Source organism: Puma concolor, chromosome D2 (genome assembly GCF_028749965.1).
Source record: "Puma concolor isolate L17-30 chromosome D2, mPumCon1.1.hap2, whole genome shotgun sequence".
In the NCBI taxonomy this organism is placed as follows: Eukaryota; Metazoa; Chordata; class Mammalia; order Carnivora; family Felidae; genus Puma; species Puma concolor.
The window spans coordinates 17,294,437-17,346,168 of NC_141677.1; the positions used below are offsets into that span (position 1 = coordinate 17,294,437).

General features: G+C 47.4%; 1 protein-coding gene across 1 annotated transcript; it reads left to right on the forward strand.

Annotated features, from left to right (window-relative positions):
• Positions 1–29,346: 29,346 nt before the first annotated feature.
• Positions 29,347–50,105, forward strand: LOC112851533 (protein FAM89A). The gene is made up of 2 exons (XM_086679689.1): positions 29,347–29,692; positions 48,975–50,105. The coding sequence occupies exons 1-2, from the start codon at positions 29,408–29,410 to the stop codon at positions 49,236–49,238; spliced, it is 549 nt and encodes a 182-aa protein (XP_086535815.1). The 5' UTR covers positions 29,347–29,407; the 3' UTR covers positions 49,239–50,105.
• The last annotated feature ends 1,627 nt before the right edge of the window (positions 50,106–51,732 follow it).

Below are 51,732 nucleotides of genomic sequence, written 5' to 3' on the forward strand. Positions count from 1 at the left end.
GGGCTACGGGTAATGCTGAGTTTTTCTTCTTATTTCATTAGAAGGAGGCGAATTCTGCGTACAGCCTTCCCAGCTTGTCTCTGGAAGGATTTGACCTGACAGCAGTCTATCTCATTGCAGGCTTACAGTGCTTGTTCCTAATGTTTTTTTAAAAAAAAATTTTAATGTTTACTTGGGGTGGAGGGTGAGGGGCTGAGAGAGAGGGGCCAGAGGATCCGAAGCAAGCTCTGTGCTGACAGCAAAGAGCCCAATGTGGGGCTCGGACCCACGAGTTTGAGTTTGTGCTCTGTCTTTCTCTCTCTCTCTCAAAAATAAACATTTTTTAAAAATTAAAAAAACAGAAAAGAAGAAATGACACTGTGGCTGTTCTGTTGAAGCCAGGGACGTTCCGTCAGCCCCTGTGTCCTCTGCTTGGGTGCCTTTGAGGGGTTCCCTTGGAAGCAGTTTAAAAACCACTGCAGAAGGCAGTGACTCTACCATCAAGGGGACTTGGTGTCCCAGGTAATCACTGGGCTCCTTCTGGCTGCTGAGCCACAAAAAGCAGACACAAGGGTTACAAGCGAGGGTGACAACATCAGCGTCACCAAGGGGGCACAGAGAGGTCTAGGGCTCTCCAATCCCACCAGCCTGAACTCAAAGGACCGGGACATCCTCTGGTTTGGTTCAGCGGTAAGTCAGCTGGGAGGTACCCAGTGATCCTGTTCTCTCTACCGGTGTGACCTTGACCATTAGCCTGTGCCAGATCGTATTTGGCTCGAGACTCTTCCTAACATACCTGGGCTAATACCTACCCGACTCAGTGGCGTCGTCTCCTGGAAAGCACTCTCACTCCATCCTCCAGCCCCAGATATGTACACGCTGGCTGTGTACATAGTCGTATTTGCAGCTGGGCCCGGAAGACGGACTTCCGGGGGATGGCCGAGGTGGGGGAGGGGTGCCGTCTCCCTGGTGTTTGTGCACTCAGACCCTGCTCTTTGGTTAGGCGCTCACAGCGCCCTTGGGTCCAGATGCACGATGGTGGTGCGAAGGCTGTCACACGATACTTACCTCTCCAGCAGGCTTGTGGCTTCTGCTGTCAGATGAGATCCCCACGGTCTCACTGGTGGCAAGTGGCAGCACGAGGACTCAGACCCAGGACCTTGAATTCCAAGGAACGGCTCTTGGAGCCCAGCTCCTCCAGGAAAAGCACCCCTGGTCCCCGAGGCGCACCTTTTGCCATAGAACTTTCTGGAGCTGGGGGTGACTCAGTGTATTTGCTTTCTCCATCGTTTCTTGCCCCTTCGCTGTCTTCTCTGTGCCCCCAGCCTCCTCCCCTTTCCTGTCCTGCATCCGGAAGGCTCGGGAGCTGTTTTCCCTCCCTCTGGAGCTGTTTTCTTTGTTCTTAGGCACAATAGGTGACCCACAGCCTTTCCTCCTAGGTCCCCTCCCCAGCCTTGTGGGATTTCCTCTAACAGCTGGGTCTCCATTTCCAATGCTTCGGGGAGGTTGGGGTGGGGCAGCCCCTGGGGCCACTTCCCCGCCACTGGCCCTGGGCCTGGTTAAAGAACGTGATCAGAGCAGCAGACTTTCCAACAATCCCTGGAGGTGGCTTAGGCCCAGGCAGACAGGTCTGGGCCCAAACAGAAGAATCATTTGGCCTTAGACAACAGCATTGACGTCTACAGGCTATAGGCATTAGCTCAGATTAGACCAGAACACCACCCAGGACAGTAGCTGGTGAAGAATGTGGACAGAGGATGGTCAGAGCAAAAGCAAGGGGACACTCGATAGGTATTCCTCAGTAGTCACTCCCTCCAATTCCCTCGTTCCTTACCATCCGTGGGTGAATGATTTCTGTGACTTTGGGGGGGCCCCGGAGACATCACATTTCAACCCTGCTGTGGGAGACCCCGCATCTGACAGTCTATGGGCAAGATTGGGGTTTACAGATAATGTGGCAAGAATCTGAACTACGCAGTGACTCTTGTGTCTTTTGATAGGCATGTTAAAGATAGCCCCTGTTTAAATGTTTTTTTTTTTTTTAAGTTTTACTTATTTATTTTGAGAGAGAGAGAGAGCATGAGCAGGGGAGGGGCAGAGACAGGGAGAGAGAATCCCAAGCAGGCTTCGCACTGTCAGCACAGAGCTCGACGCGGGGCCTGAACCCACCAACCGTGAAATCATGACCTGAGCCAAAACCAGGAGTCACAGGCTCAACCCACTGAGCCACCCAAGATAGTCCCTGTTTATTTATTTATTTTTCTTTTTAAATTTTTTTTTTCAACGTTTATTTATTTTTGGGACAGAGAGAGACAGAGCATGAACGGGGGAGGGGCAGAGAGAGAGGGAGACACAGAATCGGAAACAGGCTCCAGGCTCCGAGCCATCAGCCCAGAGCCCGACGCGGGGCTCGAACTCACGGACCGAGAGATCGTGACCTGGCTGAGGTCGGACGCTTAACCGACTGCGCCACCCAGGCGCCCCAAGATAGTCCCTGTTTAAAGAGAAGGGAAGGGATGGAGGAGGGAGAAAAGAAGGAGAAAAAGAAGAAAAAGGAAACCAGTCCACAATTACAACCCATAGAGAGGAGAAAACATGTTATAACCCAGAGAACCAAAACTACATACCTATCCATCTTTTTCAAAATCGGCTCACTACATTTGCCTGTAGGAAACAAATTCAAAGAGAGACGAGGCAGCAGATTAAAATTCCTTCCTGCCTACTCGTGAAAGGGCTTTAATCTTAGCACGGGCGGACGATAAACAGAGCTCTCTTTCAGCCAAGTCTGGTGAGAGAAATTGCCTCTTTTTCAAGCAAAGGCCTATGGACGGGGCCAAGCAGTGAGCATCTCGGACCCGTCCGTCATCCACCATCCTGCCCCCCCACCCCCTCACCTGTCTGGGATGTCTGCCTTTCCCTGTTGCCAGCAATTGCCCGTAAATGGCACACAGAGATTGTACCAAGTTACCAAGCTTTGACCAAAGAAAATTCAGGCAGAAGGCAAACCGTATTGCAGACACATCTGCTTTTATTTGTGGCCTTTGCACAGCCGGGGTTTCAGGTTCCCGCTTCCTGCCCGCCTCTGAAAGCGGCTTTGTCTTTTTTTTCCTGGACTGAAGCATTGCATTTGCAACAATCACACAAGCCTCAAAAGCTGCCATTTCTAAGGTGGCATCCACTTCTACGGCTCGCGTCACAAAACCACTGCAGGTGGCCAGAATTCTTCACTTATGTCCAGCCCTTTGTTGCTTTTGTAGTTGTGTAGGGAAAAAAAATAACTTTCTTTCTTTTTTTTTTTTTGGTGTATTCGTGTGCTGGGGGCTGTCGGCTGCCATAACAGAGTGCCACAGACTGAGCCACTTACACAACAGGAGCCTATTTCCTGATGGATCTGGAAACTAGAAGTCTGAGATCAAGGTATATCGGCGGGTTTGGTTTCTCCTGAGGCCTCTCTCTTTGGCTCGTGGATGGCTGTCTTCTTCCTGAGTTTTCACATGGTTCTCACATGGAATGTGTGTCTGTGCCCAAAGTTCCTTTCCTTTTTTTTTTTTATAAGACAAAGAAAAGAGAGAGAGTAAGAAAAGGGGGGAGGAGCAGAGAGAGAGGGAAAGAGAATCCCAAGCAGGCTCCAAGCTGTCAGCAGAGCCCAACGTGGGGCTCGAACTCATGAACCGCGAGATCATGACCTGAGCTGAAATCAAGAGTCAATTGCTCAACTGACTGAGCCACCCAGGCGCCCCCCCCCAAATTTCATCTTCTTAGAAAGACCCCAGCCACATTGGATAAAGGCCCATCCCAATGACCTCATTTAAACTTAATGACTCCTTTAAAGACCTTTCTCCAAATACTGTTACATTCTTAGACACTAAGGGTTAGGGCTTCAACATATGAATTTTGGAGGGATGTAATTCAGCCTACAACTTTTGATAAAAATTGTACTGGTCTTTTGACTTTCACATTCCAGAACATTCCAGAGTGCTGGGAAAAAAAAACCCATCTGACCACCTCTACCTATGCCACTTGAGGACTCTTTGGCCTGTTCCACGGGAAGTTGTTATCTTGCATAGCATATTATGGGAAATGCTGTGGTAAACCCTGAAATGCATTTTCTCTTTTGATGCTTACGTAATGACCTCATAGGACTTCATAAATTAATGCATGGAAGTGATGAATAAAGGCTAAAGAGATCCCTTAAGCACTTAAGACTTCTGTTAATAGACTTGCATATGGGGAAGACCATGTGATGGGCTTCTGGGTCAGAGGTTGCCATTTATGGGTCTGAATCGAATGCGTGTCTTGGAGCAGCGCATTCTTCCATGTCAGGGACTGTTAATTTTGTTTCTTTCTTGACGAGACTCTTCCATTGGGTTTTACAAGATCTTACAAACAAAGGCATTAAGATCATATAAAGCAGGATTATTCATTATACCATAAGAATTTCTTGTGTGGGGGCACCTAGGTGGCTCAGCCGGTTAAGCATCCAACTTTGCGTCAGGTCATGATCTCACGGTTTGTGGGTTCAAGCCCCACATTGGGCTCTGTGCTGACAGTTCGGAGCCTGGAGCCCGCTTTGGATTCTGTGTCTCCCTCTCTCTCTCCGCCCCTCCCCCGCTCGGGCTCTGTCTTTCTCTGTCTCTCTCTCTCAAAAATAAATAAACATTAAAAAAGAAAAGAATTTCTGTGTGACCCACTCTAGGAAGTAAGAAATTTGTAATCTCATTGAAGAAAAGATGTGCGGCTCACCTCTGCATATACTAATGGAAATTCAATTCCTTAGACCGTTGTCTAGGAAATCAACAACGCTAAGTATTTCTGCCTTGATGACAAGGCCCAAGTTTGTCACCAGCTTTCTCTTTGCATGCTACACCCCCCCGCCCCCCCCAATCTGGCTTCACCTCGCACACCCAAGCTCACATTTCCCTCATCTGCTTCTCTAGCTGGTGTCTCTCTTCTGAGCTTTGACCCCGAGCCTTCTGACTACAACACTTTCCACTTAATTTTCCCACAGGTAATTTGAACTCCACGTGACCCAAGCAGAAACCATCACCTTGCTCTAAATCCTGCTCCTCCTCCTCTCTAGTCCCTGTTGGTCAAATGGCACCATCGTCAATCTACCGTCCTCCCTTTCAATTTACCGATTCCTGCAGATTCTACTTCATTAGGACATCTTGAGTACACTCCAGTCTCTCTTCCTTCGTTGGTACTGTACTGGACTCCACCCTCCAGTGTTCCCCCATGGGGTCCTGAAACCCATGGGTGCAGGGCAATATCATGGCGAATATCATGGGTGAGAGATAAACAACATCGTGCTTTGGGCTCTGGAAGGTCTGGATTGAAATTCCAATTCTGCCGCTTAATAACTATGTGACTTTGGTCAAGGTGCTTCATCTCCACAAGTCTTGGTTTTCTCATTGGTAGAGTAGGGGAAAGGTCTAACTTTGGGAGGTAAAGTAACTTAAATAAGAGAACACATATAAAGTAGTGAGTACTGTGCCTGGAATACGGTACTCAGACATCTGATGATTTAATTGCTCTGATTGCAATATTTCAGTTACCCTCAATTTCCTTGGCAAGGCACACACGGCCAGCACCCTTGCTTCTCTGACCCCATCTCTTGACCCTGCTCACCCAACTTTCTTCGTCTCCACCATGCTGAACTCTCTGATGTTTCCAAACGAGCCAGGCTTTCTCTGCTCACTGCTCCTTTATGTAAGCAAGATGGCTCCCACCACCTGACCTCATGCCTCCTCCTTCCCACCACCTCCCTCTGTACGATCCTAGGGCTCATCCTTCTGGGAAAACTCTAGTCCCTTCAGAGGTCTTCTTCTCCATCTAGCAGCTTCCTTCTATCATTGCACTGATCACACTCAATTGCATCCATTTGTCTACTTGTCCCCTTCCCTTTTCTTCCTACAACTAACTTTATGCTTTGTATCGCTAATTCCTAGGCACCGACCCTTATGTATGATGGGCATTCGGCGCCTATTGAATGAATGATAACAGCCAGCATTTATTTAGCCCTTGTTATGTGTCAGGATAATATTGGCTCTGATTTCTTTTTGTGGAGCTGCTGAGTTTGTTTTGTTTCCTATGAGTAAAAAACCCTTTTTAGAAGTAATCTTTGGTTATCTGGTCAGATTTGGAAAAACTTTAACCTTGGCAGAAATCTGCCTTATCACTAATAATGTTGCTATTTGTCTCTGTCTTTGGTGTTTGTCGCATGACCATAAGAAGAAAATTCAAAGGGAAGATAGATTCCAATACGTACATTTTTCAAGTCGGCCCTGAGACAGAGAAATTCAGAAGTCTTCAACTTATGCCGGCATCCTTTGGACAAACTGTCCTTGGTCACTCATCAAAACCTTATGAAATGAGACTCGAAAGCATTATGCAAAGTGAAAGACATCAGACACAAAGGGCCATATATTATATGATTCCATTTATATGAAATGTCCAGAATAGGTAAGTACACAGAGACAAAGGTAAATTTTTTTCTTAATTTGAGAGAGAGAGAGAGAGAGAGAGAGCCAGGGAGAGAGAGAATCTTAAACAGGCTCCATGCTCAGCACGGAGCCTGACATGGGACTCAATCCCATGACCCTAGGATCACAACCTGAGCCAAAACCAAGAGTCAGACACTCAAACAACTGAGTCACCCAGGTGCCCCAGACAGAAGGTAAATTAGTGGTCACCTATGGCTGGGAGTGGGAACAGGAATTGACTGCAAATGGAAAAGAAGTTACTTAAAAAATAATAATAATAAATTAATTAATTAATTATTTTGAGAGACTGAGAGACAGAGACAGAGCGTGAACAGGAGAGAATCAGGCTCCACACAGAATCTGAATCAGGCTCCAGGCTCTGAGATGTCGGCACAGAGCCCGATGCGGGGCTTGAACTCACAAGCCATGAGGTCATGACCTGAACCAAAGTCGGAGAATTAACCGACTGAGCCACCCAGGCACCCCAAGAAGTTACTTTTCAGAGTGATGGAATGTTCTAAAATTGGACTGCATGGATGGTTGCACAATTTCGCAAATTTACTAAAAATATCAAATTGTACCCTTATGATAGATAGACTTTGTAATATATCATCTGTACCTCAATAACACTGTTTATGAGAATCCTTATGAGAACTTTCCCCAGTCTTACCTTGTTTTCTCCATGACAGTCTGGTTCTGGGAGAGATTTCCTTTCCAAATCTTTCACCCTCTGGGAACTGCTGGGAATATGCTGGGATTGTCGTTTTATAGCTCGGCCCGTCACCTGGAGAACCTGTGACAGATGTATAAGTGGTAATTTGGACCAGACTCTGCTGGGCTCAGCCTATGTGCCCATCCCCTCTAGGCCATATCTGTATTTGTGCTATAACTCAAATTCATGTACATATCATTCTAAATGGCATCATTTCACCAATAACTTAGCATTACGGGAGCCACTTTAGGGAATTTTGATAGTCACAAAATCATTTGAGAGATGAATGAGAAGGAAATCTTTCTAACTACCCAATGTTTTATATATATATATATATATATATATATATATATATATATATATATATTTTTTTTTTTTTTTTTTTTTTTTTGATTGGTATGAGAGAGCATCTGAAAGAAATTTAGGTTTTAAAGCTGCTTCCTTAAGAGATTCCTTGGCCACAGGGGTGCCTGGGTGGATCAGTGGGTTGAGCTTCTGACTTCAGCTTAGGTCATGACCTCCCAGTTTGTGGGTTCAAGTCCCACATCGGGCTCACTGCTGTCAGCCTGTCAGCCTGTCAGTGCGGAGCCCCTTTCAGGTACTCTGTCCCCCTTGCTCTTTGCTCCTCCCCCAATCATGTTCGCTCGCTCTCTCTCTCTCAAAAAATAAATAAATAAATAAAACATTTAAAAAAAGAGAGAGTCCTTGGCCATGGCGAAGAAAAATGTGAAAAACATAAAAACGTGTCTCTTTTTAATCCTTTAATCACAACTCATATCGAAGAGCCTTGATTCTTCCTATTCCTTTCTCCATTCTCTGTTCCATCTCCTTCTGCCCCTCCTTCTCCTCTGATCTGCCTGCTTCCCTCCTGAACCACCAGAAACTTTCAAGTTCAATTATCTTTTCTTTTTTAATTTTTTTTTTTTTATTTATTTTTGAGACAGAGACAGAGCATGAACGGGGGGAGGGTCAGAGAGAGAGGGAGACACAGAATCTAAGCAGGCTCCAGGCTCCGAGCTGTCAGCACAGAGCCCGATGCGGGGCTCGAACCCACAAACTGTGAGATCATGACCTGAGCCGAAGTCAGACGCTTAACCGACTGAGCCACCCAGGCACCCCTATCTTTTCAAATTAAATCCTCCTTGGAACAGAGAAAATCCCTACAGTTGATGTTAAGCCCCGTTTTTTGCCCGCGCTGAGAGCGCTGTCAAAATTTTCCCAAAGTCTTTGGAGAAATATGACTCGATGGATGCAAATTTACAGAGGAGTTTAGAACAGTCTATGAATATGTCATCCAGAACTCACTGTTCTATCCCAATTAGTTCAGATATTAGTAGGAACCTCCTTTGCCAGAACAGTGGGTCACCAAGGCCAGAACGGGAAGAACCGAGTGTGGCTTAAGACGGTGGAGGAAACCAGAGGGATTGAGAAAAGTTGTAGATGTTGGACAAGATCTTTTGGAAGCTATCCCCAGATCTTTCCAGTGAAACCACATGGGGATCTGAGTCGGCCCTTAGGCAAAGAGAGGATGAGGCCCCTTGCAGACTGCAACAGCGTTTGGAAGTAGATTGGTCAGCAGATGTGACTCCAGCTCTCTCCTGGCTTTTGGAAATGGCCTTAGTCCAGAAATAGGGGACTTAATATACAAGCAAAAGCTAGAGCAGGGAAGAGCCCATTGCCAGACCTCCGGCTCCTTGCCGAATGCTTTAAAAGAAACAACAAGGCTCGGAATAGATACATGAATTTACAAAAGTCAGATGGTGGGTATCTCTAAATAATCCTCAAACCCCAGGCACTTGTTGTGATGAGCACTGGGTGTTATGGGTAAGTGATGAATCACTACATTCTACATCTGAAACCAATTTTGACCATCTATGTTAAGCAACTAGAATTTAAGTAAAAACTGGAAATAAAAAAAACAACACCCTCAAACATTCCCAATGCTAATAACAGCCGTCCACAGACCTTTAACCTAAGAACATTCCTTCCTTCTTGTGACACAACAGCACTAACTTGATAAGGAGGGGTTCACACTGCCAATAAAAACACCAAGTTCCTTGTTCTCCTGAAGGTCTCTTCCTGGAAATCCCTGGAAATGCCCCTGTTCACAGTGAGACCATAGCTAATTTCCCCGTTGATTTACTATTACTCCAGTATCTGAGTCAAATCTAAATTGGTCAAGGAGACACAAAAACATTTTTCAACGCAGGCAGGATTTGGGAGTGAAAACAAGTAAGGTTCAGAGTGCTTTATCTAAGTCTCTATTCAAACTCTGCAGCATTCTGTTAAACCGGAAGCTAAAAAAGAACTAAAACTAAAGAACTTGGTGAAGGCCTCCCAGAGAAAATGCTTATCACTCATGGCTTGTACCAGTCCACATAACACTCCTACCGTCCCTCGTCGAAAAGTCTGAAAGCCAAGATACAGATGCATTCAGGACTTCAAGGCCACGAATGGGATAGACATCCCTTGCTTCGCTATTGTACCAAACCCAAATCTAATTTCACATGGGTGCCTCCTGCAGCTACGTATTTAACAGCCGATTTGCTTTCCTTAGTGTCCCTTTAGATCGAAGCGGTCAAAACTCATTTACGTTCCCCCGGGGAATTAGCAGTGTGCCTAGACAATTTACTCTTTCCGCCTCTCAATCATCTTCAACCAGGGCCCCAAGAACCTTCCATTTCCCTATATCCTACGCTTACCCAATATATAATGAGCTTTTGCTTATTCTAGAGACTAGGTGAGATCCAAGACTGATTCCATCTTCCTCCTCAGAAAGGACATGGGTTTCCAAAGAGAAGTCACAATTTGGTCAAAGTGAGATTCATTTCCTGGGACGTGCTTTATCTTACGGAGGCAAATCCTTACTTCAGACATACTGCAGGACCTTCAAAACTTTCCCAGGCCAACAAATAAGAGACAAGTAAGAAGATTCCTGGGTCTCACTGGCTGCTGCCGACAATGACCTCCATCTCCTGTGAAATTGCCAGGGCACCAAATGATTTAACCAACTCCTCGATAGCCGAACCTCTCCCCTCGGAGTCTAAACATGAAAGGGCCTTTCATGAGTTAAGATTAGCCCTCCAACAATCCTCCACATTGGCCTTCGCAATTATCATAAGCCTGTCTACATATTTGTATATGAGACGTAACTTCACGGGGATCACGAGACGCCAAGAACTTACTACCCTCTCTCTCTCTCTCTCTCTCTCTCGATCCAGTGGCTGTGCCATTTTACATTCTCGTCTGCAGTGTATGAGGGCTCCAATTTCTCTACATCTCTGCCAACACTTGCTATTGTCTGTTTTTTTGGTTTTTGTTTTTAATTACAGGCACCCTCGCAGGTGTGAATTAGCAGCTCACTGTGGTTTTGATTTGCATTTTCTTAATAGCAACTCTGCCCAGCATTATCCCACATGCTTTTCCATTTGTGTATCTTCTTTGGAGAAATGTCTACTCAAGGCCTTTGCCCGTTTTTAAGTTGGTTTGTTTGTCTTTCTGTTGTTGACGTGAAGGAGCTCTTTACATATTCTAAATATTAAGCCTTGTCAGATGGATAGTCTGCAAATATTTTCTCCCATTCTGCGGGTTGTCTTTTAATTCTCTTGATGGTGTTGCTTGATGCACAAAAGTTTTCAGTTTTAACGAAGCCCAATTTATTTTGTCTTTGTCGCCTATGCTTTTTGGTGTCGTGCCGGAGAACGCATCGCCAGATCCAAGGTCATGAAGGTTTCCCGTCTGTTTTCTTCTAAGAGTTTTCTAGTTTTAGCTCTTCCATTTAAGTCTTTGACCCATTTATTGCTGTCCTTGATCCACTGCAAGCTAATTCTTGCATACGGCACAAGGGAGCACACGTGGATGTTGCATGTGGATGTCCCATTTTCCCAGCACCACTCGCTGAGGAGACCGTGCTTTCCTTCTTGAATGGTCTTGGCACCCTTGTGGAAAAGTCAATTGACCGTGGACATGAGGGTTTATTTCTGCCTTCTCCATTCTCTTTCATTGGTCCATATGTCTGTCTCTACAACAGTCCCACCGTGTTTTGTTTTGTGGAGCTTTGTAGTAGATTTTACAATTGGGAAGCCTAAGTCTTCCAGGTTGTTCTGCCAACCTGGTTTTAGGGTCTTCTTTAAATGTGCTGGCTTCCTCTGCTGGATGATCTTTGTTACACGTTGAAGATACACAACATTTCTCCTATGAAATCCTGTTACTTCCTCCCGTACATATCCCTACTCATCACTATAATACCTAGAGTATTCTTCTTCTATTACCTGAAGAAGGGGAAATTCATAACGATCTGACCTCTGTTCATGAATGATGTGTCAGAAACTTTAGAAAAATGCAGACTCGGGGTGCCTGGGTAGCTCAGTCACTTAAGTGTCTGGCTCTGAATTTTGGTTCAGGTCATGATCTCAAGGTTCGTGAGTTTGAGCCCCACATCAGGCTCTGCGCTGACAGTGCAGAGCCTGCTTGGGATTCTCTCTATCCCTTTCTCTCTCTGCCCTCCCCCATTCTCTCTCTCTCTCAAAGATAAATAAACTTTAAAAAAATCTTTTGAAATAAAAAGAAAAACACAGACTTAATCCTACTGGTTGGTGGACAATATCTTCAGACTGAGGCAGGAAAATAATCTTGTAACAAACTCACTTTGCCTCTAGAACATGCTCTCTTGGCAGAGGCGAAATCCGCCCAGATGGCAAAATTCGCTGTGCTCACCAGGGCTTTCCAGGTAGCTCCAGATAAGAAAGTTAAATATACACACGGAGAGTAAATATGCATTTTGGGGAGTTCATAATTTTGGAATGCTTTGGAAACAAAGAGTCCTCCTACCCTCAACAGAAACCCCACTTAGGAATGGGAACCCAGTAGAAGAAGAGCAGAACGAGGCATGGGGACCCTGAACCAGGGTGGAGATCGCCCTCTCGTCCAAGTATTGGTGATCCACCCCGTGTCCCTCTTCAGGTGTAAACATCTGACCCAGTGCAAAGCTGATGGCCATTTGCCTGTTGGCTTGTTTTCTGGTTAAGCAGAAAATTTCTCTTAAAATAGGGATTGCAAAGAGGGTGAGGAGGAAGCCGAAGACAAAACTTTTTGTCTTCTGTGTGCATTTGATTGACTCCGCTACTAACTCCCTCTGGCTAGAAGGGCAACCTTGTAATTCGAGAAAGGGTTTTAGGCTCTGAGTACCTAAAAGGACAAGCCAACGTCTGGGAAGGAGCTAGGCTGCATAGAATTTCCCATGCTGCTTTAAAAGGCAAGGAAGACCAAAATACAACTGGAAGAATAATTCTAAGAAGGGCAGACTCGCTGAAGAATCCTGTTTTAAAAAAAAATAGCGGATTTGGGAAATAGGAGAAAGCTTTATTCTTCTTAGGGTCACAAAATGACAATTTAAATCTCAGATGTCCCCTTCCCCCACTTCCTTATGCATCCTGAAATTATCTCAGTATAAATCTTGATCTGGGCCACTTTGCTCTCTCACCCACTGGAAATCTACTTGGTCAGAGTGTGGCGTAGAAACTAGGAAGCCCTCCTCTTTCTCTTAAAATCTTCTACCCCAGAGGCACCTGGGTGCCTCAGTCGGTTAAGCATCTGACTTTGGCTCAGATCATGATCTCGCGGTTTGTGAGTTCGAGCCCCGCGTCGGGCTCTGTGCTGACCGCTCAGAGCCTGGAGCCTGCTTCGGATTCTGTGTCTCCCTCTCTCTCTGCCCCTCCCCTGCTCACGCTCTGTCTTTGAATAATAAATAAATGTTAAAAAAAAAAATCTTCTATCCAGAAGTGAAATGAAACCCAGCTTCTTCCTTTGACTCAAGGAAAGATGACTTCTTTTGAATATGTTTCCCTTTGTTTTCCCAAAAGGTGCCTCTTAACTCTTTAAGCCTAAAATGTGTATTTGCTAGCTACAGTTGAACTGTTTTCGTGGCCTCTTTTCTACTTTATTGGAAAAGCTAAGTGAAGGCTGGGGAACAGTTCCTTGGGAAGTACAGTTCCCAGAGCCTAGAAGCATCTACAGTCGGAATATCTGAGCCCAGATCTGGCTTCCTGGCCATTAAGCCGTGGGTCCTTAGGCAAGCCACTTAATGACATCCATAAACTGGGGATAATATGCACTCTGTGTGCCTAATCGGTTGTTGTGATGACCAAACAAGATAATGTATGAGAAAGTGTTCTTTAAAAAGACACAGTACAAAGAATGGTTATCTGCGAGCGACAGGATTATAGGCCAACTTTCGTTTCTCCCACGTGTTTTCTTCTCTCTGTTATATAATTTATACTTTAAAGAATAACTTTTAAGGGGCGCCTGTGGGGCACAGTCAGTTGGGTGTCTGGCTTTTAATTTGGGCTCAGGTCAGGATCTCCCAGTTTGTGGGATCAAACCCTGCATCAGTCTCTAAGCCGATGGCGCGAGCCTGCTTGGGATTCTCTCTCTCTCTCTCTCTCTGCCCATCCCCCACTCGCACACGAGTGCGCGCACTCTCTCTCAAAATAAATAAACACTTTTTTAAAAATAGCGTTTAATTTCCTTTAATTTTTATTAAATGTCATATATGTTTTCTGTTTTCCATTTTCTTTTTCAAGTAGGCTCCACGCCCAACGTGGGGCTCAAACTCACTACCCTGAGATCAAGAGTCATATGCTCCGCTGACCGAGACAGCCAGGCGCCCCCCCAAATGTCATTGATTTTAAAATGAAAGGATGCAGAGGTGCATGAATACAAATAAAAATTAACCTTCTTTTGATGTTGCTCTAATTTTATAGCATTTCCTAATAAAATGCACAAATTTCTAACTTGTAAGTTTCAAACCAATGGTGTCAGGGTGTTGCTGGGCGATCTGAGCACGTAGAAAACAGGTAAGCTATATATTTAAACACTAAGAAAAACAGAAATAGGGGGCACCTGGCCGGCTCGCTTGACAGAGAAGGCGACTCTAGATCTCGGGGTTGTGAGTTCGAGCCCCATGTTGGGCGTAGAGTTTACTTTAAAAATTTTTTTTAAAAATAAAGAAAAATAGAAACAGGAAAATAAGACTTTTTCTTGGTCCTAAGGACAAAGCCAGTTCTTGGAAATTTGGTTAATTAAAATACAACAAATGTCTTAATGTAAAGCTAGTAGTAGAGTCCTACAGCTAAGAAGTGAGCCTCCGGTTTCTGCATCGGATGTACAGGTTCAAGAGCGTCTGTCCCCTCTGGCCGGTGGGAACACAGCGTCTCCTAGCCCCGTGGCGGTTCCGGCAACAGTTCAGCAGACAGCTCCTCGTGGTGGCTCTTTGGTGTCACACCCCATGCACGCACAGCTGAGTGTTCAGCTGACTTCAAGGTCGCCCCTTGTTGATTTGGGGACCACTCTGCACAGCTCTCTCCTCTCCAGTGTCCTGCCCGTACCAGCTGCCTCTGTCTCTCCAAATGTCCATCCTGACTTCTCCGGCGTCTCCACCTCCCATCCTGCTTGGCTTCTGGAAAGTGCCTCTGGACAGAAAACCAGGGAAATTATAAGACTCTCCCTATTTGGATTGCTCTCTCTCTCAGGGACCAGTCATCTGTCGCCTGTTGCCTAAGATCTGAAACCATCCGGTTCCTAGGGTTTGTCCAGTTTGCCAGCTGTTTAAGGCTGGAGAGCAACTCTGGAACCAGTGACCCCCATATGGCCACAGTCAGAAAGCCCTTAAATTTTGGAAGCTAGAGCCTTCATTCCCTAAAAGAGACTGTTCCCACTCTGGATTAGAAATTTGGTGACTGCGGAATGGACACATAGTGCTCTTTGTATCTCTTCTAACACCAGTGGTTAAGTTACAGAGCAAAATGGAGGCATAACTGATTCAGCCGAGAATTATCGAATGCCCACTATATGCCAGGTTTTCATTTGGCCCCGGGGCCACAGGAGGGAAGAAGATGTCAAAGTCCCTGCTTCCTGGTAAAAATCAGTAGTGACCTAGAGCGTACAATTTAAGCGATACCTCTCACCGTACCACCTGCCCTGACATCACCCTTCCTTCTTCTCGACTTGAAACTCCCCACTTTTAGGATTGATTCTACACATCTTTTTCCACCAGCTACTGAGTCCTTTGCACTGCGCCAGATGCTGAGGATGATTCCAATCAGGAGCAAAGCACAACTTCTACCACCAAGCAGCTTAAAACTGGCAGAGGAGATGAGGTGCGTATACGAACAATTAATAAATTCAACTCCCCCGGCCACTCGTTTCCCCAAAAGCATTAGTTTAAAAGATAGACTTACACCTAGAGGTCCAGAGCCTCTGCAGTTCTCCTCCAATGGGTTCCAAGAATCAGGAAAGCTCTGAGAGGTCTTTTTGTACTTCATAGTTTTGCCTGGAGTCCATCTTGGGAGGGGCAAGAGAAGAGACTGCTTTCTCCGCCTCCAGGCCCGTATATTTACCTGCCACTGGGCTTTGTTTTTTAAGTTTATTTATTTATTTTCAGAGAAAGAGAGAGCATGCGGGAGGCACGGGGCGGGGGGGGGGGGGGAGGAGAGAGAGAATCCCAAGCGGGCTCTATGCTGTCAGCGCGAGCCTGACGCAAGGCTCGATCTCACGACTGTGAGATCATGACCTGAGCCGAAATCAAGAGTCAGATGCTCAACCAAGTCACTTAGGCCCCCCGCCCCGGCCACTGGACTTCTGATTGGACCTTCCCCCATTACCTCAAAAAACTTGATATGTACCCAACTGACTTCTCCATTGCATCCTCCTTACCTTCCTTCTCTTCAAGAGAATCAGCACCATTCACCCTGCTGCCCAAAACAGAAATCTGGGCTCACCCTGGACCTCTTCTCTCTCTTCTCTCATACCTGATCCCTCACTGATATCTGTCAGTCAGACCCCTTCTTTTCACCCTCCCAAGTGAGCTTCATGATTCAGTGGTTTTGCCTGCCTTGTGCTCAGCTATATCCCCCATAGAGCAGGTGCTCAAGAGATAGTTACCGAATGAATGAGTGAATCTTCATTCTTGCTACTCTCTTGCTCTAGGCCCTCATCTTATCAAATGAACTGTTATGCTAGTCTAACTAGATTCAAGGATGGCAAGCAGAAAACGCTCAAATCCATTGACGACAACGCTGCCACAGGGATCTTCCCAAAACACATCCAATATTTGTTATTCATTATGTTCTACGAGGTTGCCGCGGACGCTGAATTAGTGAATGTTGAACTGTTCCTTGTGTTTTTTAATTCTTCAAACATTTTTTTTTTAATGCTCATCTATTTTTGAGAGAGAGAGAGACAGGCAGAGTGCAAGCAGGGGAGGACAGAGAGAGAGGGAGACACGGAATCGGAAGTAGGTTCCAGGCTCGAAGCTGTCCACACAGAGCCAACTCATGAACCATGAGATCATGACCTGAGGCAAAGTCAGGTGCTTAACCGACTGAGCCACCTCGGTGCCCTTGAACCATTCCTTCTAAGGGGAGATACAGGATCGGGTTCCTGAGAGTCTTTCGGTCACAACATTTTCCTCAACCTGTTAATGCATAGCCTTGCTTTATGGGTGTTTCTGTTCAAAGATGCTTTATTTGATATATATATATCACTGATTCATTAACATTGAACTCACCAGCACTGCTACTCGTGCCCAAATGGACCTCATCTAACGCAAGTATTTTCTCCATACAGCACATCACAGCCTCCTTGCATTAGGAACACTAGACAACATTTCAGCGCGGAGCTTGGGGGCTGTGTTAAACAATGAAATCACCAACAGAAACCAAAAGAAATGCAAACTACATGGCACTAAATAGACCACAAAAGGGACACTGGTTTACAGTGTTTACGGTGTGACCTAAAACAGGAAGACAGAGCATCCTGTTTGACCTCAGCTGAGAGCCTGTGCACTGAGAGACTCAAAATTTTCAGCTCTCTGTACATGCCCACAAATGACTATGGAAGTGCCACAAGTGTTGATTTTGAGGTCACAAATAAATTTTAGCAAGTAGGCAAATTCGCACATCCGGAATCCCCAAATACAGAACCCTTGAATAGTGAGGATGAACCCTAACACTCAATCACGTCACCTCCCTCCCCCCACCAAGCCTTCAATGACTTACCATTGCCCCCAGGGAACTTGGTTTCCTCTTCAATCGCAGGACCCGGGATTTCTATTTAACTTCTGAGTTTATATGCCAGTCTCTGGTGATTCTTGGGCGAAGAAACCATTTGCTTATATTCTTACCACCTAACACAGTGGCTGGCACACGGTAGGTGTTTAATAAATAGCACATTTGAAAAAAAAAAAAATAAGTGAACAAACCCACAAAGTGAAAAAACAAATGAACAATGGTGGATCATGGCATCTGGGATAGATGACAGGCGGGCCATGATTTTAAAAGTTATTTTCAATTTACTCTTAATAAATTGGCCTGCAGTGAGTGCATGAATCTATTTAACTGGTGATTAAGCTCTGGTCCTACCCACCAGAAGGATAAGAAAAGGACCATACCACTCATTGTCATTCGGTTTGGTTAACTTGTAGAGTTGAATAAAGCCCAGTTGGCTTGCACTCTGCTGCGTCGGATACTGATGACTTTGTCTAAATTCTGTCTGATGCTCCCATTCTATTTACATTCCGATTCCCCTTTGCTCTTTGTGCGGATTCCCGGCCAGTGTGTACTGAGAGCTTTTGGTCCTTCCTCCACGCTCTTGTGCAGCGAGTTTTAACCCCGTTATCTGATATTCATTTAAAGACCGAGCAATGCCACGTGGGGAAACCCCATGCTTTTTGGTTTCAGTTAAGCTGTTATCTGCAAATAAGTGTTCCCACCAAAGGATTCTTGGAAATGCTGGCCATTATCAAGGGAGCTTTTGAATGGCTTGTTTCAACTTGAATCATGTCAGCTGAACGGCGTTTATTGTGTGTGACAGTCCCACTGACTGCGATAAGTCATTCTCTCAACTCTCATTTATTCAGGATAAAAAAAGAAAGGGGGCATACATAGCCTCTGAGGCTAATTCTCAACTCCACACAGAAAGTCACCAAGCACTACAGGTCCCAGCTTTGGTTGTTTTGGTTATTATTATTATTTTTTAATTATGTCCCATATACTTCCTCTCCACTCTATACTCACAGCCAGGCCCTTGGTCTAGGGGCCAGCTTTAACCTCTGCATGGACCAAAACATTAGCTTCTTAATTGTTCTTTCCTTCTTTCAGTGGGTCAGCTCCTCCCCTCTCCCCCACTAATCCATCCCGTACCTCTGCCTTGTCAGGGCTCAAAGCCAGATTTCCTTCTCTCCCTTTCTCCACCACCGTGGTGTGTGCGGTTGACTCTGCTCCCTGGGGCTTCTCACAAGACTTTTCAGGATCATGAGATTCCTGGCCAAGAAACAAAAGCAGAATTGTCCCAAAAAACTGGTAATAGAATCAGGTCCAACTACAAGAAGAGACAGTGGAGAAGAACCAAGCTGGGTCTATAAGGAATCCCACATGAGATGCACCTGTATTTGTTTTTTTCTTGTTTAAGTTTATTTATTTTGAGAGAGAGAGAGAGAGAGAGAGAAAGGGGCAGAAGAGAGAGAATCCCAAGCTGCCAGCACAGAGCCCAATGTGGGGTTTGAGCCGACGAACTGTGAGGTCATGACCTGAGCCGAAGTTGGACACTTAACTAACTGAGCCATCCAGGCGTCCCGAGATGCATTTGTGCCATGTCAAGGTCACTAGCGTCTTACCATATGAAGCGGAAAGCATCACCATCTCTGGTCAATTGGCCATGTTTTCTTAGAAAGATTTTTCTCTTTGTTTCTACGCTTCTCCCTAGTAGTCGTTTGGTTCAGTGATGAATATGTGAGATCTTCTGGGGGAAAAACACGCCACAGATTTCATCATTCCTGCATGAATATCCATGCTTCCTCTCTGCTGAAAAACAAGTCCAAGGACCCTATCCCTTACTTCACGGTTAACGATCCCACCTGGTCTCTGCAGGGTCCCCGGCTTTATTACCTGCTCTGTTCAGATCATCATCTTCACTATTGCTCACAGGCCCACTGCCCATCTCCACGTTGTGCCTCATGGTGGACCCTGTCCTGGAAAACCAGCCTCTGTTCCTCCTTAAAGGTCCAGAAAAGTTCAACTCCCTCCCCTCGGCCCTTTTCTAGTGAGGGTCCCCCCTTTGGGAACTCCTGGAGCCTGTAGCACTCTGGCTTGGTACTTATATTCATAATATAATGCTTGTTATTGTTTTTAACCTTTTCATGTATGTATGTATGAATTGTAAGCCCTTGGGAGCCCAGGACCAGTTTTAGGCCAGTGTTGGCCAACAGAAAAATAATGTGAGCCACAAATGCCAGCCTCGTCTGTAATTACAAATTTTCTAGTAGCCCCATATTAAAAGAAACAGGTGAGATTAATTTTTAATGATATATTTTCTTTAACCAAATATACCCCAAATATTACCTCTTTAACATGCAATCAACGTGACCAACTGTCACTGAGATGTCTTAAGTTCTTCATTTCATACTGTCTTTGGAGCCCGGTGTGCATTTTATACCTACGGCACACCTCACTTTGGACTAGCCACATTTCAGGTGATCAGTAGCCCTTTGGGGCGAGTGGCTTTCATGTTGGACTTTCATATTGGCTTTAAGTCCTCAAAGGGCCTGCTACCGCGCACAGTTGAGTGACAGTGAAATGTACACAAACACTGTGAGTCAACACACTGCTGTCACACTGGAGGAGGAGGAGGGTCTCTAGAGGCACAAGTTTCCGTCCTTGACCCTGTTCTGTTCATCGCTTTCACTGACGGCGTGGATACTACAGCGGTTAAGAACAGCCGCTGCGTAATGGGCACATAGCCAACAATACTGTACTGTGCCCTTAAACACTTGTTACAAGGACAGACTTCAGAGGAGCGCTGAGAAATGCATAGAATTGTTGAATCGTTCTATCGTACGCGTGAAGCTAACAGAACCCTGTAGGTTAATGACGCTTAAAAAAAAAAAAAAAAACAAGGTGGATTCACGTTATGTATTTTTCATCACAATTAAAAAAAAAAAAAAGAACACTTGGTCTGAGTCAGAGAGAGCTTAATTGCAAATCTTGGCTCCACCAAGATATACACGGGTGAATATGAGCAAGTTAATTTTCTTCTCTTAACTTTGGTTTCATCATCCATAAATGGGGATAATTACACCAACCTCAAAGGACCTTTGTGGAGAGTAAATTAGATCCCGCCTGTAAAATGCTTACCCCAGTACAGAGAATATATTAAGCCCTTCAAAATGTTAGGTTTTACTGCCATTATTATTACCATAAATGGTATTTTTATTAATTTGCTAGATGAGGTAACTCGGGGAAAGCTAGGTCTTTAAGTTAGATTGAAAAATCAAGATCCAAGGGGCGCCTGGGTGGCTCAGTCGGGTAAGTGTTGGACTTTGGCTCAGGTCACGATTTTGCAGTTCCTGAGTCCAAGCCCTACATCGGGCTCTCTGCTGTCAGCACGGAGCCTGCTCTCCCTTTTTCTCTGTCCTTCTGCCACTCAACGCCCCCCCTCCCCCGCCACCTCCTCAAAAATAAAGACACATTAAAAAAAAAATCAAGATTCAAAAGGCTTTTCCCAGATAGGATTCCATAGGCTGAATAAAATAAAATGAAATCTAATATAGATTAGTTGAAGTGTTGCATTTGGGTTAAAAAGTCCAGCTACACAGGGGCGGCCTGGCTGGCTCAGTCAGAGAGTGCAACTCTTCATCTCAGGGTTGTGAGTTTGAGCCCCATGTTGGGTGTAGAGATTACTTAAATAAATTTTAAAAAAATAAATAATTTTTAAAAAAATTTTTAAAAATCCAGCTACACAAAAATAAGCTTTCAGATTCACCGTAGCCCATACAAAAAGAGTCATGTGATTATTCATTGACAAAATATAGTTAAGAATAAAATTATGATTATACTTTTTATTTTATTAAATATTTCATGTACGATGCAAACAGTACAAAAGAGTGTAAAGCAAAAGGTTAAAAATCCCCCCCTCAGAATCCCCCCTTTTCCTACTCGTGCTTTGGTACATGTCCTTCCAGAAACGTCCTCTGCCTAAATAAACATATACTCGTTTATCTTTTCTTAATGCTAACACTTACGGGGACAGACTCTCTCTGCAACTTATTTGAAAAGGAGTTAAAATGTAAGTTGAGATGCATGATGAGGTCACTATTTTTCAGAAATGTGATGTGTCAACTCCGACTTTGATTTTAAGCTTCAAACAAAGGAGGCTAACAGTAAAATGAAGGAAACACTCCAGAGCTATTTAGAAGTCGCCCAACACATCTGGAAGCTTTCACTCACAGAGGGACACTACCTTTTAAGAAAAACACAGACAAAGTGCTCCGTGTCTGGCAGAGAGTGATTAAGGGGGCAAAGTAATTCAAAACCATATCTTCACAGACAGCCAGCTGTAGGGCCTAAGGATGTTATCCCCAAGGAAAGGGTATCTCGGAGGAGTGTGTTAGCCATTCAATGGGAGTGAAAATAGCCATCCAGACAACCTCAGCGAGCAGGGTATAACCAGGGTTTGAACTGTTGGGAAGGCATATTTTGACTAAGTAGGGACTTTGGTGGAGATAAGTGAGCAGGAAAGGGGCTTTTTAAAATTAGAAGCCGCCAGGGAGGAATATTAGTTCTAAAAATCAGAAGGGTCTGAAGTGTGGATGCGTGACCAAGTGTAGTCCCCCCACTCATCTCAGATTTTAAGGAGAGGCTCGTACTCCATTCGCGAAAATAACTGCCATGTTCTTCAATGCATTTCATTCATTATGTCAGAGGAATTTATTTGTGTCTTTGAGCCTGGCTCCTTGCCAGGTGCAAAATAGATTAAAATAGAAGAAAGGAAGGAGAGAGGGAGAGAGGGAGGGAGAGAAGGAGGGAGAGGAAGGGAGGGAGAGAGGAGGAGGAGGGAGAGGGAGGGAGGGAGGGAGGGAGGGAGGGAGGGAGGGAGGGAGGGAGGAATGAGTGATATTAACTCCAGCATCCCACCAGCTTGCCCGTTCTAATTTCACAGTCTCCTTTTGCCTTGATTTTTCACGTCTACCACTCTATTCCTCTACCCCACTTTTCCGTTCTCCTCTTCCACTAGGTTCAGTTACTGCTGAAAACTCTTGCGATCCTTCTTCTCCTCTCCCAAGGGGCATTTTATCATCTGGGGAAGCCTCCTGGGCTAGGCTCTTCACCTTGCACTCCAGAAAAGCCAACTTGTGGCAGGTCCTTCCCAAATGCTGTAATTCACTTGCTGCACTTTCTAGGTTTCTGCACTCTCCTTGGTCTTTCTCTGTAACTTCAAAGGGCTAGTATTCAATGAGAGGGTTTCTAAGTCTTGGTTGGGCTTGCTCTCCCTGTGATGTACCTCTTCTAGGTATTGTGACCATCACTCGTTAGTGCAGACCCTCCAGGCCCTTCCACAACCAAATAGCTCCCTGGATTCTGCCTCAGGCACCTCCCCAGTAAGAAGACGATGGCCCCGCGGGGAGGTCCCACTGCTTATTAGCTAAGCAAATACCTTTGATGAACCCCTTTCTCCCTCATTCCTTAGAGGGAACTCTGGGAAGTACCTCCCAGGGATTTCTTGGCTCACACGAGAAAGTGCTTTACAACGAACCAAGCGCTGGTTATTTTTATTTCTTTTTCCTATTCCTTGCTTTCTGCCACCTGGTTGGGACCTTCCTTGCCTCTCGATTCAAAGATGCGTTAACCTCTCAACTACTCTCCCTGCCTCTAAGCTCTGTATCTACCTCCAATCTATTGGACGTGAAAGTGCCTGAATGATCTTTATTTTAAGAACCTTTAAAAAAAAATTAGAGAAAGAGAGAGCAGGGGAGAGGGGCGGAGGGAGAGGGAGAAAGAACCTCAAGCAGGTTCCACCCCCAGCACAGACCCTGATGCAGGGCTTGATCCCAGGACGCTGGCTGGGAGCACACCTGAGCGGAAATCAAGAGTGGGACGCTCAACTGACTGAGCCATCCAGGCGCCCTCTGACTGATCCCTCCAAAGCTCAGATTTTAGTCCTTTGAAGTGCTCAATATAATTAAAACAAAAACTTAAAATAAAAAAACATAAATGACTAAAGCGCTCAATAGCTTCCCATTACCTAGGAGACAGAATCCAAACGTCACAGCGTGCACTTTGAAACCCTCCAGCCTGGTACAAAAACCAGTGTTCCGGCCTCTCTACCTTTTGATCCCCAAAGCACCCCCCCTTCCAACTGACCAGCACGCTCCCTGCCCCTCACCAATCTCACCTCCCTTGTTCAAAGTCAAGCCCAATTTAAGTGAACACACATCAAGTAAGTTTTTTAAACTAGTTATATTCCAGGAGCTTTGCGAATGAAAAAGTGTTAAAATTAAGAACAAATAATGGAGTCATTTTTTCACCGATCCTCATCCAAATTTCAGGAAAATCATTTCCCCAAAGCAGCAATTCTGTCTGATAAATCTTTCTGTGTCGAAAGAGAAACTGAAACAAAAAAAAGTGAAATTATGGGAAACCTATGATAGTTTACTAGATATTGTGTGCTTTTAATAGCTCAACACTGGTAATACTTGATAATCAAGAGTAAATTAACAGGCTAACATTTAAAAATGCATACTTTATGGGGCACCTGGGCGGCTCAGTCGGTTGAATGACTGACTTCGGCTCGGGTCACGATCTCTCGGTTTGTGAGTTCGAGCCCCGCGTCGGGCTCTGTGCTGACAGCTCGGAGCCTGGAGCCTGCTTTGGATTCTGTGTCTCCCTTTCTCTCTGCCCCTCCCCCACTCATGCTCTGTCTCTCTCTGTCTCAGAAATAAACATAAAAAAAAACTAGAAAAAATAAAAATGTATACTTTAGAAAGTATATAAGCAATTAGGTGAGCTTGTAGGGAAGCTGACCAAGATACATACATCAGGAGATGCAAATGCCTGTCCAAATTGTCTGTTTCTTTTTTTTTTTTATAGCGATGATATATTTATAGTAATGATTTTTTTTCAAAGAATTTTTATATCACTAAGTGCCTAGCATTGTTCTGGGTGCTATAGCAGCTACAAGAAAAGCCTGGAGGCGCACCTGGCTGGCTGCGTCAGTAAAGCATGCAATCCTTAATTTTGGGGTTGTGTGTTCACACCCCACATTGGGCATAGAGCTTACTTAAAAAAAAAAAAAAAACCGAAAAACCAAATACCCTTAAAAATAGAACTACCCCATCATCCAGCAATTGTACCAGTATTTACCCAAAGAATACAAAAACACTAATTCAAAGGGATGTGTGCACCACTTTGTTTCGAGCAGCATTATCTACAATTGCCAAATTATGGAAACAGCCCAAATGCTCATGGACTGATGAGTGGATAAAGAAGATGTGATATGCGCGCACACACACACAGTGGAATGTTACTCAGCCATAAAAAAGAATGGAATCTTACCATTTGGAACAATCTGGGTGGAGCCAGAGAGTATTATACAGAGCAAAACAAGTCAGTCAGAGAAAGACAAATACCATATGATTTCACTCATATGTGGAATTTAAGAAACAAATGATTATAGGAAAAACAAGAGAGGCAAACCAAGAAACAGACTCTTCATTACAGAGAATATACTGAAAGTTGAAGGGGGAGAGAAGTGGGGGATGGGTTAAATAGGTGGCAGGGATTAGGGAGCGCACTTGTGACAAACGCCACGTGATGTACAGTAGGGTTGTTGAATCACTATATTGTACACCTGAAACTAACGTTACACTGTATGCTCACTAAGTGGGATTTAAACAAAAGCTTCAAAGAAACACAACCAAATACCTTTGCCTCCCTCAATAAACTTCCAAAAAAAAAAAAAAAAAAAAAAAAAGCCATGCCCTTATTCCAGACTACATGAACTTCAGGGTTCGTAAAAGGAGATCTCAACATGGAGCGAGTCTAGCTCAGAGTCTCTTCTCTCTCTCTCTCTCTTTTTTTCCCATAAATTTCCTTTAATGTTCATTTATTTTTGAGAGAGAGAGAGACAGAGACAGAGAGTGAGTGGGGGAGGGGCAGAGAGAGAGGGAGACATAGAATCGGAAACAGGTTCCAGGCTCTGAGCTGGCAGCACAGAGCCCGAAGAGGGGCTCAAACCCACGAACCGGGAGACCGGAGCCGAAATTGGACACTAAACTGACTGAGCCACTCAGGTGCCATTCTGCCTCCCTCACTGTCTTCTTCAGTGCACAAGTCAGGTTGCTACCTGAATCTGTGTCTCCCAAATTGTAACCCTAATTGCTCAAACGAATGTCCGTGTGCTCTAATTTTCAGTGAATTCTTTCTTTGTCAACATTTTGAGGTGATAAAGCACCAACTTAAAAAAAGAAAAACTATATCAAAGAGTCTAGAATTAAATACATGTGCTAAAGTTTTGGCCAAATACATTGCACAACTGGTCTCAAAGTATTCTACTTTTAGGTTCTGCCACAAAGGGACAAGAAGGTACACTTCTCAATGGCTGGCAGAATTTAAGGTCATTAAATTCTCAAAAAAGAAAGCTCAGGGATGCCTGGGTAGCTCAGTCGGTTAAGCGACCCACTCTTGATTCTGGCTCAGGTCATGATCTCATGGTTCATGGGTTCAAGCCCTGAGTCAGACTCCACACTGACAATAGGGAGCCTGCTTGGGATTCTCTCTCTCTCTCTCTCTCTCTCTCTCTCTCTCTCTCTCTCTGTCTACCCCTCTTGCATGCTCTCTCTCTGTCTCTCTCAAAATAATTAAATAAACTTAAAAAAGAAAAAAAAGCTCAATCAGACTTAATGTGCTTTTCAGCTTCCTTCTATTCTATCCACAACCTAAGTTATTCAGGTTTTAGAATTATGAAGAAAAGCACAGAAAGATTCTGTGATGTTCCAGAAAGCACATGCCAAGTGGGTAGGAATTCAGGGTGGGAATGAAGAAGTGGTTGGATTAGAGGAAGGACAGAATGCAGGGAAGAGACTGCCTCTTGGTGAATGGTGTCAGATGTCAGTGACTTTGAGGTCTGTGTTGCAAGGCCCAGGTCCCAGACCTTGACCTACAAAATCGAAGAAGAGGTGTGGGTTACTGAATAAAGCACTAGATTAAAAGTCTGCGTTCCCTGACCTCCAGGAACTTGTGAATAACAAAACAAAAACAAAAACAAACAGATATGAAAAAAAGGTTGATTTAGCTGAATAGGAGATGGCCGGGCCTCATTCTGGCTTCACGTCAGAATACCAGTGTTTCAGAATTGAATAAAAGCAAAAAAACCAAAAAACAAACAAACCAAAAAACCAAATAACCCCATACAGTCAGCCTTGAACAACACAGGTTTGAACTTCACGAGTCCACTCAGATGCAGATTTTTTTTTCTAGAACTACAGTACAGTACTATAAATGTATTTTCTCTTCTTTGTGATTTTCATGACATTTTCTTTTCTCTAGCTTTATTGTAAGACTACAGTATAGAACACATAAACATACAAAATATGTGTTCATTGACTGTTTGTGTTATTGGCATGGCCTCCAGTCAATAGTAGGCTAGTAGTAATTAAGTTTTGGAGGAATCAAAAGTTATACACAGATTTTTGCTGTGGTTGGCGTGCCTAACCCCCATGTTGTTCAAGGGTTAACTGTATTTTCAGAAGTTATTTATTACTTCATTCCTGAACTTTAAAAGGTACCTTATATTGGCGGAATATGCAGGCACTGACTGACATTTTCCAGGGTGTTAAAACATTGGGTGGGCTCTTGCATAATTACGTTTTGGGTTTATACAAATAAAGTCTTAGCATCATAGACATTCTATAGAAATTTCTGTTCATGCTGGGATGTTATTTCTGATGTAAGGGGGGCCTATTTCAATATGTTCACCTCACTGAGCATATGCCAGAACACAGAGCCTGCCTTTAAAACTGGGGGGTTGGCATCATCCGAGCTGCCCCTATGACCTGGTGACGAACTATTGGGGGTGATGGGGGGGGGTTCCGGAGCTGATGGCCAAGAAAGAATTCTTGAAGATGTCTTTGGTGCAAAAAGGTGATTTTATTAAGGCATGGGGACAGGACCCGTGGGCAGAAAGAGCTGCACTGGAGTTGTGAAGAGTGGCTCCTTATATACTATGGGGCTGGGGGAGGTAAAGTCAAAAAGGAAGTTTCCAAAGAGATTTTCATATGCTAAAGACTCACAGATTACCGGTGGCCTAGCTATTGTCAAGCTAAGGTTGTTTTCCCCTCTAGCAAAGCCTTATTAACATTAAGACAGTAGAGAGAAATGTTACGCTCTGTATTTGCCTCAAGTATTTGTCAATGGGCTGCAGGTTGCAAGGAAATTGGATTTTACCTGTTTTTTTCTTCTTGCCTTTGTTCCCAATATCACTATGGAAAGGAAGAGGATGTTGGGGCTCCAGGAAACTGAGTCTGGAGGCTTCTGGAGATTAGGCTATTGATAAGATTGCCTTTTTCTCGTAATTTACTAAGATATTTGTAAACTGATAGAGACTCACATCCTGTATGACTGTGATCTCTATCAGTTAACCATCTGTTTTCTTTCCTTTCCTTTGTCCTCGGGCAGCCAGCAGTGCCTGAGGAGTGGAGTGCCTGAGGAATACAATTTACCCCTCTGCTAGGCCCTGTAGGACAGACAGCAATGCGACACATGAAATTAAAGGAATTCATGCCAGGGTGTGACCCAAGATCAAAACGTTTCCCACCCTCTCCTCTCCCTTAGTCCCCCCACACCAGCAATTTGTAACTTTCCCAAAGAGGCCCTCTGTTTAAACAGGCTAATGAATGAATACCTGAAATCCGGAAATGTGACTAGGTAATTAGTGGAAGGTGAGGCACAGTGAGGAGATGGAAAATTCTGGGCAGTGGGTGGGGTGGGAAGCCTTCCTGATGCTCTCAAATCACACTGCCTGCCCTGAGGCTTCTTAGGGTCAATATCAACCTGTGGCAAGGGTCCAGCAGAGAACATCTGCCAATGTTAAACACACTGATCATGGGGCGCACTCTACAGGGTGGCAGATTAAAGGGGAAAAGACCCCCCCCCCAAAATGCAGGCCTCTTTTACGTTGGGTGTCTGAAGCACTCAGAACACTTTATAATTATGATCCTATTGGGTATTTAGAACAATTAAATCTCTTTGATAATTAAAACCAATACTCAGCGGGCATTAAATTTATCCGCTCTATATGCACTGCATTGGCTTTTAGTCCGTGGAGGGGCTGTTGTCTGCTAATCGGTCCTTACTTCCTTACCTTTCTATCTCTAATCTGGTTATAACTGTCATTTGTATTCTGCCTAGAAAGGATACAGCTTGTTTCTCTCTCCCTTTTCTCTCCCAGAGGTGTGAGTCGTGTTTCTTTTCGCCTCAGAGCTGACGGATAGTTTCTGAGATTTAAGCTTTCCCTACTTTTGTCAACATTTCCATCGAGAATTACTCTTGTGTTCACGGCCAGGCTGAAAGGCGTGTTTGTTTGCGGCTTGAAGTTCCAAAAGTCGACCTAGAGCTCTTCTTGGCTGCTGTCCGTAGGGCTGGACATTGTCACTGACTGAGGCCAGCGTGCCCTGGAGGGAATAAGCGACTCGCTCAGGTCTGGGTGTCCCAACCCTCCAGGCAGCGAGCTGGACTTAAAAGGAGGTCCCGATTCAGGCCTGGGGGAGGGGCAGGGGTCCTGTGGCCAGAGCCCCGCCTCCCCCACCTCATTTGGCCGGGACTCTTGTCTGTAGGGCCCTGGCCTCTGGGGACGAAGACCGCGGGCGGGGGGTCCTCCAGCACTGCCTGACCTTCTCTCCGAGCGGGAGCCTTTGTCCCCCACCCCCTCACGAGCCGTCCGTCGGGTTGCATCTGACGTGGGGGCTCCCTCGGTAATTACAAGCAGCTTTGGCGGCCGGTGGGAAGGCCACCTCGCCAATGGAGCCGTCCCCCAGGCAGGTGAGGGGGGAGTCCAGGGAGGGGCCTGAGGTGAGGCGGGGCGCGGGGCGGTGCTCGGGAGTGGGGGCGGGGCGAGAAGTAAGGGGGCAAAGTTGGAAGTGAGCAGGGACGCGGGGGGGGACACAGGCGTAGGGGGCCTGGGGGCAAATGGGCGGGGCTGGGGGGGTGAGCCGGGCCGGGGCGGGGGCCGCCAGGGGGGTCCGGGCGTGAGGCGGGGAGGCGGGGCGGGGGCGGGGACGGAGGCGGAGGCCGGGAGGCGGGGAGGGGAAGTGGGTGGGGCGCCACCGGGAAGGGGGCGGACCCGAGGAGGCTTGGGGCCCGGGCGGCGGCGGCGGCGGCGGGACAGGCGCGTGGCCGGGTGCAGCGCGATGAGCGGGGCCGGAGCCGCTCCGGGGGCGGCGGACGCGGTCCGGGGCCTGCGGGTGGACGGACTGCCCCCGCTGCCCAAGAGCCTGAGCGGGCTGCTGCACTCGGCGTCGGGCGGCGGCGCGTCGGGGGGCTGGCGACACCTGGAGCGTCTGTACGCGCAGAAGTCGCGCATCCAGGACGAGCTGAGCCGCGGGGGCGCGGGCGGCGGCGGGGCCCGGGCCGCGGGGCTGCCCGCCAAGCCTCCCAACCTGGACGCCGCGTTGGCCCTGCTCCGCAAGGAGATGGTAAGGGGGGCTCCGCGGGTCGGGGCGAGGGGGGGTGGTCCCCGTCCGGGCTCGCCGTCCCGGGAAAGTTCGCCGGGACCCGCGCTCTGCTCCGGAAGTCCGCGCGCCCACCCGCCCCTTTCTGGCTCTTTTGCTCCTGGAGCCGGCGCCGAGTGAGGGACCCTGTCCTCTCTGCCCACGGTGCAACCCTCACCCGGGGAGGGTCCCCACTCAAAAGGCAGTTTTCGGAGCCCGGGCGCCCCAGGTCCGGCCCCAGCTGGCTCGGAAACGGGAGGCGCGTTGTGGGGTTCGCTCGTGGCCTCTGGGCGGACGCGGCGCGCCGCGGTCACCCCTCTCCCGAGTGAAACAGACCTCCGGGGTCAGGGAAGGGCTTTCACTTCGGCTGCGGGGTGAAGGGCTGTGTGCGACTGTGTTTTGCTGCCTGGGAGAGGACAGTTTTTTCCGCGCGAGTGTAGACAGCAGATTGGAACAGCCCTCGCCCCCCTCCCCCGCGCCCCAGGCGGCGCGTGCAGAATCCGATTACTTCGGGGTGGCTCCAGCCTCGGATGGCTCCAGCCTCAGATGGCTGTGAAGGCGAGCGCTCGGCCCATCCCCTCTCAGCGTGGTGGAACCGAATCCCCCAACCCGCTTCCCTGTCTGGGTGAAGCCCGTGTGGGTTCTTCGGGTCGTGTCGGGGCGCCAGACAATGGGGCTTAGCTTTTTTCAGTCCTTTGGAAGTACATTTGGTGATGTGGACCGGGACACAGGATTTCAGGTGACGCCAAAACAGGGCAAGGGCTGGGATTTAGGTGACCTCGAGCCTTTCTCCAGCTTTCTTCAACAGGCTTAGGCCAGGCCAGCGGAGAACAAACTTCCCTCCTTTCTAACTTCCCGCTGGGCCCTGATCACCTACCCCTGGCCACCGGGCTTTCATCTTGGAATCGGCCCCTTCCTTTCACTTAGTGCAGGTTCTTATCCTCTTTTAAGTACAGGTAGAAACTTTATTAAGGAAATCTAATACATGAAAGCTGCTTTTTTCCTAAGACTCAATTTGCCAAAAAACTTATCACAGAAATCCTTTGTAGATGCATCTAGTACGTTAAGATACTGTTTAGAAACAACTTATGCCTTTCTTTTTTTCTTTCTTCTTTTTTTTTTTTTTTTTTCAGGAGCATATCCATTCTGACAAGTGAGACTTAATTAAATCTGGAAAAGCAGCCTTGTTTTTTAATCAGTTAGATATTGTCTTCCCACTCTGGCTGGCACTGAAATTGTGATTTCCAGTTCTCTCTGAATAGATTTTCTAAGCTTCTTACAGAATGACTCAAATTCCAAGACAACCATTTTTGATTTATTAATAAACATTAATTGAAACCAGCATTGCACAGCTAGTGAGCTGCATTTTAAGTAGATAAATCTACACCTAGGATGTTTACAGTCGGGATTTAGATGTGGCACAAATATGGGGGTGAAATGGGGGTACTCATCCTGGGTTAAGTTCGACACTGGAACAGACAGGAAAACCTCAGGGCCACTCCTTTTCTGAAGCTCTGGTTCATAAACACACTCTAGTGGCTTGGGAGTCGATGTGCTATTCCCAGAAGTATTTTTCCAGGTCCCTCCTGGTGCAGCTGGAGAACAGCCACAACCTTATAATTATGCCTTGGACCAGAGCTCTGAGTATTTGAAATGCAAGGAAAAATAAACTGCTATCTTTGGTCAGTCTGATATTTAGCTGAGATAAAGATAAGAAAGATATGGCTACAGGCCTTGACAAGTTCTTTCACAGAATGCCCCAAGGTCTTTAAAAGTACTCTAGGTGTTTGGGCTTTTTTTTTTTTTTTTTTTTTGAATGTTTGTTTATTTTTGAGAGAGAGAGAGAGAGAGAGACCGTGTGAGCGGGGAAGGGGCAGAGTGAAAGGGAGACACAGAATCCGAAGCAGGCTTCAGGCTCCCAGCTGTCAGCACAGAGCCCGACGCGGGGCTCGAACCCATGAACTGTGAGATCATGACCTGAGCTGAAGGCTGAAGCTTAACCAGCTGAGCCACCCTGGTGCCCCTCTGGGTGTTTGGGCTTTAAGGATTTACTAGCCTGGGGCAGTGGGGTCCAAGTAGTAACTTAAACGGAGTTCATCCCTGAATTATCTGGAATAATTTGCGTTGATCTATTCCATTGGAAGGCCCCGAGGTCAAATCTGTGTCGAGGGATGTACTAGAAGTCCTGGCAGAATGTGATTAATCCCTTTTTGAAAAAGTCCTGTCTGTGCAGTCACAGATTCATGTGATTAATCCTTTCTTTTTTTTTTTTTTTTTTTTTTGAAAGTCCTGTGCAAGCCAGCGGTGGTGGTGTCGCAAGGCCTCTCTGATAATCAACAAGGGAATCGCCCAGATTGTACCTTAAAGAGGGAGCGGGCACTGGGAAGGTGGGTTCCAGAGAGCCTCAATAGCGTGGGAAGGGTTGAAGTGGAAGACTGGCACAGAATCGGACTTTGAAGAATTAATTTGATAGCAGGGTGCAGAGGAAGCAGGAAGTGGGGGGTGCTAGAGGTGTGCTTGGAGAAGGTGAGAGCCTCCAGCGGGGTGGAGGCCAGTGACCGGGAAACAAGAAGCAAATGGGAGACACTTCTCTGAAGCAGAAAATGCAGGAGTTGCCAGTTAACTATTAGAGTCTGGGAGGAGACGTTAAGCTTTTTTATGGAAAGTGCAGCTAAGCAAAACAATGACAAGTTCCTCATAGACCTAGGACCCGGAGATAATCACTGTTAATAGTTTGGGATATTTCCTGTGTAGGCACAATGTAAATGCTTTCTGTACATCAGAACTTCTCCATGAGATGGATACTCAAATTCTTTCTTCCTTCCTTCTTACCTCCCTCTTTTTTCTCTCTCCCTTTCTTTTCTTCTCTTTATTTTTCCTTCCTCCTTCCTCCCTTCCTTCCTTCCTCCCTCCCTCCCTCCTCCCTTCCTCCCTCCCTCCTCCCTTCCTTCCTCCATCCGTCCTTCCTTCCTTGCTACCTTCTTCCTTCCTTCCTTCCTTCCTTCCTTCCTTCCTTCCTTCCTTCCCTCCTTCCCTCCCTCCCTCCCTCCCTCCCTCCTTCTTTCCTTCCTTCCTTCCTCCTTCCTCCTTCCTTCCTCCTTCCTTCCTTCCTCCTTCCTTCCTTCCTCCTTCTTCCTTCCTTCCTTCCTTCCTTCCTTCCTTCCTTCCTTCCTTCCTCCTTCCTTCCTCCTTCCTTCCTTCTGTCCTTCCTTCCTTCCTCTTTCCTTCTTCCTTCCTTCCTTCCTTCCTCCTTCCTCCCTTCCTTCCTCCATCCCTCTTTCCTTCCTTGCTCCTTCCTTCCTTCCTTCCTTCTTTCTTCCCTCCCTCCTTCCTTCCTTCTTCCTTCCTTCTTCCTTCCTTCCATCTTCCTTCCTTCCTTCCTTCTTCCCTCCCTCCCTCCTTCCTTCCTTCCCTCCTTCCTTCCTTCCTTCCTTCCTTCCTTCCTTCCTTCCTTCCTTCTTTCCTTCCTTCCTTCCTTCTTCCCTCCCTCCCTCCTTCCTTCTTCCCTCCCTCCTTCCTTCCTAACTTCTTCCTTCCTTCCTTCCTTCCTTCCTTCCTTCCTTCCTTCCCTCCTTCCTTCCTCCTTCCTTCTTCCTTCCTTCCTTCCTTCCTCCCTTCCTTCCTTCCTTCCTCCTTCCTTCCTTCCTTCCTTCCTTCCTCCCTCCCTCCTTCCTTCCTTCCTTCCTTCTTCCCTCCCTCCTTCCTTCTTCCCTCCCTCCTACCTTCCTAACTTCCTCCCTTCCTTCCTTCCTTCCTTCCTCCTTCCTTCCTTCCTCCTTCCTTCTTCCTTCCTTCCTTCCTTCCTTCCTTCCTTCCTTCCTTCCTCCCTCTTTCCTTCCTCCCTCCCTCCTCCCTTCCTTCCTCCATCCCTCCTTCCTTCCTTGCTACCTTCTTCCTTCCTTCCTTCCTTCCTTCCCTCCTTCCTCCCTCTTTCCTTCCTCCCTCCCTCCCTCCCTTCCTGTATGCTTGACACACAATGTTAACATTAGTTTCAGGTGTACCACACAGTGACTCAAGTCTCTGTGTTCTGGCATGCTCACTACAAGCGTGGCTACTTCTGTCACGACACAACGCTATTACGATGCCACTGACTATATTCTCTATGCTGTGCCTTTCATCCCTGTGACTCATTTCATTCCAGAACTGGAAACCTGTACCTCCTGGACCTTCACCCATTTTGCCCATCCCCCCCACTCTGTCTCCTCTGGCAACCATTGGTCTGTTCTCTGTATTCTTGGGTCTGTTTCTGCTTTTGGTTAGTTTGTGCATGTTTTGCCTTTTAGATTCCACATGTAAGTGCAATCATATGGTATTTGTCGTTCTGTGTCTGACTTACTTCACTTTGCATAATCCTCTCTAAGGTCCATCCTATTTCCATATATTTTAAAAAATCACTCAGAATTTAATTCCCCTAAGATCACAGATTCAACCAGATATGTCCCAAAGCTTTGTTTTAACCCTTGCATTGTATGCTTGCAGGCACAGGCACTCCCACCGACACAAATACACACGGATCGCATTATACATTCTTAGTTGCATTTTCGGGGGCACATCTTGCAAAGGTTTTCCTAGTCAACACATGTTACAATGTCTTCAGTAACTGCAGAGTCTGCCATTGTGCAGGAGAGCAATAACCTTGCTAATCCATCATTGGGAAGGTGGGGTTCATTGCAGCAACGGGGGGAGTCAGGAGGGGTGGCTCCTTTAGGGGGAAAGGTGGTTTGTCATTACATCAGTGGAGGAGTATGTTACACATTTAAAAATGAGGAGCTGGAGGCTGGAAAAGAGGCTTGGACCTGGTGATAAGACAGTGAGGGGTCGGGGGGATGGGTCCGGGGCAGTCTGGGCTCTGAGGGCAGGGGAGCTGTGTGGATTTGGTGGTTCCCTGCTCCGCATGGTGCCCGCTGTACCGCCTGAGTTAGTACTTCCTGTTCTAGGAACCCTCCTCAGTGAAGCTTTGTCCTGCTGCTGTGGTCCCCGCCCTGCCCCGGGGCGGGTGGGGGGAGTGGGGCCATTTGGGATGTGGGGAGGGTCACACATAATACTGCGCTCTATAGCTTACCTGCTCTATAGACTGGAAAAAGTCCTTTAAGACAAGAAGCTGAGTTAGTTTTTTTGTTTGTTTTTTTTTTTTTTAAACATCAGAGGATCTTTTAAAATCACATTCAACAGATGTTCGTTGGGTGCGTGTTAGGTGTAAAATGCTATGGAGATCCAAGGAAACTCTCTAGCCATTTCAGGAGCGTTATACCATCTGGGAGATGTGGTCATCTTTACGCAATAGGAGTGCTGCCGCGTAGATCACCTCTCAAGTTTCATGCCTGGGCTTTACGTGTGAGTGATAGTAACTCGGTCTGAACCAGCTCTTGCTGAAGAAAACTCTCGAAGGGCTGGATATATACAGAGACAGACTGGAACCAGGGCCGATGGGGCATCCGGGAAGCCCACCGTATTCTCCTCCCCACCCCACCCCCCCGCATCATTTTATTTTTTTCCCACGTTTTGGACCGTGGCTGTTAACAGGGTCCACACTCAGTTTCAGCCATGCTTCTTAGTTCCAGTTGGTAAATACTGTGTGGAAGGATGCCAGCGGGCCCAGCTTGGGTGGTCTGGCCAGCGTGGGCCAGCCAGTAGTGACTGAGGACAGGATCGCATTTTACTAAGATAGCGTGACCATGTGGATGGGGTGGGGGTGGGGTGGGGGTGCTGGTGTTCCCCTCCAAAGAAAGGCCAGTTAGCAGAAATAGAGCAGGGGGCTGCTGGACAAACTATGTATCCCAGACCTCTTTCTACATAAAAATACTTTGCCCTGAAGGGCCCCCCCCCAGTTTAATAGACTCTTACCTCCTAAGCGGATAAAGCCATATTTGCGCACTGGATCTGGGTTGGCTTTTCAAATCCTTGCGTGTGGCTGCAGGACACCCTGGACTCTCAGTGTCAGCCGGGACCCCCGACACACACTTCCCTTGATGTTTGTACACAGACCACCCATCCAGCGGCTCCGTGACATTAGCTCATCAAGTTTGAACACCCCAGAGAGTCACACAAAAGCGTGGACAGCAGATTCTCAGGTATGGGGGCAGGACATCTTTGAGGGGCTGCCGTCCTAGGGATTCTTGGGGTCCACCTCTTACACCATCAGGGGCAGGTTCTAGCAGCTTTGACTTGGAACCTCTTTTTTTTTCATGTTCCTTCCCCCCCCCCCCCCAAAACTGTCAAATAGCTATTTTGGTCACCAGCCTGGGCGTGAGTGGGAAGTCATCCACACAGAACCTTTGAGTGCCTGGGCTGCGGTGGTTTAGGCGAAGAATTTAATCTGATTCAATAAAGCTAGATTTCTGAGACCAGCAATGCTTCTCTTCCCTGCGTTTTAGTTGAGAGAACAAGTACATGTCCAACGAGTTTGTTCAGTGAGCTGTATTCCAGGAGACGTGCGTTAGCTTGAATAGCCCGCATTCCCGTGGATTTCAGCTCTTATCCTGCATGTAAAGCCGGTGTGTTAGGGGATTTTAGTCTTTAAAAGGGTTTATGGTTGGGGCGCCTGGGTGGCTCAGTCAGTTAAGCGTCCGACTTCGGTTCAGGTCACGATCTCACACTCCGTGGGTTCGAGCCCCGAGTCGGGCTCTGTGCTGACAGCTCAGAGCCTGGAGCCTGTTTCAGATTCTGTGTCTCCCTCTCTCTCTGACCCTCCCCCGTTCATGCTCTGTCTCTCCCTGTCTCAAAAATAAATAAACGTTAAAAAAATTTTTTTTTTAAATAAAATAAAATTAAAAAAAAAAAAAAAAGGGTTTATGGTAAAGGTCCAGTCCCAAGTCAGGCCTGTGAAATGCCATCTGGAATAACAGCATTAGCCTCCGGTTATGCATTAGCATTCTTGATTGATGTTGATCACAGGAGAGTGGCATGTCTGGTGACCTTTAATACCGTCTTTGTGTATTGTGTTCCCCGAAAAATGGACCACCAGCCCCAGAATCCTCCGGGCTGCTTGCTAAAATGCTAATTCCCGGGCCTCTTCCTATACCAGCAGTATCAGACTAGGAGAAGACAGAATCTGCATTTTGAACAAGCTGTTTAAGAATTGGGTAGCTCCTGGGGCGCCTGGGTGGTGCAGTCAGTTGCATCCTACCTGTGATTTCGGCTCAGGTCATGATCTCACGGTTGGTGGGATTGAGCCCTGAGTCAGGCTCCGTGCAGACAGCGTGGAGCCTGCTTGGGATTCTCTCTCTTTCTCTCCCTCTCTCTCTCTCTCTGCCCCTCCCCTGCTCCCATGCTCTCTCACTCTCTCAAAATAAATAAACTTAAAAAAATATATTAAAAAAAAGAAAGATTTGGGAAGCTCCTGAACCAGGCATCAAGAGCTCCACTTCTGTTATTAGATTATGTGGGATACTTGAAGCAAGCATTTTGCTATTTTCAGCTAGAGATCCCTTATGGGGAAAATGAGAATTAAATGCCATATAGGCTCCTTTTGGCTATAACAATAGAATTCTTTCCCCCTCCTGCCTATATGGGTCTTGATGGTGCCTGCAGAAGTTTACTCTGTCATAAAATAGTGTAGGCACAAGTGCAGGACCTGCCTATTGCCATGTGCTTGGTGTCCCTGAGGACACCACGTGGTGTCTGTAAATTCTACAAAGAAAAGGAAGAGCAGCACAAGGTTGTTGTTCTTGGACCGTGTTCATCAAAAATTAAGCTGTCTAGGGGCGCCTGGGCGGCTCAGTCGGCTAAACGTTGGACTTCAGCTCAGGTCATGATCTCGCAGTTGGGAGGTCGAGTCCCGCGTCAGGCTCTGTGCTGACAGCTCGCGGAGCCTGGAGCCTGCTTCCGATTCTGTGTCTCCCTCTCGCTCTCTGCCTCTCCCCGCCCCAACCCCGCCACACACGCGCGCTCTCTCTCTCTCTCTCAAAAAATGAATAAACCTTAAAAAAAATTTTTTTTTTTTTAAATCAGGCTGTTTAGGCTGTAATTACTCTGTATAGTACTTGTCCCCACCCCAGGATCCACCCAATAAAAGCACAACTAGAAAGGTGTATATGTATCATAGTTTGTGGGGTTGGGGCTGGTGCAGCAGGGGCGGGCTGTGGGCTCACTGGTCTGGTTTCATTCGCTTTTGAGGTTATCTCTAAGTGAGGTTACACTTCTGGTCCCAAGATGTGACAGTATAGAGATTGAAAGATATTTTTTTCATACCACGTTAACTTTTATGTATTACCTGCCCCCCCCCCCCCAACCTGTAGAGATCAGAAATGGATATCTTGCCGGGAGCACAGCCCTTCTGCTTTTCCCCCACTTCCGGTTAAAGGCATTCTGGGAATACAAAAGTGCCCCAGTTGTTGGCACTTTGGGCACCTGGTCACATGCAGAGGGCCTCGAGCCACCAAGTGCTGGAGCATTTCTGTGTCGCTCTAGGCCAGCGTGTCTGTACATCTTGGAGGCTGCACGGCCAAGGAGGTTCAGGGAGGGAGTTCAGGGAGGGCTCAAAGAGAGGACATTGGCCCTTGTGCATGCACTTCCTGCCCACCAAGCAGCATTTGGAGGCTTTGTGGCCTTGCTCCTGGAATGCCCACCTGAACTCCACGGAGACTTCAGACCTCGGCTTGAAAAGCTACATTTTTCACGATCCCATGTATGAAACCCTACAGGCGGACCACAGACTGCACGAACAGGAAACCAGCTGTGAGACTGGCTGGGTCAGATATTTGCCCCCCAATTACCCAGTGTCTTTCTCCAGAGCCCCGACCTTCTATTCATCTCATTCATTGCCCACGGGCTCCAGATGTTTCCAGGTGATTAGTAGGCAGGGCTCATAGAGGTTGTTCTTTTCTTTCCTGTCGCTCGTTCCCTCATAGACCCTTAACCCAGAGATGTACGTCCTCCTCCAGGACTTTGGAGACAGAAAAACCCTTAGGCCTCCTTATGGTTCTACTGAAATTCATTCAGGCATGTGGCCTTTTCTGTTTTTGAGTGCTTTCTGCTCACTTCCCTGATTGGCCCTAAGAGCCATGCACTGGCCTGATTTTATACAGTCTCGTCTGCAAGGATTCTGGCAGGAAGCACTGCCCTTGACCTGAGAAGGAGGGGTGGGGAGGGAGAGCCTCTGTCCTCTGACCAGTGCTCTCCAGGGGAGAGGCAGCCTCTGGGGGACCCCAGGCCTGTCGCAGCCTAGAGAGGCTGGACTGAGGATTACCAAAATACATTTGAAAGAGGATGTTTGGTATGTTCTTAGGTTGTTGACTGCACTTAGAGTTAGAGATAAAATAGCCAAGGTCATTGCAGTTAAAGAGAAATGGCAAGGTGTTTAACAACTCTCATAACCACAGATAGGTGAAGTAAAACAATAAGGTGTCATGTTTTATCTAAAAGACCAGCAGAGGGACACCTGGGTGGCTCAGTTGGTTGAGCGTCCAACTCTTGATTTCGTTTCAGGTCGTGATCCCAAGGTCATGGGATCGAGCCCCATGTTACCATGTTAGGTTATGCGCTGAGAGTGGAGCCTGCTTAAGAGTCTCTGTCTCCCTCTGCCCCTCTAACCTGCTTGTGCTCTCTCTGTCTCCAAAAAAAAAAAAAAAAAACTAGCAGAGATTGAAAAAAATGATTATAGTCATGGTGAGGATTTGGAGATATAAACACCATAAAAACCGAATCTCTTTTGCTTTTTATGTCAGTTGTCTGAAAAACTCTGGCTACTGACATGAGGCTTTCTATATATTGTCCAAGAACTTGGTTTTGATTTTAGCTTCAGATTTGCTCCCCGAACTGCATCTACGCTTGCAGAGGGGGAGTTCCAGTTAACTGGATATCATTCAAGAAAATGACAACACAAACCAACCTTCAGATGCATGTTGAGTTCCAGTGTGTTGTCAGGGGCCCTTGGATCATGTTTTTTCCTCCAGTCCACCTGATTTCAACATCAGTTGTGTCCATGTTTCACTCATTATCTTGGGCAGTGGCCTTTTTTTAGGCTTTGGATACAAACCCTTGAGGAATGGTCTCCTGTTTGCAGGCCCAGGACTGGGGAGGGATTGGAAGGAAAGCGTCCTTTTCCTTTCTCAACCCCTTCTGCAATTTCATTTTTATAAATTTTTCTTACAGTAATAGTCACACAGTGGGTAATGGTACTTGTACTCAGATGTGTCTTGCAGTGATATAGAATAGTGATCGAAACTCACTGAAAAGCGTGTGATAACTATATGAACCTAGATGTTCACAGTACGAAAAAGTAAGTTGCACAGACGTGTGTATACGTGATATCTAGCTAAACAGCTTGCATAAACATGGTGTCTCGAGGGATACATACTAAACTGCTAAAAGTGGGTATCTTTAAAACAGTTCTTTTTTTTTTTTTTAATTTTTTTAACATTTTATTTATTTTTGAGAGACATAGAGACAGAGCACGAGCAGAGGAGGAGCAGGGAGTGAGAGGGAGACACAGACTCGGAAGCAGGCTCCAGGCTCTGAGCCGTCAGCACAGAGCCCGATGCGGGGCTTGAACTCACGAACTGTGAGATCATGACCTGAGCTGACGTCAGATGCTTAACTGAATGAGCCACCCAGGTGCCCCCTATAACTGCTCTTAAAGTGTGGGCTGGGGGACGTTCAGGGGTCCCTAGATCCTTTTCAGTGTCCATAATTATGTGATTGTCATATTGATAAGTGAGTTGTTTTAAAATATTACCTAAGGAGGGGGCACTTGGGTGGCTTAGTCGGTTAAGTATTGACTCCATCCCAGCAGAGGTCTTGGTCTCAGGGTCATGAGTTTAAGGCCCGGGCTGGGTGTGGAGCCTATTTAAAAAAAAAAAAAAAAAGAAAAAATTACCTAGGGAAATGTATCAACATTTGGAAGGTCTGCATAATTCAGTGAGTCAATTTTTCACAGTTTTCATAGCACTAATGCTTTGCTGTTACAAAATCACACCTGGTTAAAAGATCCATTCAAGGTGCAAGACTGATGGTTTTAATGTAACAGTATAAAAAGTCCATTGGCATAGCCAACTGAAGGGTAGTGTCCAAGAAGAAAACCCACTGTTTTCTAAAAGGCTATTACATGTCTGTGTGAGGCCAGATTTTCTTCATTTACTTCAACCAAAGCAACGTGTCACAAAGGATCAAATGCAGAAGGAGATAAGGCAGGCATTAAAAAGATGTACAAAGTGGTGGCGTTCATAAAAACGTTATGTTGGGGCGCCTGGGGGGCTCAGTCGGTTGAGCGTCCGACTTTGGCTCAGGTCATGCCCTCGCGGTCCGTGGGTTCGAGCCCCGCATCTGGCTCTGTGCTGACAGCTCGAAGCCTGGAGCCTGCTTCGGATTCTGTGTCTCCCACTCTGTCCCTCCCCCACTCATGCTCTGTCTCTCTCTCTCTCTCTCTCTCTCTCTCTCTGTCAAAAGTAAATAAACATTAAAAAAAAGTTATGTTAACATGTAATGGGTATATTATTTATGTTTAAATGGATCAATATGAAAACTCAGTCTCAATTCCTAATAAGGTAAATGTTGACAGGTATAATACACATAAATAACAGCTCTTAGGGGCCCTCAATAGTTAGAGGTCCCAAGACCAAAACATCTGGAGACAGCTGCTTTAGAACATGGGATGAGGGAATTATGGTTCACATAATTATGAACCATTGATGTTTTAATATGACTAGAACGTTTTATTTTTATAATGGGGAAAAAGTAAAAGAATGTGCAAAGCCATCACTTCATTGGTACCAATATTAGTTTAGGTTCGAGGGAAGCCAGTGTGGCCTGGAAGAGGTTGCAGAATGGGCTCCGTCAGTGTGGACGCCTTTAGCTGTGAGCAGTAAACACACTGAAACCACCTTACGTGGTAGAGAGGGCGTATGGATGACTGGAGAGCTGCAGGAACTGTGGGTGTGGCTTAATCTGGGGGTGCAGCCACGCAGCCTGGTCTGTTTTCTGTCTCTGAATCACCCCGACTCTTCAGAGTGTAGTTCTCAGCCCGGTGAGCCTAGGGCACGCACAGGAGACGAAGGAGACCAAGTAACCCAAATGCTTTTCCACCCAGGAGAGGACAGTGCCACGTAGGGGCCACATGATGGACTGGAAGCTTGCTTAGTGAGCACAGAATTACGGGCCACCGGGGAGTTGAGAAGTCCATCAGGAGCCGGGCGCCTGGGTGGCTCAGTCGGTTCAGCGTCTCACTTTGGCTCAGGTCATGATCTCACGGTTCGTGGGTTCGAGCCCTGCGTCGGGCTTGTGTGCCGACAGCTCGGAGCCTGGAGCCTGCTTCCTATTCTGTCTCTGTGCCCCTCCCCTACTTGCTCTCTGTCTCTCAAATATAAAAAATAAAACAAAAAAAGTCCTTCAGGGGGATCTCAGTCCAGCCTGAGCTGCCAAGTTAATAGCCTCTTCTCCTACTGGATCAACACCAAGGAAGTCTTTCTCTTCGGTTTTCCTTTGCAAAAGGGTATGCAGGTCAGCGTCCTTCGGTCACTGCGTCCTTTTTTCAAAAATCAGGTTACGATCCATCAGGTCACTGCTTTATTGCATTCCAGCCACGCAGATACCCACTGGACACCTGGATCAGACTTGGGGGCATTTCCCAGGTCTTCTGTAAAATAAATTCGTTCACAAGCCATCCGTGTGTGCTTATTCATTCATTCCGTTTTTGAAAGGTAACTTTGAAAATGGTCTCATTGTAAGTTAATACATATTCATAGTAGAAAATCCAGAAAGTTCAGAAAAGCCAAATACAAGTCACCTGTGATGTTAGCAGCTTGCTCCCTATCCCAGCTGACACGGCGACACCTCTTTGCCCGGGTCAGCTGTGTGGGCAGTACAGGCTGGTGGTCAAAGCGCCGACCTTGGAGTCCTAAACCCGGGTGCCGCTCCCTGCCCTCCTACCGTAGGCCCTCAATCAAGAGCCTTCATCTTTCCGGGCCCCAATTTCCTCATCATAACAGAATCGGCACCTACCACACAGAGCAAGAAGGAGACTATTTATTTGTGCACCACCGAGATTTTCTTCTCTCCGGTCAATCCCTAGAAGGGAACAGTTAGCTGGTTAAAAGTTGTGTGCTATTTTAAGGCTTTTGTTGCTGTTACCAGTCAGACTGCCGCGCAGGTTTCACAGGCATGCAGCCCTGTGTGGTGTTGCCTACATGATATGCTTTTTTATTGTTACTAGTTTTTTTTTAACGTTTATAATTTTTGAGAGAGCGTGAGAGCACCTGCAAGCAGGGGAGGGACAGGGAGAAAGGGAGACAGAGAATCGTAGCAGGCTCCGGGCTCTGAGTTGTCAGCACCTACCCGACGCTGGGCTCGAACCCACGAACCGTGAGAGCATGAGCCAAAGCCAGACGCTTACCTGAGCCGCCCAGGCGCCCATTAATTCTTAGGTTTTAAAATTGAGAGCATCATGCTCGTTGAGAAAAAAATTAAGCAGTGCAGAAGGCTATAAATTCCCAGTCCCACTTTCTAGAGGTTAAGTTCTGCTAACAGACCTTTTCTCTTCTGGTCAGAAGCTTGCACATGTGTGCTTATGCATATAAAGTGAATTCCTACCGTGTACTGTTTGGTAACCTGAGCTTTTGTGCTCAGCAGTACACGTGGGTCACTGTTGTGGGTCACTTGTACCCAGCTGCTCACCCTTTGAAATGACTGTCTAGTTTTTATTGTATGACTTTACCCTACTTTTTAAAACCAAGTCCCTACCACTTTATGTTTCAATGTGAATTTTCCTCCAACAAACCTTTTTTTGCATCTGTCCCCGTATTTCACAACCCCCCGTCCCCGCCTATATTATAGCTCATGGTTCTTTGTGGGGGGGGTCATTTCAGAGCCGGTCCCAGTATGATTTACTGAACTAACCCATCCCCCGACGTTGACCTGTTTCTCCCCAACCCCACGCACAGAGCCAGCTGGGGCTATGGAGCAAACACAAATAAAACCGATTCTTTTTGTCTCTGTTGTGTTTCCTACTTATTGCTGGATTTGGGAAGAAGTTGCTTTTGTTTACGTACTGGTGAGTCACCCCAGCTTGTAGTTTCTTAAAACTATTTTTCTTAACTACCACTTATTTCTAAAAAAAAAAAAATACCCTAAAGTTTTTTGTGATGCTTTGTTTTCAGTCATCAAAAGCTTCCTTTTAAAAAGTTCCTTTCATCTTCCGAGCCTTGTATCCGAATGGTCACGTACCTGCTGGAATTGTGTGAAAGTTGGGAACAACACTCTGACCCGCGGCACCTTCCAAAGGTAGAAACTTAGCACCCCGAAACCCGGCTGGGAACCAGTACCCTGTCCGATGTGACGTGTATTCATGTGGCCAGTCTGTTGGGCGTCTTTGAGACCATGTCGAGGGTGATTCAGGATTGTTGGGCCCCATTGTTGGAGATGTGGGTTGCTGAGCCACTTGTGCGTTGCAGCAGGGGTGGGGGGTGGTGGGGAGCTCTGTTCAGGGGAAAAGAGAAGAACATGACCAGGAAGTTAAGCAGGAAGCCCAGACAGAGAGAGGAAGGAATGGCATTAGCAGTTTAAAGCAATGGAAGCTAGCTGATTGTTCTTAATTGTCTTGAAGGTCTAGAATAAGGGCTACAGATTACACGGTCTTAGAATATTCTGTAGTTTTCTTCATTTATCTGAAGTTTTGCAATCTCCTGTCACAAAAGAGCTGTATTTTCTGAATCCAGCCATGAATTAGATCAACTGGCCTTCAGGGACATGTGGGAACAGATCACTAAGGTGACAGGCTTCCCCTGCTTGTAGTATGGAGTGGGGGGGGGGGGGTATTGGGCTTGCTGAGGGCTTGCCCCCACCCCAGTCCTTTTTTCTGGAAGGACAGGTTCCTGTTCGTGGGTGATTTAATCACGTTCTGAAACCACTCTGCAGTTGAGTTCTCTTGCATGGTCCCTCTCTCCCCTTCCATATTCTCAGACACCCATCCCTTCCCCCTAGTCTTCAGGGTTGAGAGTTTGATTTCTGGAGCTGTTCTGAGTCTCTCTCCCTGATGCAGACAGTAGCTGGGTCACTGCATGTGGGCTTGTCCTACATTAGAAGAAAGCAGACCCATGTGCTTACTGGCAGCACAAGGCAGGCAGAGAACATGGGGGGAACTGGGGAGCACCGGTGCCTCAGCCAAGGTCCAAAGAGCGGAGGAGAAGCTGGCGTTGGGCCGGGCAAGCAAAGAGGCTTTAACACAGTGGGGACAGGTCTGGGACAGTCTGGGGAAGAAGGGACCTCCGGCCAACCGTTGCATGAGGTGCAGATAGGAGAGCGCAGATTCAGACCAGATTATAGAACGCTGCCTAGGGATTTTCAGTTTGCCTCTAGAAAATGTAAGTTAAAGTGTTGAATCAGCCACCTCCGAGGGAGAGGCGCCCGGCCGGGAAACTGACTTGCTCATGTAGCTACTTCCCTCCTGCCTGCCGAGTTCATTTGGAGGATGGCTGGTAACTCAGAGGAGTTTGGTCTGGTGCCTGCAGAAGGCACTGAGAAACCGGGGTGTGTATAGGCATGTGCGTGCACGTGTGTGTGCTTAAATCCCTGTTAACTTAGTCTAAGCACTTGGCGTCTGTTCAGCAGGGTAATAGGTGTGTGCAGGACGGAGCTGTATTCCTAGGCGGGTCCGACCTCCATTTCTAGGCCAGCGTTCCACCCGATGACAGGGCAACTTGGTGCGTCATTCCAGCTGCTGCCGCCCAGAAAGGTCCAGGACATGATCCTGACTCGGGGCCTGGAAGACCTTGGACAGGGCACCTGAAGAGAAAAGCCTGGGACCACAGGTCTTTGAGTTGTGCGGAGTCAGAGGAAGTTAGAGCCTCAGAAACCCGGTTAGCGGTTGTTAGGGCTATAGAGCCCCGTGTTCCCCTGCGCCCCCCTGGGCCCACGCCCACCCTGCCCAGAAGATGAAGGCCAGGCCTGGTCCGGTACTGCTCCTTCTGGTTTTTCCTCATTCATTTCCAGGGTGGGAAACAGTTTTGGGATTGCCCAGCCCTACTGGTATTAGAGTGACTCGGTAGAAATCGCTTCAGGATTCCAGATGAATCTTCTCTATGACTTTTTTTTTTTTTTTTTTTTTATAATTCCAGGCTAGTTAACATCCAGGGTTGTATTAGTTTATGACTTTTTAAAAAACGTTGGTTTAGGGGCGCCTGGGTGGCTCAGTCGGTTAAGCGTCCGACTTCAGCTCAGGTCACGATCTCACGGTCCGTGAGTTCGAGCCCCGCGTCGGGCTCTGGGCTGATGGCCCAGAACCCGGAGCCTGCTTCCGATTCTGTGTCTCCCTCTCTCTCTGCCCCTCCCCCGTTCATGCTCTGTCTCTCTCTGTCTCAAAAATAAAAAATAAACGCTAAAAAAAATTTTAAAAAAAATGTTGGTTTATTTTTGAGAGAGACGGAGTGTGAGCGGGGGAGGGGCAGAGAGAAAGAGAGAGACAGAATCCAAAGCAGGCTGCGGGCTCCAGGCTGCAAGCTGTCGGCACAGAGCCCGACGGGCTTGAACCCACAAACCATGAGATCGTGACCTGAGCTGAAGTCAGATGCCCAACTGACTGAGCCACCCAGGCGCCCCTAGTTTATGACTTTTTAAGCAAATACTACTAAGACTCTAAGAGGGTGTGGCTTTCTTTATTAGAGTTTCCATTCCTTGTATTAAATCCTAGCGCAGACAGTAGGTATGTGTGAACTTGCCAAGTCAGAGTCTTGCAGTTCGGTTACTGTATTCAGACCCGGACACTATGGAGGAGCCCTGGGAAAAAAGGAGCGAGTCCCTGGGGAAGGGACTAGTTGGTTAATGGACCAGGACATCATTGCGAATAGTTGAAAGACCCGAAGCTACTGGCTGGAGAAAACAAATCGTTTTTTTCAGGTGGCAGACCGAAAATTACCTTCAAGTATTTAAAAGGTGGTTAAGAGAAATGAGATTTGTGTGCGTTGCATGATGGTCACACCTAGCATCAGGGGACCTAGAACCTAAAGTCCGGGAGATTTTGACTTGGCATGCTGAAGAATTATGGCTGTTGGAAAATGAATGAACTGGCCTGGAAGGTCCTCCTTTGGAGGGTTTGAAGTAAGACATTTGAGGTCCTTTCCTGTTTGAGAGTCTGCAGTGAGCACCCTGGTCCTCAAGAAGCAGGTTTGCTGGTTAATTTTCAGCTGGCTTGTGACTGCCCTGGCAGGTGACCATCTTCCACCAAAGATGGTCAGGTGGTTGCTGCTCCGTCTGCGGGATTGAGTTGGGGCAGGAGGAATATGGCTCCACACGGGCTGCCTGGTACATCCTGTTCCTGCCGTTCCTTTCCAAGATGGCATTCTGCAGGTTGGCAGAGTGGAAAGAATCATGAACATAGTAACAACAGTAGCAGCTGTCACCCTTTCCGGAAGTTGAACAGGATGTCCCTGGTCTCACAGCTAGGGAGTGGCAGAGCCAGCATTTGAACCCAAGCAGGCAGGCTCCAGAACCCGCGCTCTGTTCCATGCTCTTCTGCCTGGCTGGCCTGAAAGTCAGTGCTCACAGGAGAATAAATACAAGGGGCCCAGGGAAGACAGATACTTGTGTCAAGAACACTGGCTTCGGCGCCAGAACTGGACGTCCAGATCGTCTGGGTAATTTTCCAAACACAAAGGTCAGGAGCCCGCTTTTCCTCATGACGACATGTGCACAAGCTAATCAGGAACAAGAGTGTTGGTGTCCGACTCTAGGATGTGGCCCGGTGGCCTGGGCGTCTGTTGGCTTACCTACGACTTACCTAGTCAGGGTGGACTTCTGACAGTGGATGCCATCCAGCCAACTCTGCCCTCTCAGACCCTCTCTCCTGAAGTCTTCCCTGAACGTCTTGGCAAAATATGCTAAGTCAAGGTGCCTTGGTCCCATTTCTGTGGTCTACTCAGCTAGAGCAGGGAGATAGCCAGTGTTTCCTCGGCAGTTTAGCGTGGTTGGAGGGTGTGAAGAAAAATCTGGGACTTAACACCCAGTCTTAGTCATGAGATGAATGCTGCTTTCTGGACCCCAGCTTCCCTTGTGTGAAAGTCGGACCGTCTTATATGGCGGGTCTCGTCGCTGGGTAATTAGGCTGTAGACCTTGTCTTTCTCGGTTTTCTGCATGCACATTCCCATGCCTCTTGCTTGCTTTAGCCCTTGCTTGCACAGGAGACATTTGATGACTGTTTATTAAAATGGATGGGTAGCTCATTGAAGCCCTCCCGGTAGCCCCATGAGAGAAATGATTATTCCCTTTTGTCATCAGCCAAGGCTTAGAGCTGATGCATGGCTTGCAAAAGGGCCAAGAAGCAGGAGGCAGGTCTCCTCTCCTAGCATCTATGTAGAGTTTCTCCCCTTACGACTCGCAGGGAGGTCTACAGCTCAGCAGCTCTGTCACCAGCGGCCCCACACCTGCTGGACCCGAGGCCGCACCGATAACAGTCACCGCAGGTGATTCTCATGCAGTGGCGTCGGATGCACTGGGCTGGGCTGCATTTCCAACTGGATTAACCCTTCTGTCTTTGGGACTGATGGAAACACTCCATTTCCCGGGCTGACTTGTGCTCTTTCCCTTGGGACAAGGCCATGGGAAGAAGGGAACTTGAAGGTGAACAAATAGGTGACTTTCAACTGTTCCTTGATTCGCCACCAGTGGTGAAAGTGGTTCCCAGGAGAATCCGTGGAGGCCCCCAGGGCCCCCACTAGACTTACTCAGTCGCCTGCTCTGGGGAGTGATCCCACAACCATCTTTGGGTAAGACTGACCTTGTCCGAAGAGAGGGAGTCGGAACACTTCTCTTGGGGGCCCGGAGGCTGAGCCGGTCAGAGGGTGGGTGCTCCAGGGCGCAGTGTGTGACACTGACAGGCGAACCGCTGTCACTGGCAAGGGGACTCTTGTCCCAGAGAGTTGAGAATGATTTTGGTATCAGGGAGGGCACACGCGGGTCCCCTCTGAATCTGATCATGAGGAAAGGACACACTTGTATCTTGGCGTCCAAAGGGAAACCAGTTGGGGCCACCAGAAGGCGTAGCACTGTTCCTTCCCAGGGCACGCCCGGGTGCCAGGGTGAATTCCACAGGCTGGGGCCCGCCGCCCCGACGGTGCGATCCTGCCCTGACACACTGAGTAACGTCTGAGGTGTGGGCATCCCACAATTACGGTTTTCTCCAAATTGGAAAATCCAAAGCATCCGAGTGATGCCCTGCGTCGTCCACGGTTCGGAAAGAATGTGCTGGCACGAGCAGATTGCTGGCTGAGCGTTCGACTAAAATTAAACTCCAGTGCTGACTTCTTGTTTTTCCCTCCCCCCCCACCCCCCGCTCCCCTCAAGGTTGGCCTCCGCCAGCTGGACATGTCCTTGCTCTGCCAACTCTACAGCCTGTACGAGTCCATTCAGGAATATAAGGGAGCGTGCCAGGCAGCCTCCAGCCCGGACTGCACCTACGGCCTGGAGAACGGCTTCTTCGAGGAGGAGGAGGACTATTTCCAGGAGCAGAACGCCCTCCACGATGGGAGGGAGCGGGGCCCTCCACGGGACCTGTCGCTGCCCGTCTCCCCGCTCTCCAGCAGCGACTGGATTCTCAAATCCATCTAGAAAGGGCTCTCCGCCGAGAGGCCACTGCTGCTACCAGACCACCAGCATTTATTTGCCTCTCCTCTTGAAGAAAGCTCCTCTCTTCCATCGTGGGCGGTCGTCGGGCACCAGCGGCCGGTGCTATCAGTTTAATCTGGAGGACACACGTGGCGGGGTGTTCTGGTGGCCGGAGTTTGTGCCTGGGCGATCCAGAGGTGCCCAGCCACATCCTCGGCTCCGTGGTACTCAGGCACGCCTGCCTCCATCCTTTCCCCCGGGGGACACCTTTCGGGGCGTTTTGCGCAAGGCGACTTTCACTGGTTCGTTACTTCCTTACGGGTGGTGGGCGATTTGCACCCTCTGTGTTGTAGGAACTGCGTCCAGTTTGCAACGCAGGGAAACTAGCATTTCGCGGCTCCCCTGCCTCTATGCATTCGGCAGCCTTTCTCGTTTCTGTCTTGTGAGCGTTTAAGGCCCTGGGTTGGGCTTTATTTCTCTGTAAGCCGCACTGCTAGCTGCCCAGGTGACTCAGTGGAAGCTTTTTACCAAAAAAGTAAACATTTCAGGTCCTACCCATCGACTGCATTCTCTTCACCTGTCGAAACAACTCCTATCGTTCTTTGTCTATTCTATGGAGGAGGGAGGGAGCTAATAGGGAGATGTGTGAACGTGGGAAGCTGGGGCAAGCTCGTGTTTTGTGTCATTCACTGAAAGGTGGTGGCAACCGTTTTTGTTCTGAAAGATTCTGAACGTGAGCTAGTATATTAGCGATCCTGCCTCTTCCACTCAAGAACAACGATCACCTTAAGCCTTAATATATTTATTAAAATGCTTCATGAACACTTTACACTTTGTAGGTTAGAAATGAGGATAAAATGCTAGACTCTCTGACTGGGGTTGTGTGTTCTTTTGGTCTGAACGCCGAATCGTCCGTTTCCAGAACTTGAATGCATTGAATCCAGTCAACTACTGAAAGCGAATTACAGTGTGTTTTCTTGCCGTTGAGAATTGGAAAGACGCTTCGTTCCTCTGTTGATTTATTCTTGGACCACGCAGTTGGGTCTCAGCGCTGCTCCGTCTCTGACCACTTCAGATCCCCTGCCCTCTTCTTTCTTTTGACGTGATAATTGCTGATTAGCGTCTCTTTCGGGTTAGAGAGAGGAGGTAAAACTAATCCCCAGGAACCAGCAGTCGATAGCCTGCTCTGTACGGGATCGGACCGTGTGGTGGGAACTGGGGTGAGGCATGCAGAGAAGGAAGAGCATTCCTGCTGATCTCCTGTGTTGAAAGTAGTAGTTAAATGAGAGATGGCGGGGCGCCTGGGTGGCTCAGTCGGTTAAGCGGCCGACTTCGGCTCAGGTCACGATCTCGCGGTCCGTGAGTTCGAGCCCCGCGTCGGGCTCTGTGCTGCCAGCTCAGAGCCTGGAGCCTGTTTCAGATTCTGTGTCTCCCTCTCTCTGACCCTCCCCCGTTCATGCTCTGTCTCTCTCTGTCTCAAAAATAAATAAACGTTAAAAAAAAAAAAATTTTTTTTTTTTTAAATGAGAGATGGCAAACTGCCTCCAGTATGTGGCGCAATCGTTCAGGGGGGACAAGAGAATTAAAAGTGGCAGGACTGGTGCAGTCTGGTCATCTACCGGAATCTTTGAGGTGGGGCCCCTACTTAACAAGGCGTCGAACCTCAGGTTCAGCTGTTCTCAACCCTGACCACGTTAAGATCACGTGGGGGGCTTTCAGAAGAATATTGAGTCTGGCTCAAGAACCCCCATCTCCATTCTGATTTAATTAGCCAGGAGTGAGGCCTGGGTCTCTGCTCACTTCTAGAAGTCCCCCCCTAGTGATTCTAACGCAGATCCAGTTGCCATCTAGTGTTCACAATGGCCCGGGAAGCAGCATCTTCTTGGAGCCCCGGGCAATGGCCAGGAGACTGTCCTCTCAGGATGGGCACCCACAGCCAGGGAGTGAAGCTTGCAGGGAGTGAAGCTCAGGCGAGGGGGAGCCCCCCGGTTTAGAATGCACAGCTTCTGGGTGCCTGGGTGGCTCAGTCGGTTAAGCATCCGACTTAAGCTCAGGTCATGGTCTCACGGTTCATGGGTTTGAGTCCTGCATCAGGCTCTGTGCTGACAGCTTAGAGCCTGGAGCCTGCTTCGGATTCTGTGTCTCCCTCTTTCTCTGCCCCTCCCCTGCTCTCTCTCTCTCTCTCTTTCAAAAATAAATAAATGTTAAAAAAAAAAAAAATTGAGAATGCACAGCTTCCCTGGGTCTGCTGCCTCTGGACTCTTCTGGAACTGCAACCACAGATTCACAGTGCCTTTGAGTTTGGGGGCCCTCATGTCAGTATTGGGGGATAGGCTACCAAAGCTAGAAGTGGAGTGAATCCAGGTAAGCAAGGGGCCTCTCCCTTACTGTGGGGAAGGGCTGACACGTTCCTCACCCCGATGGGGGCGTGGCAAATATACCTAAACCACTGCAGGCCTTAGTCCATTTGAAATGTATATAAATTGCCCCAAACTTT

Bases quoted from the DNA above. Each gene is read 5' to 3' on its own strand.
- LOC112851533 (XM_086679689.1), top strand. From the start codon at position 29,408: ATGAGCGGGGCCGGAGCCGCTCCGGGGGCGGCGGACGCGGTCCGGGGC. The intron at 29,693-48,974 runs GTAAGGGGGGCT...GCTCCCCTCAAG, and splicing joins CCCTGCTCCGCAAGGAGATG to GTTGGCCTCCGCCAGCTGGA.